The sequence below is a fragment of the Triturus cristatus genome, chromosome 5_1 (assembly GCF_964204655.1).
Source record: "Triturus cristatus chromosome 5_1, aTriCri1.1, whole genome shotgun sequence".
Classification (NCBI taxonomy): domain Eukaryota; kingdom Metazoa; phylum Chordata; class Amphibia; order Caudata; family Salamandridae; genus Triturus; species Triturus cristatus.
In genome coordinates this window covers 90,350,961-90,423,049 of record NC_140587.1, presented here as the reverse complement: position 1 = coordinate 90,423,049, position 72,089 = coordinate 90,350,961, and the positions used below count along the sequence as shown (strand labels likewise).

Genomic DNA, 72,089 nt, shown 5'->3' with positions numbered 1-72,089 from the left:
AAACATGACCAACCCAATTACGACGTAACTTAGGAATTTCAGTATCTTTAACATGAATTTCTTGTAATAAAACAATATCCCCTTTTAAATTTGCTACATGAGACAAAACTCTTTGGCGTTTAATAGGTGACCCAAGACCTTTAACATTCCAGGATAAAATATTCAAAGACATTCACAGATAAGGAAGAAAATGTAAATAAAAGGAAAACAGAAAAGCATAAGTAGAGAAAAACTGGATAGTAATCCTTACATTAGTAAGAGAAGGAGAAACAAAGCAATGCAAGGAGAAGAAATAATATCAAGTACAAGAAAGAAAAGCAGATACATAATTTAATAAATACAACCAAGGAACCGCCATAAAACACATTGCATTGAAAAGGGAAGAAAATCAAAGAGTACAAAGAGAAAACGAGAATGAAACACAGGGAGAAAATAGGAATCAACAGGTGAAAAAAGAGGTAAAAAATAGATTGAAGTAAATGGATAAAGAGAAAGAGATAAAGAGAAAGAAAAGAGCAGGAGGTAAGAGTAAAAAGAAAAAGAATGAAACAACGGTAGCGAAAGAAGAAATAAGGAGCAAAAGAAGAGAATAGAATAAAGAGAAGAGAACAACAAAGCAAAATCAACCAATTCCATAAACGTAAGAACACAATGGCAAAAGACATACCACAGGAAAACAAGAAAGAATGAGGGTGTTGGAACCACATCAGGGAAATGGAACGCCGAACGGGAAACCACAGGGCAACAACGACAGGGAGAACGTCATCCAGGAAAATTGAAGAGGATAACATACAGGGGTCCAAATATCCAAAACTAAAGGGAAAAAGACAAAATACAAATGTTAACAATGCGGAACATTAGAACCAGATACAGTAAAACAGCAAACATTCTACATGAGGAAAACAAAACAGTTACAATCTGGAAACATCCATAGACTCATGACGACAAGTATTCAAAAATTGTTGGAGAACAGCCGGGTCTTCATAAGATACAGTCTTGTTGTTATATGTCACTTTAAAAAGGCATGGATGAAAAAGGCCGTATCTAGCATTAAGACTTCAAAGAGCAGGTCTCATTTCCAGGAACCTTTTCCGACGGTCTGCAGTCACTTTGGCATAGTCCTGAGTAAAAAATAGGTTGGAGCCATGCCAAGAAATCTTTCCTTTTTGTTTGGCAGCTTGGAGTACCTTGAGCAGGTCAGTATATTCCAGAAAATATAAGATAGTACCTCTAGGTCTCGCTGAGGAGGAGGAAGAAGCAGACATCCGGCCCAAGCGATGAGCGCGTTGAATGTTCAAAGGAGGAGATTCAGGAAGACCAAGAAGAGAAGGTAAGAATGACTGGAAAAATGAAATTGGATTAGAACCTTCAAGGCCTTCAACCAAACCATAAATACGCAGGTTGTTGCGCCTGTTGCGGTTTTCCAATTGTTCGACTTGCTGTTTAAGACGATCAATTTCTGTATGTAAAATGGGGACTTGATGTATGGTATCCTCAGACGCGTCAACTCTTTGTTCAAGGGCCACAACTCTCTGGATGGTGTGAGACCAGTTGTCTTCAAGGCTTTGTAAGCGCAAATTAGTTTCCTCCATATAAGGCTTCAGAGCACGAATTTCATCAAGGAGAAGCTCCATAGAGACTGAAGAGGGTGGATTAGTAGGAGAAGGAGGGTTAATTTTTACCCGTTTGCCAGAGGGCGAAGCTGCTGGTAGTTTGGAGAGTTGTTTGGGGCGAGTATCCGCCGAGGAGGAGGTTTTAGGGTCAGAGGATTCCGGGGGAGCTTCATCCATATTATCTCGTAGGACATTAAAAGGGTTGTTATCAGCCAGTGGCGGGGAGATAGCTTGGTGAGCCCCAGTACGAGCACCACTACGAGCACTACGCGGCATTGCCATGAAGAGAAGGAAGACAAAGTCTCTTTTGGTGATGGAAGAGACGGTCACAAGGAAAGATGATATGGATAGCAATACTTGTCAAAGTTAGAGGAAATCCGCAACAAAGCGATGATGAAAAGAAAAAGAAAAATGAAGAAAAAAGATTCTTCAGGAGGTACTCCAATAATTGTCACAAAGAAGACCAGGAAATTACACCGCAAATGAAGAAAAACCTTTGTTCATATGTTATAGTAGAAATCCTGTAGTGAATGGCACTGATAAAAAGGCTACGAATGCATCAGGAAAATATCGTCACAGAAAACAAAATGGCGGCCGCTGTTCTGACTGACCGCATTTTCCGATATAAAATCACCTTAACGGCATGGAAACTCTCCGCTAATCCTCACATCGATAGCTCAGGTATTCCGACGGAGGACATGCCGATTTCTGCGGTTCAATACAGAGGAAAAGAAGCCTGGAAACTCTCCGCTGTCTACGTTGCCGCGGAGCTCCCGAAAGCAGCGGCCATCACCAACGGCTCCGAAGCCACGCCGCCCCGATCCTCATGTATTTTAAAGGCCAATTAATTGGCAATCATAGTTCCAGTTAGCACACGCTTTTGCTTTTTAAACATCATTTTAGACACGCATTTTCGTATCCATGACGGTACAGTCTTTTTTCACTCTTCATCATCACGTGATGATCTAGTCATCGTACTTTGTAATACAAGGAAGTAACTACTTCCCGATCACGAACGAACGGTTCTACAACGTCACCTGACTGAATTCCCGTCGCGGTAAGATTTTACACAACCACCGTCTTTTTGCGGTCAATACAGCTCTCAGAATTACTTTCGTATTCTCTGTTTACTGAATAGCACTTGTAATTTTCATTTCAGACAGTTGCGTTTATCATTTTCCATGCCGTGGTTCTCCACGACAGATTGACAGAATTTGATGTTTACCTTTTGACAGGTCAGTTAAAATAAACCCCGATTCGGTTCACCCCGTAGTACTTATGCCGTTCACATCACCGGAGTTCGTTTTTTCACAATTACCCCGCATGAACACTTTTTCGATAGGAGTTTTGTCCCACCCTTTCTTCACGCCGTCACAGATAAACTCACGTCATTTTTTAGACAGATTTTGTAACAGTTCTCGTACAAACACACATAATATAGATATCAACCAAACGTGTTCGCCTCCATCCAATGCATGAACTATACATCTTCACAGTCCGGTCCTCTTCCGCTCACAATTCATTGGACTTTTTTAAACATCCAATACTGTTGCTAGCATAATATTTTTGAAACCCTTCATGAAATTTGTGTTGCATCTTGTTATTTGAATAAAATGTTTTATGCTTTCAGAATGTAAGTCCCCTGAAGAAGGGTTCGCCCGAAATGCATAGGGCTGAAATACTTTGAATTCGGGTTGAAATACTTCGAATCCGTTGAAAATAAATATGGGTAATACTATGCGAGAAATAGTATGAATTTCAAAGAAACTGAATATAACTTGAATTAAAGAACATTTTGTGAAATAATCTATTATCACTTGGATCATCATTATTTGAATTTTGTTAATAACGGAGTGCTGAGTAAAGGACGTTACTCCCACGGGAGACAACGCATTCATTCACAATACTCACACAGTCATGGACATCATGCACAATACACAGTCTAATCACACACAAACAGCTAGCATCTTGCAACTTTACACATAGACACATAGCCACTATCAGGGAAAACCATGCCAGACATGCCGGATGCACCGTGGCAACACACCAGCATTGACTGAGAAGAGGCACCTTGGAGGCATAGGGACACCTTTATTAGTCATGTATTCGGGAATGCAGAGGCAACTCGGAGTGCACATGAACAGGTCATGTGGAGTAACATGTGGGTCCAACACTGGAACCCCCCTTCTGCAGCACAAATGCGTGATAGCCATGGAACTGGCACACAAGTGTCGGCTAACAGCTAAACACCCCCTGCTGCTCACGGAGAGGCTGCCATACACCATTGATCCTCTGATGTGGAAGTCCCACACCATGTCAAGCCAATGCAAACCGTATGTGTCCGAGGGCAGTGTTACACACATTGATGCCATCATCACAATCCACAATCCCATCACAGATGACTGTCAACAAGTCTGACCATCTATTCAGGTGTACCCAGCTGCATGTCATGTGTCCCATGGTGATGCGACATGTCTGCAGAGGAACCAAACATCGACAGGGGCAGTGTGCACACATCGTAAACAACTGCCACACCCAATACACCCCTGATGCATCCCTTACCCTAAGGAGACTTCCAAACTTGTCCGTGCGTGTAACGCTGAGTCAGCACACGATGACGTGTCCATGAGGAATAGCAGTGCCACAACAATGCAACCAGCAGACGGCATGAACAAGTACCTGGGGATGAGAGACACACAAGAAGTCAGCCACAAAAAGTACAGCCACTTGCATGTGCATGTACTCGACACATGTAAGGATGACAACATGCTAGGTCACAATTATGACTGGGGAAATACACTCATCACTGGCACCATCACTCCAGTGACACATCCACACACACCTCTGACTCACGTGGCATACATGCAGATGGACACACACATCGCAACACATGCCACACGGGGACCAATGCATGCACACACAGACACTGGTACTCACCACTAAGCAAAGAAGTCGCGTATGAGCCGACTCCGGATGTCCTCCTGCGGAACCACATCCTCCACATCACTAGCCCCATTGCCAAGCCCTTCGTCCTCCACGGGTGGATGGTCCTGATCATCTTGATCCAGGATGAGTGGCACAGCTTTCTCAACTGCCATGTTGTGCAGCATGCAGCAGACCATGAAGATTTTGCAGACCTTCGCCGGGGCATATGGGAGGGCGCCGCCGGTCTTGTGGAGGCATCTGAATCGGCTCTTCAGGAGACCAAATGTCCTCTCTATCACTCGCCTTGTCCGGCAATGGGCGGTGTTGTAGCGGAGCTGGGCCGGCGTGATGGGGTTGCGGAAAGGTGTGATCAGCCAAGGCATGTTGGGATAGCCAGCGTCCCCTACATGGAAACCACATGGACATAAGTAGGACAGGAGAAGCGGTCGTGCTGGAAGTCTACGCAAAATACAGGACAGACAGAGTGTACCCACCAACAACACATGCTCGTTCGTTGCGCAGCTGCGTCATCATTTCAGGCATCCTGCTACGCCTCATGATGTAGGCATCGTGTGCTGATCCTGGAAAACGAGCACAGACATGTGAAATCACCATGTTGGACAGACACACCACAAGGGCATTGATGGCGTGGTAGTGCTTGCGATTCCTGTACGCTACCTCATGTGCCTGTGGTGGTACCAAAGCCACATGTGTCCCATCTATGGACCCAATGACATGGGGCATCCCTCCCAGGGCATAGAATCCACGCTTGACCCCAGTCAACTGTACAGGAGTAGGGAAATGGATGAACTCATCCAGGTGAAGCAACATGGCCTCCAAGAAATCATGCAGCACTCGGCTGAACATGCTCTGGGACATGCCACCAACATGAGCTATGGTATTTTGAAAGGTACCCGTGGCAAGAAAATGTAGGGCTGCCATTACCTTCAGCTTGGGTGTCAGTGCCGTAGGATACCTGTGCAGCGGTTGCAGGTGTGGTGCCAGCCTTGCCGTCAACTCCTCAATCAACTGTTGGGGGAAGCGGTAGCACCGGATACAGTCATTCTCCTGCATGTCAGCCAAGTCCGGAATTGGTCGGGGAAGAGGCGGCACTCTGCAGTAATTGGGAAGTGACAAGGAAGAGTGAGTGCACTACAACACCAATTTATTTGTACTGGGCACATGTTAATCTGTCAATACACATATGCGACATACGGAGTCAGGTATGTGCCACATGCCCTGGACACGTATGGCTGCCAGGTGACACTCCTACCAAGACCCAGCTACACACGGAGATTGTGAACCTCCACATGCCATGGCATGGGATTAGCTGTGTCCCAGTGTAAGTGAACAGCCAGACGCAACACAGGAGTGACATACATCAACACATCAGCAGAAGTAGGATGTCGATTTCAGAGACTGGTAGCGGAACACTAGAGCCACAGGTCACATGACATCACACTGGGACAGCCCACACACCTTGCCAATAAGGTGTACATGTAATGACTCACCACACATTCATTGAGAGGATGCAGACATGTCCTTGTGACGCTAATCCGTGTCCCATGCATACATATGCACCTCACATCCGATACCACATGTGGCCTGGTGTGCGTAACAGTGTGCCATGTCCATCTACACACAGACACATGTTGGTTGCTGCAACAGCTGATGCGTTTGAGGGAGCACCAACATCAAGCTAATGGGAACACCCCACACATACATGACATAGACACATCGTGCACCGTGGGTAGTCAAATGTCTGGTGTGGTAACCCCTGTAGCGGGCATCAGGGGACAGTTGCGTGTGTTGTTGACTGTGCCATGCCAGTGACGCTCATCCCAAGTGTGCAGTACGACATGCACACATGTCAAAGGAGTTAAGGGCATGCCTGGCACACATTGCACCATCACACATGACATCTGTACACATCTCATCATACATCTGGTGCCTTCTCGACTCAGGAGTGATGTGCCACATCACAGCCTTTCACACCTGTGCCCCACACATGTAGTACTGCCCAGACAATGCCGTGATGTCCATCCATGCACAAGTATGTCAGCCCCATTCCTTCCTGTGTGCGCCTGTCACCACTGTGATGTGTGAAAGGCACCGTACATTGGCTCAGAGGGCCTGTGTACGTTCCCTATCACTATGGGAGTGCTGCCGTATGTGTACCCATAGTGATAGTGAGCGTACAGGCGTGTGTACGGTCCGTACCACTATGGGTACGCATACGCGAGTACACCCATAGTGGTACGGACCGTACACACGCGTGTACGCTCACTATCACTATGGGTATGCATACGCGAGTACACCCATAGTGATAGTGAGCGTACAGGCGTGTGTACGGTCCGTACCACTATGGGTACGCATACGCGAGTACACCCATAGTGGTACGGACCGTACACACGCCTGTACGCTCACTATCACTATGGGTACGCATACGCGAGTACGCCCATAGTGATAGTGAGCGTACAGGCGTGTGTACGGTCCGTACCACTATGGGTACGCATACGCGAGTACACCCATAGTGGTACGGACCGTACACACGCCTGTACGCTCACTATCACTATGGGTATGCATACGCGAGTACACCCATAGTGATAGTGAGCGTACACGCGTGTGTACGGTCCGTACCACTATGGGTACGCATACGCGAGTACACCCATAGTGGTACGGACCGTACACACGCCTGTACGCTCGCTATCACTATGGGTGTTCTCGCGCATGCGTACCCATAGTGGTACGGACCGTACACACGCCTGTACGCTTACTATCACTATGGGTATGCATACTCGAGCACACCCATAGTGATACGGACCGTACACACGCCTGTACGGGCCGTTGCTATGCTTTTGGGGTGCCCTAGGGCCCTGGTACGCACCGTACATGTGTGTGAAACTCCAAATTACATAGGGGACACATGAGGGACAAGTATAAAGGCCTACATGCATGCTGGTTGTCATGGAGACCAAGTTTAAAGTTTGAATTTGTTTAAGCAGGTGCACAGCAAAAGTCAGTTTGAATAAATCTACTTTGTTGCAATGTGGTTCTGGAGTTGACATCATGCTCAAGAAAAAAACACAATCAGAACACACTGACTGTGCTAGGTTTGAAGGGATTGGAGGAAACATAGGATGCAAATGTGAGTGACCAATCACTCTGTACTCCTGTGCATGAAACAGGCCAGCAAGGCAGATATAAGGCAGCCAGGTCCCATGAGGGAGCACTTGCCTGCACATCTTCGGATTCTACAACCCAGCTGCTGCTACTGATTCCCTGGAACCATGTCAAGGGCTGTGGAGAGGTCACAGCCTTTCACCCTGGAGGAGAACCTGGCATTGCTGGATGTGATCCTCCCACAGTACCCCCTGCTGTATGGGTGACCAGGGTATCAGGTGAGTGCAGAGTCCACTAGCACAGACTGTGTCCCTTTTTTGTGACTGTGACTTCTGCCATTGTGTCCAGGTGTGACACACATGCAATGTACTTTAGGGGGGTCCCAGGGGGGGAATGCCTGATGCCTCCCAGCCAGAGCATGCTGTGGTGCATGTCTGCCGTCCTCACTTGCATTGTGTTTACTGTGACAATCACTGCATGGTGCATGCCACATTCTGCCTGTCTCATCCTCCTGGGAATGTAGCCTCTACAGTCCTCATGTGATAATGTGGTCAGCCCAGTGTGACAGGTGACTGTACCCACAGATGTGTGTTAGTTCTGTGTACCTGTGCTGAGAGTGTCCACATGATGTGTTCGTACCCTGGACATCGGTGTGTGTGTAAGTCCCCTGTCATGTGGGTGGGTGCATATGTGGAGTGTAGCACCCAAGCTGCATGAGGGATGGATATACCCTGCCCATGTGATGTGAGCAGAGAGCAGTGCTGTGTGTCTGATGTGCAGAGCCAGCCCCACACCTGTGAGCCCCCCCCCCCTCTAGTGGCACATGTGCAGAGTGAGGTTTGTAGCTGCATTTGGCAATGGCAGGTGATTGTCCTGTGCCTGTGTGTGTCTGTGTACTCTGCTGAGGTAGCGTCAGTGGCCTGTGGCATGTGACTGCTTTGAGGTGCTGCACATAATCCTGGTGTAGCTTGTGATGCACAGTGTGAGCCTGGATCATTGATTGTGTCGTTGCCCTCATTCCACCTGTGTACTTTCAATGGCACGTACTGCTTTTGCCCTTCCCCAGAGGATCATGTCCCTATGACAAAGGTGCAATGCGTTGGATGCATACTATGCCTTGTTGTAAACAGCAAATTTGTTCTAATATGTGTCTCTGTGACATGTGCCAGGTGTATTGATGTAGTGTCACTTGTTCATCCTCACAGGTAGGCACCTCTGCCAAGAAGCAGATCTGGATGGACGCCGTCAGTGCCGTGAGGAGGATGGACGGTCGCAAGCGGCGTCTGTCCCAGGTGAGAAAACGCTGGCAGGATATCCGGTGCTGGACGCGGAGGATCGCACGGGTCCTGCTGGGGGACTCACCTGAGACCCATAAGAACCGCGGGCGCCGCCGACTGACCCACATCCACAAGCGTGTGCTGGCGGTGGTGTTTCCAGACTTGGAGAGGCGCCTACAGGAGAAGCAGCAGCAGGAAGGGGGTAGGTACATGTGTGTTTCTTGTGTGTCACCAGCATTTGTAAGTGCACAGTTGCATGGATACACTGCCAGGGTTTAAAGGTGCTGTGCAGATCCTGTTACCCACAGTATAGCGGTGCTCTCCTGCCTCCCTTCCCCTCCTTGCAATGTGTTCTCTGGTCTGTGTGTAGTCACTCCTTCACAAGGTTATGTAGGCTGGCACTTTATCCACGTGAACAATGCCTGTAGCATCATGTGTGTGGGTGGTGTGTAACAGGTTTTGGGACCTTGCCTGTGCCCTGTCCAGTTCAGTACTTGTGGGTTCCATGTCAGTTGGCACTGATGCTGAGTCCAGACATGGGAGTTAGTCTCTCAAGTGTCATGCCTTACAGCACGCATGTCCTATGTTGTGGCCTGTGACATGATGTGCATGAGTGTGCGATACGCATAGTGCAGGGATGGTGGCGTGTGTTGCTGTCATTCCCATTCAGGACCATGGAGTTGTGTGGCCACTACTGTCCCCTGGGGCATATTTTCCTAGGTGTCATGTGTGTCATCACAAAATGTGGACACTCTCAGTGTCTACAGCATAGGTTGTGCTCTGTGTCATTGTCCCCTGGCACCATGTATATTGACGTAATATGTAGTACAAGTGTCCACTGTACAGCCTGACCTGATTTTCCTTGTTCATACTCACGGTGGCCAGTGCCTGTGTGTCTTGTTACAATCATCTGATGATGACCATTTGTACATGATTATTTGGACAGGCGCACCTTGGGTATTTGGTGTCCATTCTTGCATTTATGCAGCCCCTGTGTATTTCACCCAGACTAAGAGATGTAAGTGCTTCCTGTGTCTCAACAAATAGTCTCATGTAGGGGGTGGTTGGTGCGGGCAAAGCCTACATGTCATGACCTGATGTCTCCTTGCTAGGTCTGGCCAGTGTGTGATGTTTGTCTGGACATACACTCAAGGTGCAGTGAGCCAGTCATGGTGGGCATGTTTTCAGTATTACCTATGCAGCATGTGCCTCAAGTTCATGGATATTGTCCCTGCTCATCCCTATTTTCGGCAACGCTGTGTGGTGCAGATGCAGTGCTGGATTGTCCCCAGGGCCTGGCTCCTCTGTCAAACTCCATTTCATGTCATTTGCTATTGTGTCATGCTCTCCATGGTTTTTCAGTGGCATGGTGGGTCAGCCAACTGTGTGTTGCATGCCCTACATCTGTACCTTGTTTTGTAGATGTTACTGATCTTTCTTTTCAGGCTATGCACTGTAACCTATGTAGATTGGACTCATGTGACATATGTATACAGGTGTATGATTAATTGCTGTCTCTTTACCTTGCCCACAGCATCGTCGGGGGACACGGAGGGAGACATGAGCACAGACGGAGCGGAGGGACCGAGCACCAGTGCCAGCGTTGACATCGTGGCTGGCACATCGAGTGGAACTGAGGCGGAGGAGAGTGAGGCCGAGGACCTGTCCACTGGCACAACAGAATATGAAGCTGACGGGTCCGAGGATGATCTCTCCGAGTGGGCGGAGGCTGCACCAGCAGCTGACAGCGGCACAACATCTGTCCCCGCCCCCTCCATTGCCATCAGCCGCCTCCCACTTGCTCGTGTCCCTTCCCAGCGTGCCCGCTCACCACATGTCTCCTTCCTGCCAGGCACCGCACCCCCTGCCCCTGTCTCCACTGCTGCCGCCAATGCCGAGTCTGTGGACATCCAGCGGCAGTTGCTGGTTGGTCAGGCTGCGATGCTTAATGTCCTCCATGGCCACAGCCAAGTGCTGACCAACATGGAGGCATACTTGGAGGGCATTTTCTCATCGCAGGCTGACCAATGCCAGTTGCTGAGGTCCATTGACTCGACACTGACTGCAGCAGTGGGTCTCCTGCAGCGCTACGTCCAACCCCCTACCCCTGACCCATCCACACCTCCCACTCCCATGCCTGTCCCACATACACCCAGACGTCAGCATGCACCCACCACAACAGACACAGGCACCACACCAGCAGGGAAGGTCATACGCACACCTCCTGGCACGCACACGCGGGGTGAAGTAGGCACACCCACTGGGTCGGGGGGCAAACGTAAGACACGCAGCCAGAGTGGGAGTCCGCATTCCACCCAATCCACTCCCTCCAAATCCCCTCCCCTCAGCTCTCCTGGCCACATATCCGGCAAAGACTCCTTCATGGCCGCTCTGTCCCTGAGCTCCACTGTGACACCACCCCGCAAGCGGTCAAGGGAGTCCCCGGTCAGGGTGGTTGAGTCACCCCCCTGTCCACACCCTCCCCCAGTGGCGCTGCGACCCATCCCTCCGCCCCCCCCCCCCTCCTTGGGGCCTGTGGTTCCTTCGGGTGCAGGGAAGTCTCTGGAGGACCTTGCTAAGGTGTGCAGCGACATCCTGGCCTCCGCCTTTGGCCCTGCCCCACCCCCTGTGGTGGAGTCCTCCATCCCTGCACCCACGACGCCTACCCTTCACCCTCATGTCCCTGCGGTGCCTGGTCCTTCCCTCCCACATGATGCCCTCCCCGCTCTGGAAGACGAAGGAGTCTGACTGTGCAGGCAAGCTAGGGGACACGCGTCCCACTGTGTCCCCCACCTGGATTCGTCCTTTGGATTGCCCTATGGGCATTGTACATTTTGGACTTTCAAGGGACAAACTGATTTTTGGATGCTGAATAAAGCAATTTATTTTTCCTTAGTACACTACTGTCTGTCTGGTACTGCTGTTGGTCGACCTGCCCCATTATTTTGGGTGGTGATAATGTGTTGGGTGTGTGGGAATTGTAGTCTTGTGCTGGTCATAGGGTGGATCCTGATATCTGTGTGCCATCACAAGCTGTTGGCTACATAACTTTGTTCATGTAAGCAGTTACTGCATGGTGACATCGTCCCAAGGTGTGTTCCTTCCTCTGTGTAACCTGACATCTTCCCTGCAGGGTGTTTCCACTATGTGGTGCTGAGCTGTGTCTACATCAGCTGGGGGTGTGACGGACTCCTTCAACTTTGCACATGCATGCTGTGCGATGTCTCCACCTGCATTATTTGTGGCATCCTTGGTGGTCACTGTACTTGTGTGTGTAGACTGTTGAGAAGACTTCATGTGGACATGTCCTCTTTTAGGCGCTATGCATGTGTGTACTCCCAGCCTCGCACACATGTGGTACATGTACTGCAGGGGCTTTGTGCACCTGACTGACATTTGTGGGCATTGTATCTGTGGGTACTCCACCCTTTGCGTTCCATGGGCACTGCTGGGAGGACTCTGCACACACCCCTCCTGTGTCTGGGCACTGCTGGGAGGACTCTGCACCCACCCCTCCTGTGTCTGGGCACTTCTGGGAGGACTCTGCACCCACCCCTCCTGTGACTGGGCACTGCTGGGAGGACTCTGCACCCACCCCTCCTGTGTCTGGGCACTGCTGGGAGGACTCTGCACCCACCCCTCCTGTGTCTGGGCACTGCTGGGAGGACTCTGCACCCACCCCTCCTGTGTCTGGGCACTGCTGGGAGGACTCTGCACCCACCCCTCCTGTGTCTGGGCACTGCTGGGAGGACTCTGCACCCACCCCTCCTGTGTCTGAGCACTGCTGGGAGGACTCTGCACCCACCCCTCCTGTGACTGGGCACTGCTGGGAGGACTCTGCACCCACCCCTCCTGTGACTGGGCACTGCTGGGAGGACTCTGCACCCACCCCTCCTGTGTCTGGGCACTGCTGGGAGGACTCTGCACCCACCCCTCCTGTGTCTGGGCACTGCTGGGAGGACTCTGCACCCACCCCTCCTGTGTCTGGGCACTGCTGGGAGGACTCTGCACCCACCCCTCCTGTGTCTGGGCACTGCTGGGAGGACTCTGCACACACCCCTCCTGTGACTGGGCACTGCTGGGAGGACTCTGCACACACCCCTCCTATGTCTGGGCACTGCTGGGAGGACTCTGCACCCAAGCCTCCTATTTCAGGATATGTACGCTTAGAAGATACACGGGTGTGGGTTCGCTCCATGCATACGAGGTGGGGTTACGGTCCGTACGTACACTGTTGGCATTGGGGGTACGCTCCATGCATACACGGGTGAGCGTACGGGTCGTACTTACACTGTTGGGGTGGGGGTACGCTCCATACGTACGCGGGTGAGGGTACGGGTCGTACTTACACTGTTGGGGTGGGGGTACGCTCCATACATACGCGGGTGAGGGTACGGGGCGTACTTACACTGTTGGGTTGGGGGTACGTTCCATACGTACGCGGGTGAGGGTACGGGTCGTACATACACGGTTGGGGTGGGGGTGCGCTCCATGTATACGCGGGTGAGGGTAAGGGTCGTACTTACACTGTTGGGGTGGGGGTACGCTCCATACGTACGCGGGTGAGGGTACGGGTCGTACTTACACTGTTGGGATGGGGGTACGCTCCATACGTACACGGGTGAGGGTACGGGTCGTACATACACGGTTGGGGTGGGGGTACGCTCCATGCATACGCGGGTGAGGGTACGGGTCGTACATACACAGTTGGGGTGGGGGTACGGTCCGTACATACACTGTTGGGGTGGGGGTACACTCCATTCGTACGCGGGTGAGGGTGCGGGTTGTACTTACACTGTTGGGGTGGGGGTACGCTCCATACGTACGCGGGTGAGGGTACGGGTCGTACTTACACTGTTGGGGTGGGGGTACGCTCCATACGTACGCGGGTGAGGGTACGGGTCGTACTTACACTGTTGGGGTGGGGGTACGCTCCATACGTACGCGGGTGAGGGTACAGGTCGTACATACACGGTTGGGGTGGGGGTACGCTCCATGCATACGCGGGTGAGGGTACGGGTCATACATACACGGTTGGGGTGGGGGTACGGTCCGTACATACACTGTTGGGGTGGGGGTACACTCCATTCGTACGCGGGTGAGGGTACGGGTCGTACTTACACTGTTGGGGTGGGGGTACGCTCCATACGTACGCGGGTGAGGGTACGGGTTGTACTTACACTGTTGGGGTGGGGGGTACGCTCCATACGTACGCGGGTGAGGGTACGGGTCGTTCATACACGGTTGGGGTGGGGGTACGCTCCATGCATACGCGGGTGAGTGTACGGGTCGTACTTACACTGTTGGGGTGGGGGGTACGCTCCATACGTACGCGGGTGAGGGTACGGGTCGTACTTACACAGTTGGGGTGGGGGGTACGCTCCATACGTACGCGGGTGAGGGTACGGTTCGTACATATCCGTACCCACGCTATGGAATGCTTGTGCGGGCCATACCCAGGCCTTTGCCACGTGGGTACAGCCGTCCCGCCATTGTTGGTATGACGTAGGTGTGGGCGGGGTACGACTCGTACCCACGCTCCTAAGGCGTGGGTACGGGACGTACCTGTATTGTTGTGTTGCCGGTTCGCGTCGTCAAGCACTTCCATTGTGGCGGACGCTGGCTTTGCTGGACACGCCCCCACCCCCTCGTAGTGACCAGGGCCTGGGGGTCAGGTATGTCCAGGGCATGTGTGCTGTGTGACTTTGGTGGGTGTTTTGTGGCCTGCCCCTGGTCCTGCCCCCCCCCCTTTCCCCGCTCCCTTTGTTGTCCTGACCTTCTGCGGCGTCTGCGTCGTAACCTGTAGAGGAGGTCGACTGCTATGAGGGCCGGGATGACACGTAGGTTCGGGTCCATGTCTGTCCGTCGCGTACAGGTCCTCCTTGTTCGCGCCGTCCTGATTTCCCGGCAGTTTTTGGCTGCCGGAAAATATTGTCCGTGCGGGATGACGTCGGTGCGAATCGTACTTCCTGGTTCGTGAATGGCAGGCTGCGTGCGTACCGACGTCACGTCGGCGCTTTCCCGGATCACATTTGTATGTTTATTTTCGTAGGTCGGGGTTTTGTACGAATCGTACGGAAATGGTATTTCCGTGCGAATCGTACTTCCATGTTTGTATATTTTGACGACCGGGTACGCGTCGGACGGAGAATATGCTCCGTCCGACGGTTCGTACCCGGTTTTTACCGGATCGTAATTGGCACCTGTGTGTCAGCTCTTGTTTTACTGGACTATACCAGGCACCCAACCAAACTCATCCTGCAGCATTCCTGATCGAAGCTGCAACAGCTTAGGTGTATCTAGGACAAAACAGAACATCTAAACACAGGGATGTATGTCATTACATCGCATACTAATACCACGCGTGCCATTACAACGCGGGTATTACTACGCGATGTCAATGACATTGCATGCCATTACATCACATACTTTTACCACGAGTATGCCTTTACCACGCATGCCAGAACAATGCAAAGGCATGCGTGGTAAAGCTATACTCGTGGTGAAAGTATGCAAGGTAAGTGACAACCCTACCCCTACACCTACACAACACACTACTCCCACCCCTACACTACCCCTAAAACACTACTACACTACCCATATTAATCCCACCCCTACACTACCCTAAACCCTAAAACAATACTACACTACAACACTACCCACACTACTCCCATACTAGCAGTCATGCACTAATGCTGGCCCTCCAGAAATACTCTCACATCCCTCACAAAGTAGTAGTCATAAATGTCTAAGAACACTCACACCCCTCAGCGTAGCAGTTGGGCACTTCTGACAGCTTTCTCACACTCCTCAGACACTAGCAGTCACACAATACCAAAGACACTAACTTCCTTCAGAAGCTAGCAGTCACAATATATTGGCAGCACTCTTACAACATTACTGAGAAGATGTCTTCTATTAACACATTTTCACACTACCGGAATAACTAACAGGAATCACTGACAGAATATCGAAGGTCAGAATATCGACCTACAGAAATATCACAGCAAGAATATCGAAATCAAGAATATTGACATCCTATCTACATTATGGTAAGTACAAAAATATCGAAGAAATATATCGCTGACAAAAATATATTTGTTAAAAAAAATTTTTTTTTAGTTACAAAATAATGTAAAATAAAGTAAATAATACATATAATTAAAATAAACATGGTTACAAATATTTTAAAATGTTTTAAAATGATTTTATATATATATATTCACTGAAAAAACCATAGGTTTCACACATGTTATAGTTAGCGGAAATTTTACTGATAAAAAACCAATGAAATTCCCCCGTTATAGTTAGTGCAGGCAACTATTAACTCACGCGACCGCAATCTTCTGCTGATGCTAATACTGTATTTAGACACTTATACTATATTACAAATATTTTTTTTTCATAAAGACACATATGTCATCAGCAGAAGATTGCGGTCGCGTGAGTTATAGTTGCCTGCACTAACTATAACGGGGGAATTTCATTGGTTTTTTATCAGTAAAATTTCCGCTAACTATAACATGTGTGAAACCTATGGTTTTTTCAGTGAATTTGCAAGGTTTTTTAAATGCTAATTCCTAACTATAACGTGTGTGAAACCTATGGTTTTTTCAGTGAATTTGTACGGTTTTTTAAATGCTAAGTTACTTTACGCCATTCGTGGCGTGCGCGCCCACTTAACGCAGTTCGTTCCGTGCGCGCACGGTGCGCTTCGCGCACCGTGCGCGCACAGCTTTACGCAGTTAGTGCCGTGCACGCACGGTGGGCACGCGGTGCGATGACAAAGCAAGAAAACACGTCAACAAATCTGTTTCTGCTTTCCTCCGTGACTATGGTATGGGTGCCATTTACCACAACAACTTGCGTTATGACATGCAAGACATTTATAGAGGAGATGGTGTGCACTTCAATGATGAAGGGAACAGAGTCTTCCTCTTGAACCTTAGACTCTGCATCGGTACTTACTTGTAGGTACCACTAAAAAAATGACTTCATAAACACAACAGCTCTTTTTAGAGCTCCCTAATTTCTAAACTCTTAAATCTGCTTTTCATTTATCTTTTTTTTTTTTTTTTACCGTACGCTTACCGTAAGCTTACCGTACGCGTACCCCGTGATTTTTTTTTAAATCAATAAATGTTTTTTTTGTACTTTTCTGTCCTTCTTTGACCCCCTTACAAATGTTAGGGGGTCTGTAACTCTCCTCATTGCCCCCTTTCCTTGTTTTCACTCTTTTTTTTCAGAGTGAAATACACAAAATGGCGGCCGCCGCTTCCTGGTTTCGACCGATTCGAATGTTTACTAAGATCTAACAGCCAATCAGAATCGCGCTCGCGCACGCCGCCGTACGCTTACCGTAAGCGTACGGTAAGCATACCGTAAGCGGGCTCAGATATATATATTGATTTAAAGGCTATTTTCTCAGAATCTACTGAACAGATTTACACCAAACCTACAAAAGGCACTTCCTTGACCTGAGGACTACCTCTCTGCCAAATTTCAAGTAATTCTGTTCAGCCGTTCGGGCTGTAGCTCGTTCTAAAGGTCCTATGGAAAAATGCATGGGAAAAACGCGTTTTGGGACCCCCCTTTTATCTCAGCCCCCGCTTGACGAATCCCCCCGAGACTTTCAGGGTAGGAGCGGAGCGTAGCGCCCCACCTATTTTGAGAAATTCGCGAGGATTCGTCGACCGGCGCCAAAGTTATTCAAAATAGAATGTTGAGGTTTTCCTATGGAAACGTGGTCCTAACTATAACTACCTACTGGCGACCGCCAGTAGGTAATATATATATATATATATATATAGATATATATATATATATATTCACTGAAAAAACCATAGGTTTCACACACGTTATAGTTAGGAATTAGCATTTAAAAAACCTTGCAAATTCACTGAAAAAACCATAGGTTTCACACATGTTATAGTTAGCGGAAATTTTACTGATAAAAAACCAATGAAATTCCCCCGTTACAGTTAGTGCAGGCAACTATAACTCACGCGACCGCAATCCTCTGCTGATGCTAATACTGTATTTAGACACTTATTTGCCCATGTCTTCTTCCATACATTTTTAGCTATACATATATTACAAATATTTTTTTTTCATAAAGACACATATGTCATCAGCAGAAGATTGCGGTCGCGTGAGTTATAGTTGCCTGCACTAACTATAACGGGGGAATTTCATTGGTTTTTTATCAGTAAAATTTCCGCTAACTATAACATGTGTGAAACCTATGGTTTTTTCAGTGAATTTGCAAGGTTTTTTAAATGCTAATTCCTAACTATAACGTGTGTGAAACCTATGGTTTTTTCAGTGAATTTGTACGGTTTTTTAAATGCTAAGTTACTTTACGCCATTCGTGGCGTGCGCGCCCACTTAACGCAGTTCGTTCCGTGCGCGCACGGTGCGCTTCGCGCACCGTGCGCGCACAGTGAGCACGCGGTGCGCTTCGCGCACCGCGCGCCCACTTTACGCAGTTAGTGCCGTGCACGCACGGTGGGCACGCGGTGCGATGACAAAGCAAGAAAGCACGTCAACAAATCTGTTTCTGCTTTCCTCCGTGACTATGGTATGGGTGCCATTTACCACAACAACTTGCGTTATGACATGCAAGACATTTATAGAGGAGATGGTGTGCACTTCAATGATGAAGGGAACAGAGTCTTCCTCTTGAACCTTAGACTCTGCATCGGTACTTACTTGTAGGTACCACTAAAAAATCATTTCATAAACACAACGGCTCTTTTTAGAGCCCCCTAATATCTAAACACTTAAATCTGATTTTCATTTTTTTTTTTTTTTTTCTACCGTACGCTTACCGTAAGCTTACCGTACGCGTACCCCGTGATTTTTTTTAAAATCAATAAATGTTTTCTTTGTACTTTACAGTCCTTCTTTGACCCCCTCACAAATGTAAGGGGGTCTGTAACTCTCCTCATTGCCCCCTTTTCTTGTTTTCACTCTTTTTTTTCTGAGTGAAATACACAAAATGGCGGCCGCCGCTTCCTGGTTTCGGCCGATTCGAATGTTTACTAAGATCTAAGAGCCAATCAGAATCGCGCTCGCGCACGCCACCGTACGCTTACGGTAAGCGTACGGTAAGCGTACCGTAAGCGGGCTCAGATATATATATTGATTTAAAGGCTATTTTCTCAGAATCTACTGAACAGATTTACACCAAACCTACAAAAGGCACTTCCTTGACCTAGGGACTACCTCTCTGCCAAATTTCGAGTAATTCTGTTCAGCCGTTCGGGCTGTAGCTCGTTCTAAAGGTCCTATGGAAAAATGCATGGGGAAAACGCGTTTTGGGACCCCCCTTTTATCTCAGCCCCCGCTTGACGGATCCCCCCCGAGACTTTCAGGGTAGGAGCGGAGCGTAGCGCCCCACCTATTTTGAGAAATTCTCGAGGATTCATCGACCGGCGCCAAAGTTATTCAAAATAGAATGTTGAGGTTTTCCTATGGAAAAGGGGTCCTAACTATAACTACCTACTGGCGACCGCCAGTAGGTAATATGTATATATATATATATCATACCCAACTCTCCAACACGTAGAGAAACGGAGTCGCACTCTCACGATTGGCTGACAAATACTTTTATTTAACAATGATGGTGGCAGTCGTGACGCGTTTCGGTCCAAGGTGACCTTTCTCAAAGGTAAGACACGCACTATTTGATGCTGTTAAAGTCCTCACATCGATTGCCTCCTTTTGTAGTTTCCGTCCCTCTAGTGGGCGCAGTTATCATTATACGGCATGCTGGTATATGTGGTTCGTTTAGCAGTAGCGTTTTCAAACCCTCCATTGGGTAGTGCATTTCGTTTTGTTCAATATTATTTATTTAAGTATAGTCAATGTCAGCATACAATCATGCTCCAAAGCAACTCATTTTCAAAGCTGCTCGGAAACCATACCGTAGACAGTATTCGGTGGCAGACACTGTCCCTTTCCGCTTTCACGAGCTTTTTCATCTTGTGGTTCCTGACGGGAAGTCTGGCGCGCTTGCTGGCTGTGCGTAACTCCCGCGGCTGAACCAAGCCGCTTTACATCATACACAACTCTCCAACACGTAGAGAAACGGAGTCGCACTCTCACGATTGGCTGACAAATACTTTTATTTAACATTGATGGTGGCAGTCCTGACGGGTTTCGGTCCAAGGTGACCTTTCTCAAAGGTAAGCCACGCACTATTTGATGCTGTTAAAGTCCTCACATCGATTGCCTCCTTTTGTAGTTTCCGTCCCTCTAGTGGGCGCAGTTATCATTATACGGCATGCGGGTACAGGTGGTTCGTTTAGCAGTAGCGTTTTCAAACCTTCCAGTGGGTAGTGCATTTCATTTTGTTCAATATTATTTATTTAAGTATAGTCAATGTCAGCATACAATCATCCTCCAAAGCAACTCATTTTCAAAGCTGCTCGGAAACCATACCGTAGAAAAACTTCGGTGGCAGCCACTTTCCCTTTCCGCTTTCACAAGCTTTTTTATCTTGTGGTTCCTGACGGGAAGTCTGGCGCGCTTGCTGTTTGTGCTTAACTCCCGTGGCTGAACCAAGCCGCTTTACATCATACCCAACTCTCCAACACGTAGAGAAACGGAGTCGCACTCTCACGATTGGCTGACAAACACTTTTATTTAACAATGATGGTGGCAGTCCTGACGCCTTTTGGTCCAAGGTGACCTTTCTCAAAGGTAAGCCACGCACTATATATGTATATATAATTATATACTACATTAGCTAAAATAATGCAAAAAATATTAGATAGTGGAGGGAATAAAATTACTATCCCAACTCCAAACAGTGCAACAGTAGGGTAAATGTTGGATAGCGTAGGTGCTAAATTTATTAATCCCACTCCAATGAGTGTAACAGTAGGGAAAGTGTTGATTAGCGTAGGGGTAATAATTACTGTTCCCACTCCAGTGAGTGCAACAGTAGGGAAAGTCTTGCATAGCGTAGGGGTAAAAATTACTATTTCCACTCCAGTAAGTGCAACGATAGAGAAAGTGTTGGATAGCGTAGGGGTAATAATTACTATTCCCACTCCAGTAACTGCAATGGTAGGGAAAGTGTTGGATAGTGTAGGGGTAATAATTACTATTCCCACTCCAGTGAGGGCAACAGTAGGGAAAGTGTGGGATAGCGTTGGGGTAAAATTACTATTCCCACTCCAGTGAGTGCAGCGGTAGGGAAAGTGTGGGATAGCGTAGAGGTAAAAATTACTATTCCCACTCCAGAGAGTGCAACAGTAGGGAAAGTGTTGGATAGCGTAGGGGTAAAAATTACTATTCCCACTCCAGTGAGTGCAACAGTAGGGAAAGTGTTGGATGGCGTAGGGGTTAAAAATAACATACTTATAATTAAAATATTTTTTTAAATAAATAATGATTTGATTATGAAATAAAAATACATTAATTACCAATACCAATAGATCATTAATAAAATATAATTAACAATTAATAATTAACGAATAATAAATTAATGATAAATACCAATAAATAATAATTAATAGAAATTAATTACCAATTAATAACTAATGAACAATAAATCAATTATCAATACCAAAAGATTATTATTAAAAATTAATTACCAATTAATAATTAATTCGCAGTAAAATAATTAGCAATACCCAACAATAAAATTAATAATTACTTAATTTGAATTAAATTACTTCCCACCCTTTTCCCCTATAAACTCACAACCCGCTCCAATAATAAATTAATACACTTAATATAATTATCAATTTATCAATTTATACAAATTAATTACACATTAATAAAAATTAATTGCCAATTAATAATTAACAATAAAGTAATTATCAATACCAATAAATAAATAGAATATTTAATTCATTACAATTAAATTACTTCCCACCCTATTCCCCTATAAGCCCACAACCCGCTACAGAACTAAAACGTAAAATTTAAATAAAATTAATGAATAATTCCTAAAAATGATTAATTAATTTACTATAATTTAATTACATCCCACCCTAGTTCCCTATAAACCCACAAGCCGCTACAGTACTAAAACGCATAATTAAAAAACATTACTAACTTCAGAAAAAGTATACATATATTTAAAAACCAGTACAATACTTAACAAAAAATATATAACACATACATATAAAATACATAATAAAATACATAACACTAATATAAATATCGATATTAGTAACATCGATTTTTTTTGCTATCGATATTACTAACTTCGATATTTACAAAAACGATATTTCTTACCTTCAGGTCGATATTCTGGTCGTCGATATTCTTGAAACTCAATATTACTGTAGGTCGATATTCAAAACGCGATATTTAGACTGAGCACCAACTCACAGACCTTTGAGCAGTCACACACTACTGACAGCACTCTCATATACCTCACAGACCAGTAGTCACACACTGCTGACAGCACTCACAGATTAGCAGCCGCACATCATCAGAAGCACTACCACACCCATCACATACAAACAGTCTTGCACTACTGACAGCATTCCTACGTTACTCAAAGACTAACAGTCAAACACTACCAGAAGAAGTCCTGCACCCTAGAGAGTAGTAGTCACAAAATACAGAAAGCTCTCTCAGATCCCTCACAAATTGCAGTCTTTCAATACTGGACCTGGTAACCCAGTGAACTAATGCAGGGATCCCTGATTGACCTCAATGCACAGAATCAAACCCTGGCAGGTCCACTCATCATTTCATCCATCCTTCCAAGTCAGCATAATTAGTTTTGGGTAAGAATAACATTTATTATTTCAATGCCAAAATATCTCTCTGGGTGAAGAAGCACATCACAAATAAACATGTTATGTGAGGGTAACAGTCACACACTACCAGAAGCAGTCTCACAGCCCTCACAGATCAGCAGGTGCACACTACAGGAAGCATTCTTACACACCACGCACTTAGCCCCGGCTGTGAGGCTGCTTCTGGTGGTGTGTGACTACTACTGTGTAAGGTGTGGGAGTGCATCTGGTAGCGTCTGGGTGAGAAACCCATGCCACAGAGGAAGGGTCAGATTTCAAGTAAAGAATTAAAAAGATGACTCTGAAGCTGTATAGCGAGGAGTCTTTATTCAGATATAAACTCACAGACGTCGCCAGTCTTGCCCACTGCTCCTACACCGCTGAATTCTGACAGAAGCTCAACATTCTAATTGAGCTCCACCTGAAGGTTCTATGGTTCATACTATGGATAGGAAAATGGAGGGGGAGCAGGTGCCTCAGCATCTAATACAAATTAAAGAAGATTACCATAAGAATTTTTCTTTTTACACGTGCCTTGAAATGAGTCAAATATACTTTTACATTTTGGTTTGTATTCTTCCTCAAAAAATAAAAATCACAAAGATATGAAAAGTTAAAAATGGCAGAGAACCTAGTGTAATTAATCTGTTACTACTGTGACATGGAGTTGGAAAGCGTTTTGCAACATTGCATTCTTTCTGTGTCTCTCTTTTCCATGCTGCCTGCTTTTTACTGAATTCTCTCCCATGCACAGTTCATAGGAACATATCACATGGGATGTGGTGACAAACAGGAAGTAAGTCCATGATGCACCTCGTGTGACCTGGTGACTCTGTGTTTAGGGGAGATTTTCTCTGTCTTGAGCTACATGTATCTGAGATGCTGCAACTTGGATCAGGGATGCTGCGGGAAAAATGTGGGTTGCCAGTAAAACAAGAGCTGACACACAGTGTCTGCCTCACCCCACGATAAGGACACCCCACTGTGGGAAGGATGTGATAAACGCCTGTTGGGTGAAGTGTAAACCAGAGGGGAGTGATGCAGTGCATCGGTCCTGGGCAGGAAGCGGTGAGATGTTAAAGCTTGTATTACACACGTCTGAACACTGCTGAATTTAAGAGGAAAAAGGACGGGGTTCAGACTAGGACACTAAAGATAATTCATTTCACCGGTTGTTGTTGGAGGTAAGTTATATTTAGAAGTCCTAGGGACTGATTTAGGGGAGGGCGGTTACAGGACTTCTCCCAATTGCAGCAGAGGAAAACATTCCACCACCTCATGGAGAGCATCTTCACGGCTTCCAATGAAGGAAGGGTATGAGATTCATAAATCATTTCAAACCCACTGACATAACAAGGACCTTTACTGACTCCCAATGAAGTAAGAGTACCAGATCATACATCATACTGGCACAGAGAGGACCTTCACTGATTTCAAATGAAGTCAGGGTTCAGATTCATAAATCATTCTCCCAGCTGACTTACAAAGAGATCCCCTTCACTGGCTTCCAATGAAGTAAGGGCTCCAGGGACAGTACTCATGACTTTGGCTGACGATAATGTGAGTATATCACAGGCTTCCATTCTGGGCTTTCTCAAAAAAGTGCATGGGCTGCCACTGAATTAAGATCTCTGGGAGACCTTCCGTTGTCACAGATTGTTAGGAAAGAGTGTCTTTCATGCCGGCACCAATTATACCCACGATTAGATACTCAGACTGTTAGGCCAGGCCTCAAGTGAACGTAAAGTGCTCTGATGAAACTTTCCTTGTTTGGGATCAAAAGTAAATCTCTTACTGGTGATACTTCTCATCCTTTCTCCTCATACACATACTTCACCAGATGTGCTTCTCATCCCTTCTCCTAATACACATACTTCACCAGATGTGCTTCTCATCCCTTCTCCTCATACTCACATTTCACCAGATGTGCTTCTCACCCCTTCTCTCATACTTCACCAGATGTGCTTCTCATCCCTCCTCCTCATGCACATACTTCACCAGATGCGATCCTCATCCCTTCTTCTCATACTCATGCTTTACCAATGTGCATCTCATTCCTTCTCCTCATACTTCACCAGATATACTTCTCATCCCCTTCTCCTCCTACTCAAACTTCAGCAGATGTACATCCCATCCCTTCTCCTCTCACTCATAATACACCCAATGTGCTTCTCATCCCTACTCCTCAGAGTGATACTTCACCAGATGTGCTTCTCACCCCTTCTCCTCATAATCATACTTCACCAGATGTGCTTCTAAACCCATTTCCTCATACTCATACTTCACGTGTTTCTCCTCGTACTCGTACTTCACCAGATATGCTTCTCATCCCTTCTCCTCATACTTCACCAGATGTGCTTCTCATACCTTCTCCTCGGGCTCATACTTCACAGATGGGTTTCTCGCCTCTTCTCCTCATACTCATACTTCACCAGATGTGCTTCTCACCCCTACTCCTACTTAACCAGATGTGCTTCTAAACCCTTTTCCTCATACTCATACTTCAGATATGCTTCTCCTCATACTCCTACTTCACAGACATGCTACTCCTCCCTTCTCCTCATACATCCCCCGATGTGTTCCTTATCCCTTCTCCTCATACATCACCAGATGTGCCTCTCATCCTTTCTCCTCATAATTCACCAGATGTGCTTCTCATCCCTTCTCCTCAGACTCATACTTCACAGATGTGCTTCTCACCCCTTCTTCTCCTACTTCACCAGATGTGATTATCACCCCTTCTCCTCATACTTCACCAGATGTGCTTCTCATCCCTTCGCCTCATACTTCACCAGATGTGCTTCTTATCCCTTCTCCTCATACTTTATCAGATGTGCTTCTCATACCTTCACATCAGACTCATACTTCACTAGATGTGCTTCTCATCCCTTCTCATACTTCAGATGTGCTTCTCACCCCTTCCCTTAATACACATCCTTCACCGGATGTGCTTCTCATCCCTTCTCCTCATACTTCACCAGATGTGCTTCTCATCCCTTCTCCTCATACTTCTCTCTGTACCACTAGGTGAGTAATGATTTATAAATCTGGTACTGCTGCTTCAGTGTAAGCCACTGAAGGTTCTCTCTGAGCCAAAGGGTGAGTTATGATTTATGACCCTTGGTGTTCTTGCTTTATTGGAAGTCAGTGAAGGGCTCGCAGTGCCAGTGGCTGATTCATGATGCATGACCCAAGTGCCCTTGCTTCATTGGGAGTCAGTGGCGGCCCTCTCTGTGCCACTGGGTCTGTAATGATTTATCACCATGGTACCCTTGCTTCACTGGGAGCCAGTGAAGGTTCTCGCTCTGCCGGTGGGTGACAATGATTTTTAAATCTCGTTCTCTTCCTTCATTGGAAGCTGTGAAGATGCTGCTACTGAGGTCATGGAATGTTTTACTCTGTTTTTTTTAGTTGGCAAAGGTCCTGTGACCTCCCTTAAAACTGCGCCCAGGACTTATAAATGTAACTTACCAGTAGCAACAACCGCTGAAGTTAATTATCTTTAGTGTCCTGGTCTGAATCCAGTCCTCTTTTTATCTTAAATTCAGCAGTGTTCAGACATGTGTGTAATACAAGCTCTAACATCTCCCCCAACTCCTGCCCAGGACTGATGTCCTGCACCGCTCCCCTGTGGTTTACACATCACCCAACAAGTGTTCCTCACATCCTTTCCAGAGTGGGGTTCCCTTATTGTTGAGTGAGGCAGACATTGTGGGTCCGTTCTTTTTTTACTGGATCATCTCTGGCCCCCAACCACCCTCTTCCTGCAGCATCTCTGGTACATGAAGGATAAGACAGAACCTGTTTACACAGGTCACACGAGAAATGAAGAATCATGGACTTACTGCCTGCCTGGTACCGCACCCTACAGGACATGTTCATATGAACCATGTGTGGGAAAGATTTCAGTAAACAAGTTAATAGGATTTATTGAGCGCGCAAATACCCGGGGGTGTCTTGGTGCTATGAACACAGTAAGCCCAGCCAGGCATCTAATTCTGGAATAGCCAGGTTTTTAGCCCTTTCCTGAAGATGGTGAGGGAGCCTGCACTTTTGAGCTCAATAGGCAGGGTATTCCAGGGTTTTGCGGTGCCATAGTGAAAACTACGGCCGCCCCAGCCTGTAGATCGAATTCTAGGTAATGTCAGGAGTCTAGCCCCTGTTGAGTGCCGTTGTCTGGCCAGTTCATACCAGACAAAGAGATTTCGGAGAAAGGAAGGTCATGTGTGGCTCAGTGCCTTGTATGCTAAACATAGGGCTTTGAATTTGATTTGTTGTGCTACTGGGAGCCAGTGCAGACCATGAATCTCTTTGGAAATGGATTTGTACCTAGGAATGTTTACCAACAGCCGAGCAGCTGTGTTTTGAACAGTCTGAAGCTTTTTTAGATATTGCTTCTGTATACTCAGATAGAGCCCATTGCAATAATCCAGCTTTGACTAAATTAGCGTTGTTACCACCGTCTTTCTAGTGTCCGAAGGGATGTAAGCAAGGATCTTCCTTATTTTCTTTATGAGAAAATGGGAAGCAGAGTCGAAGGCATTAGTCTGGTATGAGAGTGCGGATTTATTGTCAATCCACACTTCCAAATTTTTTGCCTTTTGTGCTGGTTTTGGTGGTTCACCCATCTCCGCCGGCCACCAGAGGTTGTGTCCCAACTGGGTTGCCGGTTACCAAAGATTATGACCTCGGTCTTTTCGGAGTTGAGTTTAAGACAAGGTGTTCCCATCCATCTATTTATTTCTCTCATACAGTTCTGAAACTGTAGAGCGGGAGAGGCCTGATTTCTATAAGCAGCCACAACTATCTGGGAATCGTCAGGCTGAACCCTAAATCCCAGATCAGAGGGGCAAGTTCCGAGACATACACATTAAAAAGAGAATGGGCTCAGGGAGCAAACAGCAAACAGGGAGCAAACAACATGGGACAGAGACTCAGAAACAATGCAAAGTGGCAAATGTTTGATAACTCACTGTCACAGTGCAAACATATAAACATAGGAGGCTTTCAGCCATTGTTCACTATTAACAACATTGCTATTTTTTATAGTTTGAGAAAGAATAGAAACCAAAATGTAAGCTTCTTTCACTCATTTCAAAAGACGTGTAAAAAAACATTCTTGCATTCTAAGCCTTCCTCTCTGGGGAGCCTTTCTTGCCTACATGTCAAAAAGCTGTCAAAACGGATTGCCCATCATATTTTAGTTTTAAAATTAAAAAATAGCTAAGACCAGTGTAAGCCTTTCAACTGTTTCTTGTAAAACTGCATTCCTTTCTGCTTCAGTTTTGATTCTCACCTTCTTTCTGTTACCCATGCAGGGATTGATGCATTTTTTGGGTGATGCTGGACTTCCTTCAGAGCTGCCACTTCTCCTTCCTAGTGGTTGATGAGGTGGTGCATGGGATTTATGCTGTGAAAAATTGGTTTATATAGTGTGTGACTATGACACTCTTCGGTGTAAGTGACGCTCCTGTGCATGTGTAAGTGACACTCTTTGGCGCATGTGTAAGTGCTCTTCCGTACATGTGCAGTGTAGTGACCCCGCCTGGTGGAGAAGAGATCTGGAGTATGCAAGGGGTTGCTTTACCTGAACAGGTGTCCAACAGGGAGAACCGCTGCTATAGAAGATGGAGAATAGTGTCAAAGTCTGCCTGCACTAGACGGTCCGGGAGTCAAGGCACAGACCTTATTCACTTATGTAACTAGTGCTTGGTGACAACAGTAAATACAATCAGTGTGAGCATGAAGTGGAGGTCAGCAAATAAATGGACAGCCTTGGTCATTATTGTCCCATCCAAATTGTAAACAGTCTCATTAGGAAAAGCCGATCATCAAGACTCACAAGTGGAGTAAGAGGTCTCCGCTTAGGAATGATTGCGGCAGAGTTACTTCAAGTGTGACACACGTGTGTGCAATCACGACCTCAATGAAAGCATAAGGGGAACTGTGCAAGCCCATATGGTGAAAAAGAAAAACACCATCAATTCTGATAGCACTCTTACACAGCTCACAGACTAGCAGAGACAAGGAGCACTCTCACATCCCTCGTAGACTAGCAGTGACACTCTACCTGATGTACTCTCACATCCCACTCTCACATCGCTCTCAGACTAACAGTGACACTCTACCTGAAGCACTCTCACAGCTCTCACAGGCAAGCAGTTACACTCTACATGATGCACTCTAACATCCCTAACAGACTAGGAATGACCCTTTATCGAAGGACCCTCACTCCACTCACAGACTAGTAGTGAGAATCTACCAAAGAACTCTCAGACACTTCATAGACTAGCAGTGACACTGTACCTGAAGCACTCTAACATCCCTAACAGACTAAGAACAACCCTTTATCAAAGGACCCTCAGACCACTCACAGACTATTAGTGCGAATCCACCAAAGAACTCACACACTTCACAAACTAGCAGTGACACTACCCAAAAGCACTCTCACACCCCTAACAAACTAGCAGTGACACTCTTCTTTAAGGTACTCTCACATCCCTCACACACTAGCAGTAGCACTGCCTGAATCATTCTCACACACCTCACAGGCTAACAGTGGCACTCTACCTGAAGCACTTTCACACCTTGCAGGGACTAGCAGTGACACTCTACCAGAAGCATTCTCACACCCTTCAGAGACTAGCAATGATACCCTACCCTGAAACACTCTCAAACCCCTCACAGACTAGCAGTGATACTCTACCCTGAAGGACTCTCAAGCCCCTCACAGACTATCAGTGACACACTATCCAGTGCTCTCTCACACACCTCACAGACTAGCCGTGACACTCTACCGGAAACACACTCATACCCCTCTCATACTAGCAGTGACACTCTTCCCGAAGCACTCTCACACCTCTCACAGACTAGCAGTGACACTCAAAGGGAAACGGGAAACACTATCATACCCTAACTGACTAACGGTGACACTCTTGCGCAAGGACTCTCTAACCCCTTACAGACTAGCAGTAACACAGTATCCGAAGCACTCGCACACCCTTCACAGACTAGCAGTGGGACTCTACCAGAAACACCATCACACTCTTGCAAACTAGCAGTTACACTCTACCTGGATAGCTCTCTTACCTCTAACATGGTAACAGGGATACTCTACCTAAAGCACTCGCACACCGCTCACACAATAGCATTAACACTCTACCTGAAGCACTCTTAGACCTCTCACAGACTAGCGCTGACACTGTACCCGAAGCACACTCACATCCTTCACAGACTACCAGTGACATTCTCCCAGTCCCACATTCACACCCCTCACAGACAGGCAGTGACACTCTACCTGAAGCACTCTCACTGCCCAAAGCACTGTCACACCCCTCACAGGCTAGCAATGACACACTACCTAAAGCACTGTCACAACTCTCACAGACTTCCAGTGACATTCTCCCTGAAGCACTCTCACACCTCTCACAGTCTAGCAATGACGCACTACCTGAAGCACTCTCACCCTCCACAGATGAGCAGGGACACTCTGCCTGAAGCACTCTCACACCACTCACAGACCAGCAGTGGCACTCTACCCGAAGCACTCACATCCCTCGCAAACTAGCGGTGATACTCTACCCAAAGTACTCTCACACCCGCTCGCAGACTAGCAGAGACAGTCTACCTGAAGCACTCACACTCTCACACCCTTCACATAATAACAATCTTGCACTAATGACAGCACTCCAGCAATACACTCACATCGCTCACAAAGTAGTAGTCATAAACGTCTAAGTATACTCGCACCCCTCAGAGTAGCTGTTGGGCACTTCTGACATCCTTCTCACACACCTAAGACACCAGCAGTCACACAATACCAAAGACACTCTAACATCCTTCAAAAGCTGGCAGTCACACAATATTGCCAGCACTCTTACAATGTTACTGAGAAGTGGTCTCATTCCATTGACACCACTTCCACACTACCAGAGCTCACAGAACTTTGAGCAGTCACACACTACTGACAGCACTCTCATATATCTCACATACCAGTAGTCACACACTGCTGACAGCACTCACACACCCCTCACAGATTAGCAGCCGCACACCATCAGAAGCACTACCACACCCATCACATACTAACAGTCTTGCACTACTGACAGCATTCCTACATTACTCAAAGACTAACAGTCAAACACTACCAGAAGAAGTCCTGCACCCTAAAGAGTAGTAGTCACACAATACAGGAAGCACTCTCAGAACCCTCACAAATAACAGTCTTGCAATACTGGTTCTGGTAACCCAGTGAATTAATGCAGGGATCCCTGATTGACTTCACTGCCACAGATTCAAACCCTGGCAGGTCCACTCATAATGTCATGCTTCCAAGGTCAGCATAATTAGTTTTGGGTAAGAATAACATATGTTATTTCAGTGCTCCGATATCTCGATGGACCAAAACGCACATCACAAATAAACATGTTAAGTGAGGGTAACAGTCAAACACTACCAGAAGCAGTCTCACAGCCCTCACAGATTAGCAGGTGCACACTACAGGAACCATTTCTACACACCACATACTTAGCCCTGGCTATGAGAATGCTTCTGGTGGTGTGTGACTACTACTGTGTAAGGTGTGGGAGTGCATCTGGTAGCGTCTGGGTGAGAAACCCATGCCAGAGAGGAAGGGTCAGATTTCAAGTAAAGAATTGAAAAGATGACTCTGAAGCAGTATAGCGATGAGTCTTTATTCAGATATAAACTCATAGACGTCGCCAGTCTTGCCCACTGCTCCTACACCATAGAAATCTGACAGAAGCTCAACATTCTAATTGAGCTCCACCTGAAGGTTCTATGGTTCATACTATGGATAGGAAAATGGAGGGGGAGCAGGTGCCTCAGCATCTAATACAAATTAAAGAAGATTACCATAAGAATTTTTCTTTTTACACGTGCCTTGAAATGAGTCAAATATACTTTTACATTTAGGTTTGTATTCTTCCTCAAAAAAAATAAAATCACAAAGTTGTGAATAGTTAGCAATGCAGAAAACTTAGTGTAATTAATCTGTTACTTTTGTACATGGAGTTGGAAAGCGAATAGCCACTTTGCATTGTTTCTGTGTCTCTTTGTTCCATGCTGCCTTCCTTTTCACTGAATTCTCTCCCATGCACAGTTCATATGAACATGTCACATAGAGTGCGGTGAAAAACAGGAAGTAAGTCCATGATGCCCCTCATGTGAACTGGTGACTCTGTGTTTAGATGAGGTTTGCTTGACCTACATGTACCTGAGATGCTGCAGCTTGGATCAGGGATGCTGCGGGGAAAGGGGGTTGGGTCCTAGGATCGGCCAGTAGAAACAAGTGGTGACACACAGTGTGAAAGGACACACCACTCTGGGATGCACGTAATGAATGCTTGTTGGGTGATGTGTAAACCAGAGTGGAGTGGTTTAGGGCATCAGTCCTGGGCAGGACATGGTGAGAAGTTAAGGCTTGTATTACACACATGTCTGAACACAGCTGAATTTAAGAGGAAAAAGGACTGGATTCAGACCAGGACACTAAAGATAATTCATTTCAGCGGTTGTTGTTACTGGTAAGTTACATTTATAAGTCCGGGGGGCATTTTAAGGGAGGTCACAGGACCTCTGCCAACTCCAGCCGAGTAAAACATCCCACCACTTCAAGGAAAGCATCTTCAAAGCTTCCAATGAAGTAAGGGAACCAAGGGTCATACAACATCACTCCCCCAATGACAAACCGAGGACCTTTACTGACTCCCAATGAAGTAAGAGCACCAGATCATACATCATACTGGCACAGAGGACCTTCACTGATTTCAAATGAAGTAAGGGTTCAGATTCATAAATCATCACACCAGCTGACCTACAAAGAGATCCCCTTCACTGGCTTCCAATGAAGTAAGGGCTCCGGGGACACTACTCATGACTTCGGCTGACGATAATGTGAGTATATCACAGGCTTCCTTTCTGGGCTTTCACAGAGGAGTGCAAGGGCTGCCACTGAATAGAGATCTCAGAGAGACCTTCCGTTGTCACAGATTGTTAGGAAATCTAAGGGTAAAACAACTCAGGACAGGAAAACAAGTGGGGCTAGGACAGCAGAACGTTCCTTACCATAGAGTGTCTTTCATGCCGGCACAGATCACACCCACGGTTAGATACTCAGACTGTTGGGCCAGGTCAGGCCTCAAGTGAACGTAAAGTGCTCTGATGAAACATTCCTTGTTTGGGATCAAAAGCATATCTCTTACTGGTGATACTTCTATTCCCCTCTCCTCATACTCATACTTCACCATATGTGCTTCTCATCCGTTCTCCTTATACTACCCAGATGTGCTTCTCATTCCTTCTCCTCATATTTCACCAAATGTGCTTCTCATTACTTATCCTCATACACATACTTCACCAGATGTGCTTCTCATCCCTTCTCCTCATAAACATACTTCACCAGATGTGCTCCTCATACCTTCTCCTCATATTTGACAAGATGTGCTTCTCATCCTTTCTCCTCATACTTCATCAGATATGCTTCTCATCCCTTCTCCTCGGGCTCCTACTTCAGCAGATGTGCTTCTTATCCCTTCTCCTCAGACTTCACTAGATGTGCTTATCATTTGTTCTCCTCATACTCATTTTTCACCAGATGGTCTTCTCATCCATTCTCATACTTCACCAGATGTGCTTTCCATCCCTTATCTTCAGACGCATATTTTACCAAATGTGCTTCCTATCCCTTCTCTTCAGACTCATAGTTAACCAGATGTGCTTCTCATCCCTTCTCCTCATCCCTTCTCCTTATACTTTACCAGATGTGCTACTCATCCCTTCTCCTCATACTTTACCAGATATGCTCCTCCTCCCTTCTCCTCATACTTAATGAGATATGCTTCTCATGCTTTCTCCTCATATTTCAGCAGATGTGCTTCTCATTCGTTTGCCTCAGACTTCACTAGATGTGCTTCTCATCCATTCTCCTCCTACTCATACTACACCAGATGGGCTTCTCATCCATTCTCATACTTCACCAGATGTGATTTTCATCCATCCTCCTCATTCTCATACTTCACCAGATATGCTTCTTATCCCTTCGCCTCATACTTCAACAAATGTGCTTCCCATCTTAACTCCTCATACTCATACTTCACTAGATATACTTCTCGCCTTGTCTCCTCATACTCATACTTCACCAGATGTGCTTCTCCACCCATCCCCTCATACTCATACTTCAACAGATGTGCTTCTCCTCCCTTCTCATACTTCACTAGATGTGCTTCTCATCCATTTTCTTCATACTCATACTTCACCAGATGTTCTTCTCCTCCCTTCTTCTCATACTTCACCAAATGTCCTTCTTGTCCTGTCTTCTTCCTACTTCACCAGATGTGCTTCTCCACCATTCTCCTCATCCTCCTCAATCAGCAGCTGTACCTATCCCCATCCTTCACATACCCATCATTCACCACATGTACTTCTTCTCCCACCCTCCTCCTACCCATTACTCACTAACTGCTCTTCTCATCTGTTTTTCATACTCATCAGTCACTGACTACCTCTAGACTTTCCTCCTGAAAAGACAATAGTCTGGAGCAATCTCCGTTAATGAGCACAAAAGATGTCTTAACAATGTGCCATACATGCGTTACAGTCCTTGTGTCATGATGGTCAGCAGTATCATTTAACAGGCAAATAATGATGAAACGAGTTTCCAGATAAAACGTGATGTTAAACGAGACAGCCAGCACGTGCTTAGTTGACATGACTTTTTTAAGGCAATACTAGTTGATGAGAATGAAAGATCGATCTTAATAAACAAAACTTCCAGGAATTGTCCATCAGGTCAAATCCTAAATAAGGAACAGAAGGGAGGGGAAGCACATCTGGTGAAGTATGACCATGAGGAGAAGGGGTCAGAAGCACATCTGGTGATGTATCAGTCTGAGGAGTAGGGATGAGAAGCACATCTGGTGAAGTATGAGTTGAAGGAATGACAGGCACATTTGGTGAAGCATGAGTATGAGGAAAAGGGGTGAAAAGCACATCTGGTGAAGTATGAGTATGAAGAGAAGGGATGAGAAGCACATCTGGTGAAGTACGAAGAGAAGGGATGAGATGTACCACCAGCAAGAAATAAACTTTTGATCCTAAACAAAGAATGTTTCATTAGAGCACTGCACATTCACTTGAGGCCTGGCCTGATCCAATAGTGTGAGTATCTTACTGTGGGTGCCATTGATGCAGCCATGAAAGGCCTGCTATGTTAAGGAAAACTCTTTTGTCCCAGCCCCACTTGTTATTCTGCCCTGCCGTGTTTTAACCCTTAGATTTCTTAACAATCTTTGAGTTCCCTGAAGGTCACACTGAGATCTTTGTTCACTGGCAGCCCTTGCACTTGTTGGTGAAATCCCAAGAAGGAGCCTGTGTATCTGCTCTCTTGTCAGCTGGAGTAATGATTGTATGACACTGGTGCTCTTGTTTCAGTGTAAGCCATTGAAGGTCCTCCCTGTACCACTAGGTGAGTAATGATTTATGAATCTGTACTGTTGCTTCAGTGTAAGCTATTGAAAGTTCTCGCGGTGCCAAAGAGTGAGTAATGATTTATGACCCAGGTGCCCTTGCTTCATTGGGAGCCAGTAGATGCCCTCTCTGTGCCAGTGGGTGAGTAATGATTTATGGCCCCTAGTGTCTTTACTTCACTGGAAGTCAGTGGAGGCCCTCTCTGTGCCAGTGGTGAGTAATGATGTATGATCCTGGTACCCTTGCTTTATTTTGAGTCAGTAAAGGCCCTCTATGTGCCAGTGGGTGAGTAATGATGTATGATCCTGGTACCCTTGCTTTACACAGAAGAAGAAGCCTCTAGGCAGTTCCAGGCACTTTATCCCCCTTCAATGGATTTCAATGGAAGTGGTCCTGATGCAAGGGTTTAAGGATACTTACGATGCTCAAGGATGCTGTGGATGCGATGCTTTCGATGGGGTCTTTCTGAGGTTACTCCTCAGTCCACCAAAGGGGCCAGGCGCTCCTGGGCAGTGTTGAGGTAAGCAGCTTGGACATGTTTCATGGGAAACCTCGCTTCTTCATGGCCGTTAGTAGAAAGAAGTAGCTCCTCTGTTTAGATTCTTCTGGAAACAAATCAAGGGTAACGCTTCAACATCAATATAATATCGTGCTTCATGCTATAGATAGCTAAGTCTCAATGTGCTACCATATGGATTAACAGATCATCAATGAGACGCAGTTCTTCAAGCACTCAGAACATCGAAAAGGGCAGCAGTTACATCACTAGGAACGTGGTGAACCTCCTTTACTGGTGTGCCTTTTGCCATCACATCCTCCAGTGTGCCACTTATGTAATATTAACCTTGGTCACACCCTGACATCTTTTAAACTCCATGGGCTGATCCTACTTCCAATATAAGGGATCGATTTAAACACTGTGCCCCCCTGTAAAGTCATGCAAAGTAAGGCAAAGTGTTGATAAAGTATTTACTTTCCTGAGTTAAATAATGTTTGCACAGGAAAGCAGCCCTTAAACTAAGCATAATACTAAGAGCTTTGAGCATCTTTGCAGTACTTTGTGTCAAGGGACGTCTCCTGCGTGGTCCATGGTTGTTCCCATGCTACCACCCATGGTTTGTGATGCAAAGCGCTTTCTATTACAATTGATAGACAGGGTGTACACCAATACATAACACATCCTTGAGGGAGGTGCTAACAAGGAGAAATGTTTTTATTTCTCCTAAGTTTTCTTGTTCTGCATCTGTGCTGCACTGTAGAGCACACACCCAATGTGTGCACAGTTAGACTAAGGACGCAGTTCCAGTGCAAAACATATGCTGATCCCACCACAGTGCAAAGGTGTGTGCATCGTGCTAGGCAGCCGATTGTTCACCAGTGCTGGGGAAAATAGCAGAAGTGCCGTAGATATGGCTCTGCACTGCTCTCTGTCCCCATAGCGCAATGAGTGCAGCAACTTGTGTTGCACTATTTCTCTTGTGAATGTGCCCCATGGTGACTTCAACTCTTGCTCTACTGATTATTGGTCCATGTATCCCAGTTCCTGCTGTTGTTTAATCCCTTCATGGATTATTTGAGTTGTAGGCCTGATTTACACCACTCAAACAAATGGAAAAATGCACCTTAAAAAGGAACTCATAAAAGGAAAGCTCAGATCTTGTTTGTGTAGCCTTGTGATAGGGAGATTCTGGTATTACTATTTGCGGACCATCATCATACCCCTCTGCTCTGCACTCTCTACAGTCTAATATGTTGTAGGGATTGGTAAATCGTACTATCACCCAGGAGGGCTGTGCTGATAGTATAGCCCGACCTAGTGCTGGCAAGTGAGTGTATTTGAAGAGCTAAGTCGTCAGCATCTTGCAGCTCTAATGTATAGCAGCAGATCATTCCTTGCTTTCGGAGCACTGTAAGAGAAAGCCCAGCCATTGGTCTGGTTCTGTGTGCGATTTTGTCTTTCGGGTTCTCTTCTTCCTACGTGTAGGGGTTCCCAGTCCTACCTTCTCTTTTTGTTTCACCTGTTCACATTGGTACATTGGCACCTCTGGGTCCCAGATGTTCCCTATCCCCTGCAGAGTGCACTGAGCTTCCATCATGTCCCCCTTACGTCTTTAACCTCTACATTGAGCCGTGAGGGACTCACCCTCAAAGAATACATTGAGAAGAAAACCAAGACAGTCTGGTACCAGATCTGTCTATTTAAGAAAGCAAACATGTTCCTCCCACAAGGTTACTTTAGAATTGCCATTTAGGCCTTTTTAATCTTGCATCTGGATGGAGTGCTGCCGTGCTACATGGCATCCCTGAATCCATAGAGGCATTAAGCGCAACCCTCAGGTCACAACATGTCTCATCAAGGGCCTGAAGAAATCTGACAACATTACCCCCACCCTGATGCAACTGCACTGGCTCCGCCTGCAGCCCACAGCATCTCAAAACCAGTTGCATCATCTGTAAAGCTATCAAGACCTTCACCTCTGTCAATTTGTCTGCAAAGACCACCATCTATGGTGGCTCTTAGCATGGTAGCAATCAGGCCACCATCGGGCCAGAAGCAAAGAAGTGCATAAAAGAAAACAACAACACTATAGGTCTTCTTCCATGCACCTAGGATCTGGAATTACCCCCCCCCCCCCCTCTCCCCCATTTCTAACAGAACCACCCAGCTATACAACAGTTAGGGAGTAACTGAAAATTCACCTTTTTATAAAAAAAAAACACTACATTACATCACAAGGCAGCAAAAGTCCATTATACTCTCCGAAACCAGTTAACCCTTCCAATCCCTCATTCACTGTATCGTTGGCTTAAACATATGAAGTTTCATTGCCTTATGACTCGGTCCACACAATAGAAATACCACAATCGTACTTAGACATTGAAGGGGATCCACATGAGCCGTTTCAAGATTCTCACACTAGTTATCAACTCAGCACTGGCATTAATTCACTAAAATCAGGCAGAGGAAATAACATCATGTCCCCCGAAATCTCAATGCAGCATAACAGGAAGTGGCTTCTTATAATCTGGCTGAGAGTCTTGAAAAAAAATTATATATATATATTTTGCCTTTGGTGTGTTAATTAACTGTGGCCTACGTGACTGACTTATTTGCCTTATGCCTGTAATTGTCACCAATGACAGTAATTGTTCTGTGCATGACTGGTGCGTGTGCTGTTACTGTCTGAGCTGTACCCACCCCGTGTGAGTGAGGGACTCTGCACAGGTGATCTACATACTGCATCCATACCTGCCAAGGGGCTACATGTCATGTGTGACACCTCCAGTCAAACCTGATGTTTTAGCCAGCAACAATTTTCTTGCTGCAATTATATGACCTTTTATTTAGTATACAAATTGCTGTTAGCTAAATTTAAAAGCCTGATAAAAGGTTACACATGAACGAAGGCCAGCTGGCAGCTACACATGCCTGTTAAGGGCTTTTATTAGAGGCTTGCACTGCTGAAATTTAGGTTGTAGCTGGGCAGCAGATCTTAATGAAGCATTATGAACTATTTACTCTAAAAAGTCATAATGCACTTTTTTCCTATGGTTTTCCCTCACTTTTCTCTCTCCCTCACCTCTTGTTGCAGTTTTTTCCACTTCTGGCTGTTCCTTCTGCACTTTGCCTTCGTTTACTTCTTTCAAACTCTTTCAGTTCTGATTATTTCACTCGTCCATGTTTTTTTTAGGTCTCGACTAGCGTTGCAGCGCATGCGCTGCTCGCTTTGCGAGGCATGCAGTATACACTATAGCTAGGGGAAGCTCCGCCCACTTTCCGTCTATAATTTTCATTGGCTTGCGAGGCATGCAGTATACACTATAGCTAGGGGAAGCTCCGCCCACTTTCCGTCTATAATTTTCATTGGCTTGAATCATAAATTCAGCATTGTGATTGGTTTTTGGCTTTTTAGTCCCGCCTCCCGGCGGCCATGTCGTCATTTTTGTTCTTCCGAGGCTATCAGCCCCTTTACTTTAAATACCGTTTTGTTCCCCTGCCTCTCCCTGTTCCCTCCCACAGTCCATAATTTTTTTTACCACAACCAGCCCCCCATCCCCTCCCATTCGTGCCTTCTTTAATTCCTGCACTTCCGTTTAAAATGCAATAGGGCTCTCGTAAACACGAGCCCTATTGCATTTTCAGTGCTTGTTTGTTTTTTGATTGGTGGCAGACTTTGCACTCTTTGTCTCGCATGCGCGCGATGTCTTACATCGTACGCATGCGTGACAAAACAGTGGCGTTTTTCCAAATCACTGTGGGAGGCAGAGACAGCACAAGCAGGGAAGCGGCGGACAGCCTGCCCAGTCACCAGTCGGCGCTCTCAGCGCACCTGCACCCTTCGCAACGATCCCTGCCTGCAGTGAATTACAACCGCGTGAGCACAGTAGATTATAGTAATAAGATTGTCGGAATAACACAATGTTGTGGTGTAAAATGGCTCTGGCACCCCTGACGTTTGCTGTGGGTCATTTAATCTTACGGTCTTTAATAGGTGCGCCTGTGTCACTGTGCTGATTAATGGCCCTCGGAGGAGAGAGCCGCAGTGTTGGCCCAGCATGTTATGGTTTAATAAATGACCGTTTTTTTTCTTAATTGATGGCATTTATTACCACTATGTCAATGTAGTGCAGAATGAGAATTAGACCGCAAATAAAAACACAACATCGTTTTTGGTAAGGCCACTTGAATCTATCCTGAAGAGGCAGGGGTGGCACTGGCAGCTCTGCCCGACATGAAATTTCCGCGTAAAACTCTGCGGTGCCAGCTCCAAGTGACACGCTATGTCATTGTGCCTTGTTTACCTACTTACTGCCCTACTAAAAAACACATTCTAGCGGGATGCGCCTCGACGCTGCCCGCGGCCCTGTCTTTCGGAGTGGGCCCCCTTTTTTTTCTTCTCTGTGTGTTTTGAAAGTGTGTAGAAGACTGCTGGGCCGAATGCAGCACTAAACCTTTTCTACAAGGCAGGAAGTAGCGTGGTACAATACAGGTGAAAAAAAGGGTAGACTACGTGAACTAATAAACAGGACATCTTCATGCCATTCACCTTGAGCTGTCGGTAGTCATACATAAGCATTGTGTGTAGTGTATTATTAGCAGACACACGTACATATAACACTTGTCAGTAGCTGTATGCAGACAAGCACAGTTACGCACACGTGTATTTTACTAATAGGCTACTGTGAAGAGTGCCGCAACATGTGGTGTGATCCGTGGTACCTTGATTCATGCACGATCACTCTACACTTTAAAGTGTCCCACTGTGTAGTAGGTTACTGCAGTTAGATAATGGACTGGAGACAGACAGAGGGACGGAGCTGGAAGGGCATACTCATACTTTTCCCAGTCTTTTTTGTTAGTAACGGGCTTCGATAGTGTTCGGCACACCCCTGTTTTAGAAGTTAAGGGACGGGGTGTACAGCATTCGTCAGGTGTGTGTGGGGCAGTCTTGGGCACGTTTTTCAGCATACACACAATCGGAGATTGTGCACGAGCACCTTGTTTGAGTAAGCCCTGGCAGAGAGTGCACAGACCTATGCTATCCTCTTTCACCCACTTACTGCCCTATTAAACAAAGAGTTTAGCAAGATGCGCATGGACGCTGCTTGCGGCCCTGTCTCTTCTCCTCTCTCGCTCCCTCCATCAGGATGGCGTGCCTGCTTCAGAGACACCGCGCTTTCTGAGCGCCATTAATCATACAGTAAACCATGTTGGAGTGCATAACAACTAATGGTTAAAATGTCCATTAATTACAGCACAGTAAGTAATAAATACAGAGGGGAAGAGAAAGGTGAAGGCAAAAGCCTACAAAGTTCATATCTGCTAAGCCTGGCTTAGTATTTATAAGATATGTTAAGATGGCATCATAAGTACGGCCGGAAAACAAAAGAAAATATAAACAGCTGTAAGTTTAAAAACAGTGCTTTGGTGACTGATGGAACTGAGTGACAAACGGAAATGCTGCTAGTCTGGCGCAGGAGCTTGCATTCCGGCTGGAAGAGGTGCGCCCTGAGGGCCCCGTTGATGTCCTGGTGTATAAGTGTTGTCTGGTATTGCGTTAATTGTAATAAAAATAAAAAACACTTTTGTGTTGTATTACTTGTACCTAATAGATATGTGTGATATTTGCGTAAAACAAGCGTGTAGTTGTACAATATACGACATTCTATTTGACTAGTATATGTTCTGCAGGTTGCAGTATTAATATAGGTGGTGTGTGCGGGACTGGTTTTCAGTGGCAAGTAGATATTTAATAGTCTATGTGAGAAATATTTAATTGCTGCTGTCCAGGGGTATGGGAGTTGTGAAGTGATGTAACTGTGTGAAGGGAGCTTCTATTAGTAACGTAATGAATAGAGAGGGCACATTTTACATTGTGGACGCTTCTTATGTATTTATTTTGAGGTAAGCTTGCATTTTCCTATAACAGCTTTGTGTTAAGGCCTCTAATACACAGATATAGGACCTGGAGAACTTCAGATTTTGTAACAAAACACTTGTTAACTTTTCACCACCTCCCTCCCACCCAGAGAAGCATATCTGAGATCAGAGATAAAAAAAACACATAGTCTAGAATATAAAGTGTATACCCCTAATTAGATTACTGCCCTTTAAAAACCAGAGTAGCTGGTGAGAACTCGACCCCTGGCCGCGTTTCACGTTGTCCTCCCTATAATGAACGCCTCACCTCCTAATCGCTAAAGGCAGGTTCAGAGGCACCCTGAGTCCAGCTTAAAGCGCAAAGAAGAAAAGAGAAAATTTGCTGCGTAAACAAAGTCCAAACAGCTCATATGAATGGCAAATACCTGCACGTCTGGGTGTGTGTATGCATGTGCTGAGCCCCTGGAACAGAAATGCAATGCAGGGGTTGCAGCTAATGGCACACAGTAATTTAGTAGTGGTTTGTGGGAGATATCAGTGTTTTGGGATCAGATTATTGAAATTTGTAAATCATGTTATTCGAATTGCCGCTGTGAATTGGTTTATGAGTGATGTGAAATATTTTTATATTTTCTGCAACTTTTATGGTCTTTGACCGAAATAAAGTTTTCAAATGAAATTAAATGAATTAGGTTGTGTCTCAACGATTAAATACCCAGCCTCTGATCAGAGAGGGTGCTATGCTTAAAGTTTAACGGGACAATTAAGGTGTGGTGATGTATGTAGAGGCACTGAAAGGCAATGCCAACGAGCGAGGACACAATCACACAGAAAATAACTGTTTCAGCACCCAGGCTAATGGGCTGCATAGCTAAATACATATACGGTCCCAAAGGCGAGACCGATTGCATTGCAAATGCTTGTTTTTCTACTTGTGTATTTTCCATTCCTTTCTCAGTCTGCAGACAAAGTGCTGTGTTTCAGGACAACGTCCTAATTTATGGAGAATCAAAGGGGGAACATAACAAGGTTGTAGCGGAAGTCCTAAGGAAACTAAACAAAGCTGGGTTCACTAGACAAAAGAACAAATGTAAAATAGGTGTAGAATCTGTGGTTTATCTAGGTCACACCATATCAGGGGAAGGAATCAAACCTAAATCTAGCCTAGTAGATTCAGTCAAGCTAGCTCCTGCACCTACAAATAAAGAGAAACTAAAATCTTTTCTGGGCCTGGTCAAGTATATGTCCAAGTATGTAAAAAACTTTGCAGAATAAGTCCACTCTCTCAGAGAGTTACTCAAAAAAGGTTCCGCGTTAGATTGAACTCTCAGTGTCAAAATGACTTCACACGGATTAAGCATGCAATAGTAGAAGTACCCATTTTAAGTATATTCGACCCCAATGCCAGAACCACCTTGACAACTGACCCCAGCATGAAAGGAATAGGAGCCTCACTTACACAAAACGTAAAAGAACAAGAAAGAGTGATAGCTTTTGCGTCAAGAACTCTGAAAGAACCTGAATGCAAATATTCCACGTTTCGCTTGCTATTAGGCGATAAATCATTTTAAATTCTTTCTATGGGGAATCAATTCACCCTAAAAATGGATCATAAACCCTTGCTTCCCTTGTTCTCAACTAAATGCATGGAAAAAAACACTCCACTCATCTCCAAATGGATCCAAGGTCTACAAGGCTTTAACTACACCATAAGTCATGTAACTGGCAATGAAAACCTAGTTGCAGACTGTCTCTCCAGACTCCCAATCACAAATGAGAACCCCCAGTTTTACCCCCTGATGAGACCATTCTTTCAGTTGATATCCCGGCCAGTAGCAAAGATGAATGGGAAAAATTAATGAAATGTGACACAATGATCTTAAAAACACTGGGCCCGATTCACAGAATTAACTTAAGACAAAATCCTAAACTTACTACTTTTGGTATTCACAGAATGCACTTACTACATTTGGTATTCACAGAATGGATTTATGACTACTAACTTTACGTCCGCACTCGGGCCGGAAATTCTGGCCCGGAGGCGGAGCTTCCGGCCCGGAGGTGGGGATTCCGTCCCGGAGGTGGGGATTCCGGCCAGTGGCGGAGATTTAGCCATGGCCAAAATCTCCACCTCCGGGCCGGAAGCTCTGCCTCTGGCCCGTAGGTGGAGATTTTGGCCATGGCTAAATCTCCGCCACTGGCCGGAATCCCCACCTCCGAGCCGGAAGCTCCGCCTCTGGGCTGGAAGCCCCGCCTCGGGGCCAGAAGCCCCGCCTCCAGGCCAGAAGCCCCGCCTCCGGGCTGGAAGCTCCGCCTCCGGGCCGGAATTTCCGGCCCAAGTGCGGACGTAAAGTTAGTAGTCGTAAATCCATTCTGTGAATACCAAAAGTAGTAAGTGCATTCTGTGAATACCAAAAGTAGTAAGGGCATTCTCTGAATACCAAAAGTAGTAAGTTTAGGATTTTGTCTTAAGTTAATTCTGTGAATCGGGCCCAGTATCTGCAAAGGGTGGCCCAAGAGACTTAAAGAATTGCCAGAAAATCTCAAATCCTTCTGGGTAGTGAAAGACAATTGAGGAAATAGGATTGTTCATCCAGAAAATATGTATGAACGCATAATTGAGATAGCCCATGAAGGTCATCCGGGTAGGAGCATGACAAAAAGTAAAATCAGACAAGACTATTGGTTCCCCAACATGGATTTTATGGTAAAGAGGGTTGTGAAAGACTAAGCAAAACTAGACGATAGAAGGAGGGTCTAAGGGAATGTTTAAGACCTGGCATGAATATATTCCTCATATAGATACTACTTACAAAACACGATATCCACAGGTCTACTCATACAAGCGTAATACATGTATGTATATATGAACCACATTAGGCCTCAAGAAACTGTAACACTTACACCTCTTTACAAACTACAAAAATATCTTTTAAAAGGACGGATTCCCATCACTCACCATAGGTGACATGCTTCATCACCTGGGTCTCCTCCTAATAACACGCTGGTGTCACTAAGGGCTGCAACCCTATTAGAAGGAAAGGGGAGTTCAAGGATGTTTATTATAGTGTTTATGTTGAAGCGATGAAGCACGATCTACTAGATCCTACAGCTGTGAGTATCAGATTTATGTAGGAGTGATGAGTGCAGTGAAAAAGTGAAAAATAGTGAATTAAAATTGAACGGTGAGAGAAAAAAATCTTTAATTGGCATCTCTCACTGCTCAAACTAAAAAACAGTGTAATGACAGTTTTCAAGAAATAACTGTCTGTGAGTAGAAAATAGGGGTCATCATGTTTCAGCCAAATGGATATTATAATATTTCTAGGCCTTCTTCAGGACCACATTAGTATTGCTATTGTTTGGTTTTTCATGTCACCCCGTGTTTTTAGGTCTTGCCTAGCGTTGCAGCGCGCATGCGCTGCTCGCTCTGCTTGGGCTATTGTGATCGAGGAGATTTCAGAAGGGGACTTGAAGCCCCACCCATCATTTTCATTGGGTCGCGTCAGCGTTTATGCTAAACGCTGGCTTCCCATTGAAAACGATGCTTCTAAGTTACCGCCCTATCTCCCTTTTGGACAGCCCATCCGCACTGGGTCGTTAGCTTCACAGCTGTCGTGAAGGAATTTCTTATCTCGAGGGGGCGTGTAAGTGTAAACACATCGGTTTCACTCAGCCGCGTGTTTATTTTTGCATCGCACTTTCACTTAAAGTGAAAGCGCGATGCAAATATAAACAAGCGGTAGCCTTTCAGCAATGGCGAGCGCTTGTTTTTTCTTCTAGCTCTTACTTAGTCTGAGATAAACGCACTTTTCTTTCTCTCTCTATGGCAGTGAGTCAGACTGGGTGATTCTGGGGCGTCTGCTGTTGGGAAACTTTTACATCTTAAAGTAGCATGGTATTAGTGTTTCTGTAGTGGGTGGTCTTCAGGGAGAGAATTCCTCTCCGCCCCCACTGCCGATGCTGGGGTAAATAGAGTGTTTCTTTTGTGAAAAAAAGTTACTTGACTGTCTAGAGTGTCCCTCGGAGACTTGCTGTGTGGTCCATTCAGTGCCAGATTGTGTAGTGTCTCCTGTCATCTTTTTAGTAAAAAAATGTCAGGCAGGTTCCCCATTTTATGGAAATGTTCCAGTGGAAAGCGCACAGCTATGCTCGACACAGATCCCAAATAGAAGTCTTTCCACCCAAATCTGCGGTCTGCTAAATATATCTATGCATGGGCACATCGGAGCTGGTTCATTTGTAATGTATTACTCGAGCGTAAAAGTGGTGCCGGTTGTGTATATAATAAAATTTTAATCGGCATTTAAATTAACATAAGATAGTTCAAGGATGCACAAACCCATGATACCCAATGTCATGCCCAGACCAGGGGCACTAGGACCCTGGGACGCAAGGGCAGAGGGCAGGGGACACTGGACACCAGTTCCGGTGAGGGGAGGGGGCAAGGGGAACAAAGGGCATTGCTAAGCAGGACCTCGGGGCAAGAGGTCAGGGTCCACTAGTGTGACGACAAAGAACCAATAAAACAATACCTGAAATCTCCGGCGAGTCCTGCGTGGTCTGTGGGGTCCGGGGAACACGACAACTGGCGACGCAATGGGAGAAATCACTATGCCAGTGTGTGTCAAGGAATGCAATTCAGGAATGATAGAGGAAGGCCACGAGTACCAGCCAGCAGGCATGTCCGACACGTCGACACAGGAGCAAGGAGCCCCTCAATAGGATCAGAAGGAGAAGAAGAAAAAGAAGAGGTACCGACGGGACGACTATACCTCATGTCGGATGTCAGTACCGAACAAAATGAGGAGGGCGAAAGCAGAGAAAGCATATGTCTGGCAGACAAAAGCAAGATGAAAAAGACAGAATCGGTGACAATAGGTGTAGGGTCACACAAAGCAAAGTTCGTTTTAGACAGTGGCGCAACGTGTAACATCATGTGCGTGTCAGAATACGAAAAAATGAAAATAAAGCCCAACTTGAGGCCGTCCCGAGTTGAAGTCTTCACCTGGGGGTCCCGCACACCAGTAACAAACATGGGGAAATTCACAGAAGAACTGACATACAAAGACAAAAAGACGAAAGAAGAAATTCACGTGCTAAAGGGCGACATCCCAGCGCCATGCCTCTTGAGCAACATCACGGCTCAGATGATGGGTCTGCTTGAAATGACTTACAATATATCAGACAAAGGAAGCATTCTGAATGAATACCCCAAACTACTACAAGGTTTAGGGAAGCTAAAGGGGCGGCAAATAACACTACACATTGATGAAACAGTAAGGCCGATAGCGCAACATCATCGGAGGGTACCAATACACCTGCAGCCACAGGTAGAAGAGGAATTGGATGCATTACTAAAACAAGACATCATAGAACGAGCAGAAGGACCAACACCATGGGTGTCTCCGATTGTGGCCGTACCAAAGAAAGATACGTCAAAAATAAGAATTTGTGGCGACATGAGGATACCAAACAAAGCAATTGAACGCGAGAGACATCCCGGACCACACCTTGATGACATGATCAGCTGTCTAACAGGTATGAGGCGATTCTCTAAACTAGACCTGTGCAAGGGATACCACCAGCTAGAACTAGATCCTCAGTCTCGATACATCACAACGTTTTCCACACACCTAGGCCTGTTCAGATACAAGCGTCTGAGTTTCGGTGTATCGTCGGCTGCAGAAATATTTCAAGAGACAATACGACAAGTAATAAGGCCGGTAAAGAACAGCCTAAACTACAGCGACGACATTCTGGTATTTGGAAAATCAAACGAGGAGCACGACAGAGCGCTAAGAGAGGTGTGCTCTCACTTAGAACAGGCGGGTCTGACACTAAACAAAGAGAAATGTGAGTTGGAGCGAGACGAACTAGTATTCTTTGGCCACATCTTCTCCAAGAAAGGAATGCGACCAGACCGCAACAAGGTAAAAACGCTGGAAAGAGCACAACAACCAAGTGACGTGGCAGAAGTGAGGTCATTTCTTGGTCTGGCCAGCTACTGTGCAAGGTACATTCAAGACTTCGCTACAGTAAGTGCACCACTGAGGGAACTAACAAAACAAGGCCATAGTTTCGCATGGACTGAAAAGTGCAGCAAAGCGTTTGAGGAGATCAGAAGCGCTGTAACAGCAGTAGACCACCTAGCATACTTTGATCCGAGGCTATGCACTGAGCTGACAGTAGATGCCAGTCCAGTGGGGCTAGGGGCAATACTGGCGCAACACCAACCGGGAAGAGACTCCCCAAGACATGTAGTAGCATATGGAAGTAAAAGCCTATCGGATGTCGAAAAAGGATACTCCCAGCCAGAAAAAGAGAGCCTGGCGGTAGTATGGGCATGTGAACACTACCACATGTTCATCTACGGAAAACCATTCACAATAATAACAGATCACCAAGCACTGATAACAATATACGGAAACCCAAATGCAAAAATACCACCCAGGATAGAGAGGTGGGGGATACGGCTAATGGACTACAATTTCAAAATAATACACAAACCAGGGAAAGAACACAATCCGGCGGATTATGTGTCAAGGCACCCCCTGCCACAAGCATCTCAAGTAACAACCATGGCGGAGGAATACCTAAACTTTGCATTAAAACTCAACACACCGGCAACAATAGCAATGGAAGAATTGGAACAGGAGACAAGGAAGGACCCCACCATGCAAGCAATAATGAAAGTGACAAAACAACAAAGATGGAGGCACGTCAACAACAACAACAACTGGGAAGAAGGAGTGAGAAAAGAAGAACTGCTCGCATTCAAAAAGATCAGCGGAGAACTCTCCGAAAGCGAAAATGGAATAATAATGAGAGGCACTCGAATTGTAATTCCACAAACTCTAAGAAGAAGAACAGTAGAACTAGCACATGAGTCACATCGAGGGATTGTGGCAACGAAAAAATGCTACGAGAGAAGGTGTGGTTCCCGGGACTGGACAACATGGTGGAAGAGACCGTGATGCACTGCCACATCTGCCAGGTAACAGGTCCCCCACCAAAGCCGGAGCCACTGCAAATGTCCAAACTACCAAAGGCCGTGTGGACGGAACTGGCGGCTGACTTCTATGGACCTCTGGAGACAGGAAATTACCTGCTGGTGATAATAGACGAATTCTCCAGGTTCCCAATAGTGAGGCTGGTAGCTTCGACGTCAGCGAACGCAACACTGCCCGTCTTGGACGACATCTTCGCAGCATGGGGCTCACCACAGACACTGAAGACGGACAACGGGCCCCCATTTTCAGGCGAAGAATTCAAAAGGTTCATGGCATACCTCGGGATCAATCATCGACGAATAACACCCCTATGGCCACAAGCAAACGGAATGGCAGAACGGTTCATGGGAACAATAAAAAAGGCCATACAAAGAGCAAAGTTGACGCAGATCTCGATAGGACAAGCTCTGTGCCAGGTCCTAAGGGACTATCGAAACACCCCGCACAGCTCCACAGGAAGATGCCCCGCGGAGCTGGTGTTGGGACGGTCGAGCAGGACGAGGTTGCCACAGGTGAAAGAAAAGGAAAGCATAGAGCGACATGACGTGGCAACGAGAGACACCCAAGCGAAGGAAAAGATGAAGGCATATGCGGATCGGAGAAGTCACGCGGCAAGCACAAAAATAGAAGAAGGAGACACCGTGGTAGTGCGGCAGAGACAAGTGCGAAAGTCAGACAGTGTTTTCTCAAAGGACCCGCTGACAGTGACAGGAGTCAAAGGGCCAATGATAACGGCTTCAGCAGGGCCATACCACATCACGCGAAACAGCTCGCACTTCAGAGAATTGAAGTCAAAAGGAGAGGAGCTGCCAATACATGAACTGAAGAAAGAGACACATCAGGAAAGAGATCAAGCGGACAGCGGAACGCAACGACTGAAGGAAGAGACACATGAGGAAAGAGATCAAGCGGACAGCGGAACGCAACGACCGAGAAGAGAATGCAAGAAAACAAAAAGACTAATTGAAGAAATGTAAGAAGACAAGGGTCCGTCTCTCTCTCTCTCTCTCTCTCTCTATCTCTATCTATCTCTCTCTCTATCTCTCTCTCTCTCCCTCTCTAAAAAAAAAAAAAGTGTTTGTTTGCAACAAAGGGGGAGATGTCATGCCCAGACCAGGGGCACTAGGACCCTGGGACGCAAGGGCAGAGGGCAGGGGACACTGGACACCAGTTCCGGTGAGGGGAGGGGGCAAGGGGAACAAAGGGCATTGCTAAGCAGGGTTGCCAGATTGGGCTATTTCTCGCACAATTGGGCGATATTTTGCCCGATTGTGCGAGAAAAAATCGTGTTGGGCGGGCTCCCGAAATTTGGGCTAGAATCCGCCGAGTGTGCGGCGGATTCAAAGCTTTGTGCGGCGCCGCCCCGCCCACGCTGCAGCCGATGGTTTCCTTCCTCATCACACCCCTTTTTGACCTTTAGGTGTCTGTGCCCTGCGGCCCCTGCCCACAAGTAACACCTGCAGGGCCGTATATCTGTGCAGGCGGGAAGCTGCTTCCAATGAGGGTCCTGCTTTACCAGCAGCGACTTCCCGACCTTCCCCCAAGAGTGTGCTGACCTGCCCTGGGGTTCCTGTGACCCAATCGTGGGTCAGATTATTTACTCAGTGGTGCTGTGGTGGGCGCGTCAGGTAGGGTACTGGCCCGCCCCATACCTTTATCTTTGGGATCCCCCCCCACTTCCTCCTTTTCAACTTCGGAGCTGAGACTGCGACTACGAGGGAGAGTGACCAGTACCCACTGACCGACCATCTTCTTGATTACGACGACGACGACGAGGCCTCTGCGTGGCTCCTCGTCTTTGGCCTTCGACTTGTAGCAGCCTCAGCCTGCCCTGCAGTCAGCTGCTCCTCCCGGGCCCCAGCCCCTCCTCTCCTGTGAACTCTGCAGATTGCACCGGCGGCCGTCCCCAGCAAGTTCAAAGGTGAGGCAGGTGTGTAATTTTAAATGTATGCATGCCAGTGGTCGAAGTGGGCGGGATAGGCAGGGCACAGCGTGCCCCTACTTTATTTGTATAGATTCCATACATGTCAGCCCTCCCGATTCCGGCGGGAGACGACCGATTTTAAGGCTAGTCTCCCGCCGCGGACTTGGTATTGTGTAACGTAAATTCTTCCAGTAATTGTTCGAGTCGCGATGCAGGGGCTCTAGGAGGGGGGACAAACCAACAAAGCCCCATTAACAAGCAGTTTCAGCCCGGGCTGCCAGGGGGGGGGGGGGGGGTGGTGTACGCACTGCCAGCAACCTGCCATGGTGCACAACCCTTGCATCCCCCTCTCTCTGCCTGCCATTGCGCTCCATGCTTCACAAAGGTAAGGGAAAAACCGTGCATTCGCGTTTCAAATGTCCGATCCTGCAGCAGCCTCGGAAATAAAAAGCTTCAAAATATGAAATCAATAATGAAATAAAGAAGGAAGACGGAGTGTTCTTAAAGTGGGCAGATTTTTTATTCAAACCACAAAAACATTAGCGTCATTTTACCGAGTTTGCCAGTGAAGCGCTGTTCCCCGCCCCCCCCCCAACCCCCCCCCCCCCTGGCGAAGTGCGTCAAACCTGGAGGTATTGCAATGCAAAATGTGTAGGGCGGCTTTGTGTTCACGAATGTGGGGCCATATTAGCAAGTAACGGCGATAACATTATCGCCGTTCCTTGATAATATGCCCCGTGGTATTTGTAAACCATACTGCTTACGTTTTTTGCGCATATAAGCAGGGGACATTGAAATGGGTCCTTTGTGGGCCCTGTAGTTTTCAGGCAAAAATACTCGTTGATTTCTGCATAAATGTAAAAGCGTTAAGTTCACCATGTTGTTCCTGCCTACATTTCACATGCTTTATTTAATCTTTCATTCCCTACGAGTGTTTGCTTTTTCCAGGGTGTTGTTACTATTTCCTTTAGATAACATATTGCTCTTGCCTAGTGTGTAATTTGAATGGAGTCGCATCCAGTTGATTATAGCAGGTCAAATTTGATTGTAGTTGAGGGCAGTGTGAATTTCTCTCAGTGGGGCAGTATGGCGTTCAGTTCAGTGAGGGAGCGGAAGTAGCACTGGGGGCAGAGCTGCCGAATTTAGAACTAGGGAACCAGGTTCAGCCTTCATGACCAGTCCCCCAGACCACTCTCCTGAGGGAGCACATTCCCACGCTAGACCTTAGAAGGCCCCGCAAAACCGGAGAAGCCCTGGTGTCTCAGCACCAGCAGGTGGACCCCAGCAGTGGCAAGTGTTGGTTCATCTTGAAGGCTTGCCCACCACAATCCATACTGATGTTCACCTCCAGTCTTGCGGGCAGGCCTACGAAGTAGCAGACCCTAGAGCAACAGTGACTATGTCACTGAGGTCACAGGACCCCTGTGACCTCAGTGACCTAGGGCGGTGCGACAGGTGTGACTGCAACGGGTGCTGACTTTGAGTGGGGGCGTTGTAAATTATGGTTTAAAAGCACTTGCTGCTTCCTTCCTGGCCTACAGCAATTTTCGGCAATAATAAAAATGTCATAACCACTCTGGTGAATAAACTTCTTCTTAGAGCGAGATCCGAGTTTTATCTAGTGGAAGTTTTGACTCATGGAAAGACAGCGCAGAGGGTTAATGTGCCTGCTGAAAAGCAAATGTACCATGCCCATCACAGAGTGCACATATTTAAAATAGGTCAGTGGGTTACTGCTTTTGTCAGTAAGATCCTTTTGCTACTTGAAGTTTGTAAGTTAAAATCCTAACAAAGAACCGTGAGCTATTAACTTTAATCTTAGAGCTGCATACAAACTGCAACTTATGAACTAGAGCTTGATGTTTTTTCCCCCAAGCCTATTATTATCCTAATGTTGCAAAAAGTGTTCATTTGGATAGAAATCAATAATGATTATTAAAGAGAACCCCCCAATCATGGTATTAAGTTGTAAATTTTAAGTTTGTGTTTCTCCAGATCAATCACTATTAAACTATACTGCCTACTAATATGACAGAGCGCAGGCCCATTTTTAAAAAAAGTGTTCTTCCCCAAAATGGCAGCATCTCAGTAGCCAAGTGTTTCGCCCAAACTGGACAAGACTGGATAAAATGTAAACAGCTCGCTAAGAGCGTAGCAGTCATGTAAATTCTAAATTAATGTTGTTTTTTGTTCCGGTTAGTATTATTTTTTGTAGTTATTGTTTTAATTTCCCATTGTGTTGCAACTAGCATAAATGGTGAAAGAATCCATCATCATAATACAATCCTCATATTCACTTATTATCTAAGGTGTATTTCCTTTCTTTCCTCCACTAACAAGGCCTGGCAGATTATATTCTTGGCTTCCTCCAGCAGCCTGTGGCCCTGTAAATTATTATGCAATGCCATTTGTTCTTCCACCTGCCAGCCCCATCCTTCAGGGGAAGATGTGACAGACTCCCTAGAAGACCAAATAGTAGCTGTCACTGATAACCACCTCGGTGGTTGCGTGTGTTCTATTTTTGTTTTTTTTTATTTTTTTTTTACCACAAATGGATAAACGGGTACACTTGTAAAGCAGATGCCCTAAGACATTGGTCTGTTTTGGGAAGTGATGCTGGTGACATGGGTATCTATCTATCATGATATTTTTTAAAACAGCCCTTGTTTTCTTTCTTCTTACCTGGGGTTCCAGAAGACACGTAAGAAAGTATTCATATGGCCCACTACCTAACAAACTTTTTAATTTTGCCAAATAGCTGTAGAAAAGATTCCTTTGTAGAAGTGCCTCTTGGGACAGGACATTTTATATAGATAGTATGAGTGCGCAATGCACACAACAAACTGAATCATTAAGAGGTGCTATTAGAAAAAAAAACAAGGGTAAGCTTTTCATGAACGTAAAGAGTTGATGTGGACCTGCTTGAATGCGGGCTTGCAGATTACACATTATTGTCCACAAGCGCTCAACCTACTGAGTTATCTGCCTCACCTACTGTTCTAGGTGGTGGAACAGCAGAGACGTGGCCTGAGAGAGGACCAGTGGTGCTCAGTGTAGTGGACCTGCACTCGGCAGTGCAGTTACCCCGAGAGCAGCACAGCCTTACAGAATAGGAGGGAAGAGCAAAAGTAACATAGCCGGCTCTGAATGTGAATAGAAGGCATGGAGCGAATCAGGAATTTGTTCCTTGAAGCTGTTCAGATTTTCATGAACAGGAAGCAGTCTCCTTCACTGCTAACAAACCTTCCGGAAGCTGAATATGACCCAACGTGTCCTTGACATGAGCACAGTTATCCCAGTGTCACCTTTACATTATTGTACATGGTCCCACCATTGCCTGTAGTCTTCCTCCTGTGTGTGCATCTTGGTGCAACTTAGTTTTTAAAAATTATTATTACTATTTGGTGTTCATTTAAACTGCATGATGAACCATACATTTCTATAGATGACATGATTGTACCACACCGCGTGGTTCATGCAGTCAGTTACAAAATGCATCCTGTTAAAGGTCATAATATCTGAATTCCCACCGTCCCTAACAGCATAAAAGACAAGAATAATGAAGTGGTTAAATTACTTTATAGTTATGTAATATTTGGCTGGGTAATCAAGCAAAGGGGGACATATGGATTCAGGCTCTATTGATAATAGTGGCTGTTTTTGAAACCCATTCCATGTCTAAAGTATTCCACAGTCTTAAGTACCAATGTCAAGCAAAGGCAGTTTTCCTTATCCAAAGAAGCTGCCAGAGTGTTTACCACCAATGCCAAGCAATTCCACATCAGTGCTCCGCCGGCCTCTGTTTGATGTTTCAACAGAGGGGTCTCTGCACAAATTAGACGCCTATCTTCCTTGGGAGTGGGTTTCTTAATATTGTTTTCATGGCAGTTGTTGTTTTGTTTTAGAAGGGTTTTATTTGTGGGCAAATGAATTGTGTGCTCATGATTTATATGGCTGTAGATACCAGTTGTCCAGTGCCTTATAATTAGGGCTCCCGGTTTTATGGTATTTATATTTGTGTCATGTCTGTATTTATCCATATGTAATTTTTGCAAATTTTACCTGTATTTATCCATATTTATTTTAGGTGTTGCGAAATTCCGATGAAATGTGTGTATTTCTGCATTTATTTAACCAGTTAATGTGCCCTCTTGCCTGAACACCTGACAGGTTTCAATGACACACATATATATATATATATATATATATATATATACACACACACTCACACGCAGGTGGCAAATTATGCACGTGCAAGAAAGTATGTACATCATCTTTCGCACACGACTTGCATAACTTACTTATTAATATTCTTGCGCTATGGCCCTATTTTCCCTAGACTGCTTGCAACAGGGCTGGGCACTATAGCCTGCAAATTCCCTAAAGAATGTGTTCTTGACAACTCGCAAAAAGGCTCCAATATGGGCTGATGTTGAAAATGACCACCCCACAGATCTCTCCAACCATGCCAGCTCCGGAACACAATTATACACAAATTTTATATGGCCAGCCCCTTGCAGTAACCAGCTAAGTGGATGAATCACATGATGTGCCATATTGTCATTTTTGCATAGTTAACACAATAGCTGGGCATGTGCACCTCCAGTAGTACCAGTTTAACACCCAAAGCTAGGAGTAAGCAACAGAAATCTGACGATTCAACCATCGCAATGGGGCTGCAACTGCGTGGCAACAGCTGTCTCTGTTTTTGGTAACTTTTGATCCATTTCAGGAGGAAACAATGAATTTTGGTAATATCTGCCGATTATGCAGCAGATCGATTTGCGCCAAATGTGTCAAATCTATAATTATGTGGAAAAATGCCTCTGTCTCGCAGTCTCACAATTCCAGTGGTCCAGCTTATGACCAAATATTTACAGGGGCAAACACAGGTGGAGATTTGTTGAAGGTTACTTTGCATTGCATATTGGGATGAGTGATAAACTGAGCTAGAATGCTAAGGAGATGGCTAGTACGTTGACCATGGGTGATGTGTGCAATGTGTTTTAAGGTTCAATTATGATTTGACTTTGTCCTTTTGTGTGGGTTTTTTGGGTGATCAATGCAGGAGACCATGCACCTGACCAAAAACTGGGTTAAGCTCCTCACGGCTAACTTTATCGAACCAGGGATGTTGATGGATATTCTATCTCTTCCAATTGCAGATACTTGCCCTGCCACACAGCAGAGATTGTACAGCCCTCTACCAGGTCCCAGGAAGCTACAAACTAACTTTTTCAAAATGGGCAAGTGGTCAAAGTACAAGAAAGTGTACAGAAAGGAATGGGAGTCTGACCCCGAACTAAAAAAGTGGATTGCCCCTGTGAAAACAGATGAAGCAAAGGCAAACTGTAAATACTGTCACTTACAGCTGCGGGCCCACTACCATGATTTAAAGCTGCATGCATCCACAGCTAGACATCGTGCGCGCATGGACACACCTAGCCTAACCATGGCATCTTTTGCACAACCAGTTTGTCAGTTATCAAACGACCAGAAAAGGAGAGAGCTTAGGATTGCTGTGCAAACTGCATGTAGCACATCAATCAACAGCATTGACAGACTGGGAGAAATTTTAAGTGAAGAAGTTCCTCCTTTCCGTATGCACAGGACAAAGTGCACAGCTTTAATAAATGGACTTTTAGGCCCCTATTTCAAAGGTGAGCTTCTTCAAGATATGGGCAGTTCTCCGTATTCGTTGATCATTGATGAATCCACTGACATTTCTGTAAAGAAACTACTGTGCGTCTGTGTAAAATACTTCAGTAAGAAAAGTAGCAGAATTGTGAGTAGTTACCTTGGGATGATAGAACTGCAAGAGGCATGTGCACAAGACATTGCAAATGCACTTCTGGAGTTCCTCAAGGACAGCAGGCTTCCAATTGAAAATATGGTAGGGGTAGGTACAGATGGCGCAAGTGTGATGTGTGGCAAAAACCACTCCACATACACTTTGTTGAGAGAAAAGCAGCCTACTTTGCAGCTTGTACGGTGCATCTGCCACTCGCTCGACATTGTTGCTAGAAAAGCAATGCGGAGTTTGCCCAGCAATGTGGAGTTCATGGTGAGAGAAACCTACAACTGGTTTGCACATTCTCCAAAGCGCCAGGCAGTCTACACAGATTTATATCAAACTCTGGATGGAGGAATGCCATTGAAGCTTATTTCGCCATGTGAAACGCGGTGGCTTATCATGGCGGATTGTGTGGAGCGTTTTCTGGAGCAGTATGATGCTCTAAAGCTGCACTTTTGCAACGCATCATACGTAGAACATTGCTATGCAGCTAGAATGCTGCAAGAAATGTACAATGACGAGACAAATTATCTCTATCTTATTTTCCTGAAACCTATGTTGCTAGAAATTAAGGTAGTGAACAAAGCATTTCAGCTTGAATCTGGTGATGTCCTCCACATATTCCGGGATTTGCAAACTTTATATAGGTCCACTATGAGAAGAATTGTAAAGCCCAGTGTCTTCAGTACCAATAGCGAGAAGCAATTGTGTAATTTGGATCTTCAAAGTAGTGCCATTTATCTTGGGCAGCAGGATGCTGACCTTGGCCTTGACTTCCGTAAAAAGCTCCAAGAAAGCAAACTGCCTGATGCTGCCAAGGACTGCATAGAAAAACGGTGCACAGACTTTGTTAAAGTTCTGGCAGCAGAGTATCAGATGCGCTTGCCAGATTCGCTGAGCCTCCTAAGACATTTGGAGCTTCTGAAGCCCCAAAATGTGCTTTCAGATTCTAAACCTCTGGTTACGGACTTGCCAAAAGAGTGTTTTGCAGACCCAACACACATATTAGAAACGCAGTGGCGAACAGTGACTTCATGTTCTTTCAATACCTCTTCAGGCATGGAATCCTTTTGGATTGAAGTATTGAATTATAGAGATGCAGCTGGGAATCATCGGTTTCAGGAGTTGGCCATGGGCGCCATTAAACTTCTGACCCTACCCATATCAAATGCACAAGTGGAACGAGTGTTCTCACAAATGACCCTGCTTAAAAATGAGAACCGTAACCGAATGGGTCTGAAACTGCTATCAAATATACTCAACATAAAATTTGGACTAAAGCGCAATGGTCTTAATTCCTCTTCGTTCAAGCCCTCGCCGGAACTGCTAGCAAAGTTCAACAGCAGTATCTACAATTAATTGTTTTACTGTCTTAACATGCTGCTATTCTTGGCAGTGTTATCGCTACAATGGTTCGAGGCAATTCTTAACAATTAAAAAATTCATATGCATGGAAACGCAGAAACAATTGTCTGACCAAGAAATCCTGAAAAGGCACCCGGCATAGAGACAAAAGTTAATGCAAAAACATTTTTACTCACACGGCAATTAGAGAACAGCAATTACAAAACAGTTTAAGAATACTTAAAAGGTGCTCACATAGTTACACAGGTGACAGCACTAAAGACCTAATGTACAGTGTGAACAAAAACAATGGCAGAGGGAGTCAAACTTTAAAAACAAAAGTCCAACAAATAGCACAAATAGAAGATCGCAATCAATGCTTCCTCATAAGTATGTGCCGCAAAACAGGCGCCAACTGTGTTTGGACCTACAATGTTTTCAAGGTCTTCCTCAGAAGAAGGGAATTATTACGAGAGCATCCAAATCAAATACTTTGTATAATCCGAGACAAGCGTACTCAGATAAAATGTAAAAGGGACCACATAAAGACAGCATCAGGAGTCCAACAAAAAAATGTATCATAAAACAGCATTTCTTAAATTTAGTGCCACTGTAGTGTCCGGTACAATTGTCAAAACCGACCCCATCGCAATACAGAGCGCAAAACACGAACACGGCTGGACTAGTCAAAGCAATCTGCACATCGGTCCCCGTCAATGCGGTGGAAGCGTGACCTTCTCGGCGTCTTAACGCCGGGACTCTCGCTCTTCCACCGCATCGCCGGGACTCTCGCCCTTCCACCGCATTGCCTGGGAGTGATTTGCGGATTGGTTTGGCTAGCCCATCCGCGTTCGGGTGCTTTGGGCTCTGAATTGCAAACGGGCCAGTTTATACATTTGTACCAGACCCTACAGTGCCACTAAATGGATGACGTGCTGATTTTAGGATTATGTTCTTTTGTTGGACTTCTAGTGCTGTCTTTATGAGATCTCTTTTGCATTATATCAAGCTACATTTGTTTCGGAAGATACAAATTATTTGAACTGGTTGCTCTTTTAATAATACCTGTGTCCTGATGATGGCCTTGAAAACCTTATAGGTCGAAACGCCGTCGACGTCTGTCTTTGGCATATACTTATGAGGAAGCATTGATTGTGATCTTCTGTTCTTGTTATTTGTTGGCCTTTTTATGTTTTGAAATTGTGTCTCTCTTTGTCATTGTTTGTGTTCACACTGTACATTAAGCCTTTAGTGATGTCCCCTGTGTAACTATGTGAGCACCTTTTTAAGTATTCTTAAACTGTTTTGTAATGGCTCTTCTATATTTGCTGTTTTAGTAAAAATGTTTTTGTATAAACTTTTGTCTCTATGCTGGGTACCTTTTCTGGATTTCTTGCTTAGATTTTTTCTGTGTTTTCATGCATATGAATTTTTTAATTTGTAATAATTGCCTTGGACTATTGTAGCTATAACATTGTTTATTTACCCCAGGTTTGGGGAATAGTGTTGCTCCTGTTGGTTGTAAACGCTATTCTTGCCAGTGGCAGGACATTTTGACCCACCTCAACCTGCCACTGCCAGACTCGGGAGAATGCTGCTACATTCTGCACTGCCTGAAGCATTTTCCACACCTCAACCTGCCACTGCCAGACTCTGTGATGCTGCTATTCTTGGCAGTGCCACTGCCAGACTCTGAGATGCTGCTAGCCTTCCCCATGCCACTGCCAGACTCTATGATGCTGCTAATCTTGGCAGTGCCTGGCCCAGAAGAAGAAGTTTGTGCACCTTAACCAGTCAGAACAATTTTGCCCACCTCAACCTGCCACTGCCAAACCCTGAAGGATGCTGCTACATTCTGCACTGCCTGGAGCATTTTCCACACACCACCCTGCCACTGCCAGTCCCTGAAGGATGCTGCTATTTTTGGCAGTGCCACTGCCAGACCTGTGAGGATGCTGCTAATCTTGGCAGTACCACTGCCAGACTATGGGATGCTACTAATCGTGACAGTTCATGGCCCAGAAGAAGACGTTTGTGCACCTTTACCAGTCAGAACAATTTTGCCCACCTCAACCTGCCACTGCCAGACTCTGGAGGATGCTGCTACATTCTGCACTGCCTGAAGCATATTCCACACCTCAACCTGCCACTGCCAGACTCTGTGATGCTGCTATTCTTGGCAGTGCCACTGCCAGACTCTGAGATGCTGCTAGCCTTCACCATGCCACTGCCAGACTATGGGCTGCTGCTAATCCTGGCAGTGCCTGGTCCAGAAGAAGACGTGTGTGCACCTTAACCAGTCAGAACAATTTTGCCCACCTCAACCTGCCACTGCCAGACTCTGGAGGATGCTGCTACATTCTGCACTGCCTGAAGCATTTTCCACACCTCAACCTGCCACTGCCAGACTCTGTGATGCTGCTATTCTTGGCAGTGCCACTGCCAGACTCTGAGATGCTGCTAGCCTTCACCATGCCACTGCCAGACTATGGGCTGCTGCTAATCCTGGCAGTGCCTGGTCCAGAAGAAGACGTTTGTGCACCTTAACCAGTCAGAACAATGTGACCCACCTCAACCTGCCACTGCCAAACCCTGATGGTGCTGCTACATTCTGCACTGCCTGGAGCATTTTCCACACACCACCCTGCCACTGCCAGTCCCTGAAGGATGCTGCTATTTTTGGCAGTGCCACTGCCAGACCTGTGAGGATGCTGCTAATCTTGGCAGTACCACTGCCAGACTATGGGATGCTACTAATCGTGACAGTTCATGGCCCAGAAGAAGACGTTTGTGCACCTTTACCAGTCAGAACAATTTTGCCCACCTCAACCTGCCACTGCCAGACTCTGGAGGATGCTGCTACATTCTGCACTGCCTGAAGCATTTTCCACACCTCAACCTGCCACTGCCAGACTCTGTGATGCTGCTATTCTTGGCAGTGCCACTGCCAGACTCTGAGATGCTGCTAGCCTTCACCATGCCACTGCCAGACTATGGGCTGCTGCTAATCCTGGCAGTGCCTGGTCCAGAAGAAGACGTTTGTGCACCTTAACCAGTCAGAACAATGTGACCCACCTCAACCTGCCACTGCCAAACCCTGATGGTGCTGCTACATTCTGCACTGTCAGAAGCATTTTCCACACCTCAACCTGTCACTGCCAGACTCTGTGGTGCTGCTAGTCTTGGCAGTGCCACTGCCAGACTCTATGATGCTGCTAATCTTGGCAGTGCCTGGCCCAGAAGAAGAAGTTTGTGCACCTTAACCAGTCAGAACAATTTTGCCCACCTCAACCTGCCACTGCCAAACCCTGAAGGATGCTGCTACATTCTGCACTGCCTGGAGCATTTTCCACACACCACCCTGCCACTGCCAGTCCCTGAAGGATGCTGCTATTTTTGGCAGTGCCACTGCCAGACCTGTGAGGATGCTGCTAATCTTGGCAGTACCACTGCCAGACTATGGGATGCTACTAATCGTGACAGTTCATGGCCCAGAAGAAGACGTTTGTGCACCTTTACCAGTCAGAACAATTTTGCCCACCTCAACCTGCCACTGCCAGACTCTGGAGGATGCTGCTACATTCTGCACTGCCTGAAGCATTTTCCACAGCTCAACCTGCCACTGCCAGACTCTGTGGTGCTGCTAGTCTTGGCAGTGCCACTGCCAGACTCTATGATGCTGCTAATCTTGGCAGTGCCTGGCCCAGAAGAAGTAGTTTGTGCACCTTAACCAGTCAGAACAATTTTGCCCACCTCAACCTGCCACTGCCAGACTCTGGAGGATGCTGCTACATTCTGCACTGCCTGAAGCATTTTCCACACCTCAACCTGCCACTGCCAGACTCTGTGATGCTGCTATTCTTGGCAGTGCCACTGCCAGACTCTGAGCTGCTGCTAGCCTTCACCATGCCACTGCCAGACTATGGGCTGCTGCTAATCCTGGCAGTGCCTGGTCCAGAAGAAGACGTTTGTGCACCTTAACCAGTCAGAACAATGTGACCCACCTCAACCTGCCACTGCCAAACCCTGATGGTGCTGCTACATTCTGCACTGTCAGAAGCATTTTCCACACCTCAACCTGTCACTGCCAGACTCTGTGGTGCTGCTAGTCTTGGCAGTGCCACTGCCAGACTCTATGATGCTGCTAATCTTGGCAGTGCCTGGCCCAGAAGAAGAAGTTTGTGCACCTTAACCAGTCAGAACAATTTTGCCCACCTCAACCTGCCACTGCCAAACCCTGAAGGATGCTGCTACATTCTGCACTGCCTGGAGCATTTTCCACACACCACCCTGCCACTGCCAGTCCCTGAAGGATGCTGCTATTTTTGGCAGTGCCACTGCCAGACCTGTGAGGATGCTGCTAATCTTGGCAGTACCACTGCCAGACTATGGGATGCTACTAATCGTGACAGTTCATGGCCCAGAAGAAGACGTTTGTGCACCTTTACCAGTCAGAACAATTTTGCCCACCTCAACCTGCCACTGCCAGACTCTGGAGGATGCCGCTACATTCTGCACTGCCTGAAGATTTTTCCACACCTCAACCTGCCACTGCCAGACTCTGTGATGCTGCTATTCTTGGCAGTGCCACTGCCAGACTCTGAGATGCTGCTAGCCTTCACCATGCCACTGCCAGACTATGGGCTGCTGCTAATCCTGGCAGTGCCTGGTCCAGAAGAAGACGTTTGTGCACCTTAACCAGTCAGAACAATGTGACCCACCTCAACCTGCCACTGCCAAACCCTGATGGTGCTGCTACATTCTGCACTGTCAGAAGCATTTTCCACACCTCAACCTGTCACTGCCAGACTCTGTGGTGCTGCTAGTCTTGGCAGCGCCACTGCCAGACTCTATGATGCTGCTAATCTTGGCAGTGCCTGGCCCAGAAGAAGAAGTTTGTGCACCTTAACCAGTCAGAACAATGTTACCCACCTCAACCTGCCACTGCCAGACCCTGAAGGATGCTGATAATCTTGGCAGAACCACAGACTGAGATGCTGCTAGCCTTCACCATGCCACTGCCAGACTATGGGCTGCTGCTTATCTTGCCAGTGCCTGGCCCAGAAGAACTCTTTGGCACAATTGAACTTTCCACTGTCTGAACAAGGATCTACCATACTGTTGCCTGGCAAAAAACAGGAGATGGCGCTTGTGTGAGTCTGCAGAATGCACTTGCACTTTATCAGGTATCAGCTCATGGGACCAGCAAGCCCTGCACACCATGCCTCGAACTGCTCTCTTCTGATGAGTACCAAAAAGTACGAAACATACGTAATTTGCGTATGTAAAGAGATGTTCAGCATTGCTTTGGGAGAATTCAAACAAGTGTAAAAAACATGAAGCATTGGCCTATATTGCCGTTATTCTGGGAGGCCTGACGTGAGTATGCAAGCTGAAGAGCACCTTTCCCAAGAAGAACGTTTCCGCACTTGCAGTCCCCCAAATTGAACCCAGAATATTTTGGGCCGGCTTGCTCCACACCATGCGATATCAAGTGAGTGACAGTTTTCCTGACAGACCAACTTTGATTTCAGTGTACAAAATGTAAGTTATCTGATTAATATGGGAGGTATTGAAATAGAAGTATATTTGTGAATGTTGTAGTCAGGCTACACGTAAGTTAATGGAGTGGCAAAATTGGGCTACTTTTTGCTACTTTGGGCTACCGTTTCGTTGCTTTTGGGCTTGAAAGTTGTGAAAAAATCTGGCAACCCTGTTGCTAAGCAGGACCTCGGGGCAAGAGGTCAGGGTCCACTAGTGTGACGACAAAGAACCAATAAAACAATACCTGAAATCTCCGGCGAGTCCTGCGTGGTCTGTGGGGTCCGGGGAACACGACACCCAATAAAGTGCAATAGGATTTTTGGTATTTCTGAAGGAGGGGGCCGTTAATGTTTTGTTTTGAACTCTTCGCGTGTTTGCCTCAGAGTTGTCTGATTGTATTATTTGTGTCTGATGATGCTGTTGCTGCAGCGTCCGTTGCCAATGTGGTACAAAGATCCCATGCGTGCCGGTACAAGTTGCTAGAAGAGAATGTTTACTGACGGTGTGAGATCCTCAGACGATGGTCACCTGTGTGTACAGAGTGATCGCCGTGTGGCACTCGAGGCTTTAAATACGCAGTGACGTTTGTAGTCTAGTGGATTGCAGGCTGTGCACCATGAAGAGATGTCTGTGCATGAAGTGTTCTCGCTTCTGAGAATCCATCACTCGAGTTCCGTACATGTGGCTGCTGCTCAGACATGCTCATTAAAAGTCCCACTCCCAAGCTCTCGGATAATGACGTAGACAGCCAATCAGCTGCTGAGTGTTTGATGTTTGGAGGAGGGACCACCTGGCAACGTCAAAGTCTTCCGTTTTCACTGGACCTTGGAACAAGCATTTCCAACGCAATAGGTCTCGTATTTACGCGAGTTTAAGCTATTGGCATTGTAAATGACAATGCCTTTTATTTATGTTTTGAAAACAAAAATAAAAGGCATTGTTATTTGCAATGTCAAGCTCAGACTCGCGTAAATGCGAGACCTATTACATTGCAAATGTTTGTTTGCCTTTTGATGTGTGTTCTCAGTCTTGCAAGCCGGCCACGCCTCTTATGACAGTCCATTTGATGGACCTGGTAACGTCCGAGCAGCGACCTCTAAGCTGACACTGAAATCAGCTGCTTCCTTTTTCTTGTACTGGCACACTGTGTGGTATTTTAAACCTTTAATTTAGTTTGTTCTTAGTTCCCAGTATTTATCACCTTACAGGGGAGCATGTACAGGGTTGATGGACCCCAGTTTGGTTTTTCATTTCTCCCCACGTTTTTCACCTTCTGAGGCGTGTTCCCAGTCCTGCAAGCCGGTCACACCCATGGACCTGCCCCTTATGATTGCCCATTTTGAGAAACGGGTAGGGCGTCTGCACAGCGACCTCTAAGCTGACACTGAAATCGTCTGCTTTCTTTTCTTGTACTGGCACATTGTGTGAACATCTTTCAGAGGTGCCTGGCTCCTGTTTTACCTGCGCCGATTCCTGGGTTGATAGACCAGTTTTAAACGAGGTCATGATTTTTTGTATTTCACACCTTTCATTTTGTTTTTTCTTAGTTCCCAGTGTTTCTTGCCAGGAAGCCTACCAGGTAAGAAAGGGGTTGCTGGAAGAGGAGGGGGAGGTGTTTTTTGCCTTCCGATGCGTTTTCTCAGTTCTGCAACCCGACCACGCCCCTTGTGACGATTCATTTAGAGGACAGGGTAGCACGTACGCACAGTGGAAATGCTTAGCGGGCACACCGCTGGTGAGCCGAAACTGCGCTAAAAGCAAGCCTGCCTGCACCCGTCCACACCCAGACAGCGCCGTGCGCCAGGACCCCTGGTTCTTTCACTACCTTGGCATACACGAGGAACACGTTGATGTCTATCGGCAACAAAGGTAGGCAAAGTTGCTGTGAAACTTATCATTGTAATGCGAAAATGAATCAGTTTTGCCCTTTATGCAACTACGCTTTGAGCCTCCAACTAGCCCCAAACTAGCTGAGCTCTCCAGTAGCAATTTCCCATTAACAGCTGCTCATTTCTCTCAGACCCTAGAACAAGCTGATGAGTCACTCACCTGTGTATTATTAAACACTTGGGGGCCAATTAGGATGGCGGGCGGAAAACCACCCCGACCGCCATGTAAGCGGAAAACAACTGCCCGCCGGTACCGTGGAAAAACCGGCGGCCAAATTAGAATCATCTGCCAAAAAACACCGACCGCAGCGGAACTGGGCCAAGACAAACCACCCGTAGCGGGCGGAGATGGCCAAAATCTGTCCACGGTGGTCGAATACGCAGCGGAAAAACACCAACCTGCCGCAAGCATAACGGAGACACCGCATGGGTAATTAGGATATCCCCGATGGTCCCGCGGTACGTTCCGCTGTTTCCAACCGCAGCAGTTGCACACTGGGATGAATGAGAGAGCCAGCGGAAGAGCTGCAGCATAGCCACCGCTGCGGACGATCCGTGAAAAATATGACGGACGAAGCAAAAACCCCACAATAAGGCCAAAAAGTGCACACAGCAAACTGGCCATGCCCTCCAAATAAACAAAACACACCCCCAATTACACAACCACATGGCAAAAAGAAAAATACAATATAAAGGGCAACACACACTACACACCTGACAGCAATACCCCATTTGGACACAGCTGAGTATAAAACAAGTCCCTTCCCTGACCACAATCCTTTGCAACACTCCAGGAGAGAAGGGACATACACCTCAGCTTAAAAGAGAGGCAAAGAACACAGCATCACTAGCCACACCAAACACAGCTCTACCACCCCTTCCACACCTGCACCACTAACTCCCCTGCACATCACACACCATACACATCACAACCACACCCACCATTCACACCCCTGCACCCACAACCACTTTGCACACCACACACCATGGCAACACATAAAATGCCCAAATTCGCAGAGAGTGAGTTGACAGTCATGGAAAATGAGATAGAGTAGAACCACAACTGTTTGGTAGCCTGGTCAAACAGACACCATTAGCCACAAGGACACATATGTGGGCAAGAATAGTCCAAAGGGTCAATGCAGTAGCGACCACCCCGCGATCCAAAAAGGAGGTCATGAAGCGGTGGCATGATCTGAAGAGGGTTGTCAAGGAGAGGAGGAGCAAGAACCTTGAGCTGGCTGAGAGGACTGGCGGTGGCCCTCCTATTCCACCAAAAACTTTCACACCATGGGAGGAGAAGGTGCTTGCCATATTGTATCCAGAGAGTCTCACAGGAGTAGCCGGGGGAGTGGAGGCTGGTAAGTACAAACAGATGACTACCACCACACTGCTATGTACTGTCTTGCACAACTACAAAGCTACACCGCCAAGGACAAATTCCATTCATCTGCACCACACACTCACAAACACGTCTCACAGATCCAACATTCACTCACTCCCATTCACCCCAAACGTAGCTACCAACATTACCATGGGGGCATGTGTACAGGCAACCAGCACTACAACTCCCATCAGGCCCCCTTGTCCCATAACATCAGCAAAATGGTGCCCTCCCCCATTCCACCCAGAAGCATGTGTCAGCCATTACACAACCCACATCAAACTCACAGGTAGGTGGCCATCTTCCCTGGGAGGGTGTTTGTGGGTGGGAGGCCTGCACCACTACTCCCACCATGCACCCTGCCCCACACTTCAGCAGGATGGAGCACTACCCCACCCAGAAGCAGTTGCAAGCCATTGCAGTACACCTAACAAACTTACAGGTAGGTATCCATCTTATCTGGGAGGGTGTCTGGGGGTGGGAGGCCTGTACCACTACTCCCACCCTGCCCCACACCTCAGCAGGATGGAACACTCCCCCACCCAGAAGCAGGTGGAAGCCATTGCAGTAAACCAAACAAACTTACAGGTAGGTATCCATCTTCCCTGGGAGGGTGTGGGTGGAAGGCCTGTACTACTACTCCCACCATGCACCCTGCCCAACACCTCAGCAGGATGGAGCACTCCCCCACCCAGAAGCAGTTGCAAGCCATTGCAGTACACCAAACAAACTTACAGGTAGGTAGCCATCTTCCCTGGGAGGGTGTGGGTGGGAGGCTTGTACCACTACTCCCACCATGCACCCTGCCCCACACCTCAGCAGGATGGAGCACTCCCCCACCCAGAAGCAGTTGGAAACCATTGAAGTACACCAAACAAACTTACAGGTAGTAGCCATCTTCCCTGGGAGGCCTGCACCACTACTCCCACCATGTACCCTAATCCCCCAGGACAGCAAGATGGAGCTCTCCATACCACCCAGATGCATGTGGCATATAATGGCCGACCTCAAACAAACTAACAGGTAGGCAGACATATTATTCTGTCTTATGACACCACTGAGCAGGATGTAAGCCTCCACCACGCACACACAGATATATCACATTACAAAGCCAAATGTGAGCACATAACAGGTAAGTAACCAGTACGTTCACCCACACATTTGTCACAAAAGAAATGGTGCCATAGGACACCAGCCCTCTCATTGCACAAATATGCACACGGACATGTGGACTCCGGAGTGATGCGGCGACCGTGACCCACGCACGTTGCCGTAACGCCTCCTGGTTCGCTGATGCCCCGCCCATGAGAGGAGTTGCTCTGTGATGGCTGCCGTCTCCGTGAGCCCTTGAGCATTTTGCCCGTATGAGACCGCATGAGACCCGCAGGTTTTCCCCGCTGCGGTGCACGACTGTCCACGGCTGCTTTCATAGCTGCTTTCGCGCCCAGCTCAGCTCGGCGAGTGATGCGAGAGACCTGAGAGGACGCCGACAGTGAAAGGACGTTGACCTCGGCGTTGCGGTAAGCCATCGGTGCAGCGTGGCAGCAAGGCGTTAAGCCCGGGAATCTGCAGTGGTATTTGGGACCGAAAAGCGGGTGAAGTGAAACATGAGGACGCCGATACTGAGAGGACGCTGGCGCTACGGTAAGCATCGTGGAAAGATATCGGTGCAGCACGGCAGCTAGGGAGCAACCAGGTGTTAAACCCAGACCCACCTGCAGGAACGTGTGAACCAGCAGGAATTGGACCCTGGGAAGGGGGGCGGCAGAAAGGTGGAAGAAGCAGCGTCTCCGCACTGCCAAGTACTCAGCCCAGGGCACTGTTCGAGGTGCACACGGAGACCTCTTTAAGCACACACTGGATAAAGCTGCAGGTCTGCACAACGTCCGAATAGGTTCCAAAAGGAGTGTTAACTGATTGAAAGGCATTAAGGGATATTGCCCCAGGTCATTACAGTGCAATGCCCCTACAACCTCTGTGCTCTGATCGCTGCTGCAGGGTCCGTCTATAGCATAATGCGCTTTCCGTGCATCAGTGCCCAGTGCCCAGGTTTTCTCTGATTAGCTAAGCTAAGCGAATGAGAAAAGAGAAAAATAAGGAACCAAGAGAAAAAGATGTTGGTAGTCTTAAAGGCGGCGAAGATGCGAAATAAACAGTCTAAAGCTGGGGCAGGAAAAGAGTTCTTAAAATCTGGCCAATCACCACCAACACCCATACTAGCACCCAAAGGTGTCAGAAGAGGGAAAAGAAATGCTCAGCAGAGAATGGATTTAAAAGCTAAAACACTGGCATTGGCTGAGAAAAATAAACAGTTTGGTCAAAATGCCTCTGATAAAACCTTGGAGGAAGAGAAGACCCTATCTGAACTTTCAGCTGAATTAAGTATGTTGGCTGTGGGTGGCGAAGAAGGAGAGGGGGACGGAGTAGGGGATACACCGAACAGGGAGGATGAGAATGCGGTGAATTCTAAACAGTTCCCCCTTTTCAGTAAGCCCCTCACGACACGGGGTAAACCCACCAGCACTCCTCATGTAAATAGGGAGGAGCAAAGGGCGAAAGATCAAACAGGTCAGAAAGACCTACAGGATACCCAAGGCCAGAAAACACTACTCACCCCTGCTCACACCCTGTCAGCCCAGGCAATACATTCACAGCTCCAATTGAAATTGCATACAGTGCCAGATCCTGTAGAAATAAATACAGTCATCCATGGGGAAACGTTTCTGACTAGCCAGCCATCGATCCAAGAGGCCCAAATACCTCCACAGACGTCGCAAAAGTAAGATAGGAATAAGGCATTGGCAGATAAGTTAGATTCTGCATCTGAATCAGAATAAGAGCCAGAAAAGAAAAGGAAAAGGAAATAGTCCATACTTCGATGAGAGTCTGTGAAAATCCTGGAAAGAAAAGAGCCAAACAAGACACTTCAGTACAAGAAATGCTTATAACTATTTTGCAAGAATTAAGAGATCTGAAGGCATCACAAGCATTTGAAATATCACAGCTGCATGATAGACTAACAATGATGGAGGACAATCTAGGCAATCTCACAATCACCAGAGCCCATAGGGTACCTGCACACAAACCCGCGAATCTCAAGTACCCACGAATAATTTTAAGACTACAGAATTAAGGAGCAAATCTTAAATGCAGCAATATCAAGGAGATCATTTACTACCGATGAAATTAAAAACTTGAACATTTTCTATAATATGTCAGCAGCCTCTGCCTACAGACGGAAGGACTTTATCAAAATGATTGACTCTTTTAAGGCCAAATGGGCGCAGGCAATGATTGTGCAACAATCTAAATTAAAAGTCCTAGCCAAAGGAAACATTTTTATTTTCACGGACATATCAGAAGCCCAAAACCTTTTGGAAGGTCTTAATGCTACATAAGAAAAAGGAGACTCTGTGGTTATAAGTCTGCTTTGAATAATAATGAGTTGTATTTAAGCAGTGTCATGAGAAACATTTAAAGTTTCTTTTAAGGGGCGGACGCGAGGTGAATCAGGACACGTAACAGGATGCAATAAGATGGCATCCAGTAAAGAGAGGGAGAAGGAGGGAAGGATAGTGGGGCAAGCTGGGTTTTCCCTTCTTCTGGAGAGGGTGGGGTGGGGGGGTGTTGGTGGGGATGAAGCAGTTAGAAAAAGAGAGTTCATAGCCGAAATTGTTTTTTTAATAGGTTAAATAAGAGGAGAATACGCAATGAGCACTTTAATACCCCGAAAGGCTTAGGAGTAAGTTGCAGTACTGCACAACACAAACTATCTACGTAATGTGTTGGCTGCTATCGAAAGATGTTGTTTGACATAATGTGGTTGCACAGTTTACAATATATATTGCACATTGAACATTGCACTTTAATGCGTTTTAATGTATGCTTTGCACAATTAGAAAAACAATAGGAGAGAAAGGGTTTTGTTGCTTGGGGTACTCCTAGTCCCCTGGAACAAATTAAACAAACAATAGAAGGAGTACACCCTCAAAGGTAATTTAATGCCTTGGAGATGGAGAGGTGCACTGAAAAGAAAGGCTTATCCTTTCTTATAGAAGACCCCTCACTCGCCAACCTAGTTGGTGACATGCTTCATCATCGGGGTCCCACCCGGATAACCGAGTGTCATCCGGGTGTGCTGCGACACCTGACTACAGTGGAGCTGGTTTTGTTTTTTTGGTGTGGTGCAAGTGCAGGAAGTGATTTAAAAATTGGGCAGGTTTTACTCTCTGTCAAAAATTATTTAATCGTGGAGCAACTGAACAATATTAAAAAGAATTGGCGAGATACCATATAAGGTTAGATTGACCTACGGTATCGACAAAAAGTGAAGTGAAAAATAGTGAGATAGGTCTACATGTTTCAACCTTGAAGGAAGTTATCCAGGTTTTCGTCAGGACCGATGCTAACCAGGGCGGTCTACACACGCTAAGGTGTACCCTACCCTTGGTTAGAATGTCAAAACCCTACTGTATTTACAGTGGGGTAATCCTTACTCGTATTTCTTAAGGAATAGTACCTGTTGGAAAAAAGAGAAGGAAACAATATATACACAACTGCATATGTTCTGTACACATCTTCGTTTCAAGCTCCTCTCAATCGTCAAACAATGTTATTGTAACGTTGTCGTATGTGACTAAACTCAACAGTCATACTGTATAGCCACCTTCAATGAGGGAATATGACCGTGCCCCGTTGTGTCTCACAAAACGTAAACACTGAACCGGGCTTGCATTCACCTGTGATCACTCCATGTATCCGAATGAAACAAACAAGTGAATATTTGCACTCACAAGGTAAGTACCGGGGTGCACATAAAAAGTGACGAGTGGTCAGGTGACTAGCACGGGTGCCATTCGTCCCACATGAGAACACACATTGCCAGTATCTAATTAATACCGACGGCGGCGTGCTAAGTTACAACTAAAAGTGCTCCACAACATAGAATCACTCTCAGAAGCATGCGTGCGTGGACAAAAAATTCGGGACAAAACTAAGGGAAAGGAAGAAGGGCCGAAAGGGCCAGCCTTACTGATGTTGCGAAACAAACGTGCCTCGAAGATGCCGAGGTCACGTTGCCAAGTCCTACTACAATCTAAAGAAAGGAGGACACGTGGTTAGGTCAAGCGGCATGGAGGGAGCGGACAGGGTCTGTGGTGCCCACCCACATGTAAAGAAGGAACTTTCTTAGTGGAAATAACGGATCTGCTGTTACGCCTGAAACCGTGACCCGCAACCGCGTCTCGACAATGGCCGAGATACAATTGGAATCAGAAGCGGAAGTAAAGTAGTACCGGATTGGCGGCAATAGGAGGACAGAGAGACAATCAGGGTTGGCTCGCTCCGGGTTGAAAGCCAATAGCTAACGCTCAAAGAAATGAGAAGATATCTCTCACGGAGAGACACAGCGTGATTGGTAGCTAGGGACGCTGCTAATTTTGCAAGTGAATATGGAGGTGCCCCTATCAGTAAAGTGCGAAGGGAGAGAGGTGCTGCAGGCACGCGTTAGAGAGGTAGAGAGGTGTGGCTCACTGGTTAGAGGCGGCAGACCCGTAAGCAGAGAATTGGCCAGGGACCAGGGTTCAATTCCCGACGCGGCAGGGTCGTGGACCAGGGTCAAAACGGACT

The 72,089-nt window shown here is 46.4% G+C and overlaps 1 protein-coding gene across 1 annotated transcript; it reads left to right on the top strand.

Moving 5' to 3' along the window:
- The first annotated feature begins 55,748 nt into the window (after window positions 1–55,748).
- LOC146830287 (uncharacterized) lies at window positions 55,749–57,659 on the top strand. Its single transcript, XM_085605078.1, has one exon. The coding sequence runs from the start codon at window positions 55,749–55,751 to the stop codon at window positions 57,657–57,659; it is 1,911 nt and encodes a 636-aa protein (XP_085461204.1).
- The last annotated feature ends 14,430 nt before the right edge of the window (window positions 57,660–72,089 follow it).

Coding starts and splice junctions, on each gene's coding strand:
- LOC146830287 (XM_085605078.1), top strand. CDS start 55,749: ATGGGCAAGTGGTCAAAGTACAAGAAAGTGTACAGAAAGGAATGGGAG.